At 43.9% G+C, this 72,089-nt stretch overlaps 2 protein-coding genes across 2 annotated transcripts; both read right to left on the bottom strand.

The window, feature by feature from the left end:
* Window positions 1-8,598: 8,598 nt before the first annotated feature.
* On the bottom strand, window positions 8,599-15,982 carry gtf3c4 (general transcription factor IIIC, polypeptide 4). Its single transcript, XM_061073293.1, has 5 exons — window positions 15,644-15,982; window positions 11,516-13,252; window positions 10,687-10,817; window positions 10,157-10,245; window positions 8,599-8,841 (listed from the first exon to the last, which is right to left on the bottom strand). The coding sequence occupies exons 1-5, from the start codon at window positions 15,980-15,982 to the stop codon at window positions 8,777-8,779; spliced, it is 2,361 nt and encodes a 786-aa protein (XP_060929276.1). The 3' UTR covers window positions 8,599-8,776.
* Window positions 15,983-47,056: 31,074 nt separating this feature from the next.
* On the bottom strand, window positions 47,057-51,647 carry barhl1b (BarH-like homeobox 1b). The gene is made up of 3 exons (XM_061080387.1): window positions 51,197-51,647; window positions 48,457-48,679; window positions 47,057-47,348 (listed from the first exon to the last, which is right to left on the bottom strand). The coding sequence occupies exons 1-3, from the start codon at window positions 51,645-51,647 to the stop codon at window positions 47,057-47,059; spliced, it is 966 nt and encodes a 321-aa protein (XP_060936370.1).
* Between the last annotated feature and the right edge of the window lie 20,442 nt (window positions 51,648-72,089).

Raw genomic sequence — 72,089 nt, 5'->3', positions numbered from 1 at the left:
AATCTGCATATTTAATAAACTGAAAACAACTCAAATCACCAATTAACTATTTATCACTTTTGTTCATCGAGATCCATGAATTATTCTTTGAGAAATGTCAAAAAAACTTAAAATCTCCCAATGTTAAAGAAAGTAAAAAAACAAAGCTTGGTCAACACCAGAATGTAATGAGTTCTTTCCTGACCCAAACTGAACTTTCACCAAGTTTTGTGGGAATCCACCAAGTAGTTATTGTGTAATCTTGCTCACAAACAAACAAACAAATGGACAAGGGGGTGAAAACATAACCTCCCACTGAAACTTTCCCCATAAATGAACCGATCAATAATCATTTCAGCTTGAATTTACCCTGTGAGACAGAAAACTGCGAACGCTGCTACTCGGGAGGTGGACTTGATCAATTAGAGTCGAGCTAATTGAAAACTCAGTTAATCCTGTTTTTCACCCGTCTGTGTAAAACCATTTGTTTTGTGTGTAACCACAGTTTTTCCAGCTGCTGGTGCAGCATCTGCAGGATCCTAGTCCCTCGCCGGCTCCTCGGATGTCACTACGTCTCCACGCTGTGATGCCACTGAGCCAACAGCAAATGAGCAAAACAGAATTATGAAGTCGTTCCTCCACAGTGTGCAGAGGAGGTCGCTGCGGCCGCGCTCGGCTTCAGGCGACAATAAGTGAAATTAATGACTGTTTGTGCCGCCGTCTAATTGCAGCCCGACGAGCGGCCCCTGTTTCTGCCCCTGTTACATTCCCCCACCTCGACAGCCCTTTGCTCCTTGTCAAAACTCTTCCTCCACCTGTCACAGTGTCGGAGTTTTGCCTTTTGCGCACGCCCCCCCCCCTCCAACAACCACCCACCCACTCTCTTCTTCCTCCTCTCTCCGTCGCCCCCTCCCTATGCCTCCCCTGCTGCCAGTTTTTAACTACACTCCACTCTGGCCTCTGCTCTACTTGTTACAGCCCCAACACGAGTGCAAACAATCAAAGTCTTTGGGAACGCTAAAATATGCATGGCTATCCGTGACAGACAGATAAAGCAGGGCAATTAGCCACGTAATCCTAGAGCATCGTGCGGAATCGTCCGCCTCAGCTGTCCTCCCTCCCCTCCTTCCCTTTACTCTCTTGCTCGCCATTAGTTAAATGTACTCTGTGTGTCGGCTCCCCATCAAATCAAGTAACACTTCCCCTAATTGGCTTATAAATAATACAGCAGGGCCCACATTATAATTTCATCAGTGGTAAACATTGCCGGGGCAGTTGGTAAAGAACCTATCCCTCATTAATTTCTTAATTTGGGTAGATGGAACGAAGGAGGAAGTGAGGGAATGAAAGGTGGAGACGGAGGGAGAGAGAGAGAGACGTGGAGATCGAATGAACACGGGGACTCGCATCACCTCGGGCGGAGAGAAAGAGAAAGAGCGGGAGATGGTAGAGAGGGAAAAATAATAAAAGGGGGAAGAAGATGCTACTGCTGCTTCTTTTGTTAAGAGATGTCAGATATTCAATCCCGGGGTTTTGTCAGAACTCCTGAGCAATAGGTGATGTGGGCCCCATCGCCCCCATCGCCCCCACTTTACACACAAACACACACACACACACAAGTAAACACACAGCCTCCCTCCCCAGTCTCACTCGCTGTTCTTTTTTTAACACCGACTTAATGAATATTTCATAACAAGAAACATAAATATTCATTCTAATGGTTTTGCACATAGTTATTACCGGTATTTCCTTTTCTAAAAAAAATAAAAAAAAGAAAGCGAAGAAATTACAAATTCTGCATTAACAAGGCCCTGAAATAATTTCTCCCACTCCCATGCAGACACTCGGAGGACCGCTCAAAATTATCTAGATCAACTGCGCTGACAGTATTTCGACAATAAGTCACGTAATGAAATGATAACACCCCTACCCCCCACACACACACAAAACTTGTGTTTGCTTCGTGTCACCTCGAAGGTTCTAATTATTTGCACGTGCGGAAAAACAGATTTGTCGGCGGGAAACGGGCGTAAAGTTCACGTCTAATTTGAATCATCAGTTGCAATCGCGAGACAAACCGCAGAAATTCACCCAGATTTCCCCGGGTGATGAAATCCTTTTTGTAAAAGGCAATAGGTCTGTAACCCGCCTTCCTCCCCTTGGCGGATAAATGTCACCCAAACCTGCTATTATATTGCATAATGCACTTTTAAGGGAATTTTACATGGCCTGTGATAGATGCTGTGAAATATGAGGTGTGAGAATTTGACACGCTCTGATCTTGGAAAGACAGATATTAAAGCAAAGTCTCAAATAAGCCACCACCACCACCACCACCACCACCACCACCACCCCCCCTTGTCTTCTCCTCCCGTGGAAAATCTGGAATATAAAAGGCGCAGCGAGCCCTTCAGCCTTCAAAAGGAAAGTTAAGCGCTCCGTATTCTTGGTGAGATTTTTTGAAAATGGAGCCACCTGACGGCAATCTGTCTCCGCTGGAACCCGACTTGTCACCGTTACAGAGAGCTGTCACTTCACAGTGCCAGCGCGGATGGAGACAGACATCCATCATCCGCCCGTATTTACGCACACGCGACATGATGTCTTGCAGGCCTGCCGAACAGTGTGTTTCACTTAAGAGCTGCCAATCCTCCGTCGCTCAAGCACAGCCACCGGTGATTCTCATTCACTTATCCCTGACGTTCTTGGAGAAAACACAGCGATTTAATCCTGAAGCCACAAAGAAATAAGTGCCTATCAATCACACTCAAAGACACATCACACAGAGCTCATTAAATCCAGGAAATCCTTAAATCCTGCACTTAAGCACACGCAGCAGCATAAGTCCCGATTTAGAATCTCTCTTAAGTAAAAGTGAACAACTGATCGCAGAGAGATTCATTTAGGTATCAGAAGTATTCATACCTGTCACGGCTGTAAATTATTGGCACATGATGAGGCGTCAAATGGGAACAAAGCCATTTTTAGCGTTATCGCTTACTTTGGTATTTAAATTTAACTCATTAAGATTAGCTGTTCCAATGCTTTTTAGGTAGATGAACAAAACTTAACTATCACTGGTTCGGAACAGGATGTTTTCTCCTAATTATATAAGATTTATTTATCTTAAAAGGTCATTAAAAGGTCAAGAAGACGCTCTTTTAGAGGGAAGAATAAGGAGAGCGACATTGGCCCAGCGTCTTCTATGTGTTTGTAGTTTCTCATTTGTTTCAGATTTGCATCTGTAGTATTATAGAAACGTTATCGACACTCGCTGGAGATGAATCCTCAGGATAATCTCCTGGAGTTTTGACCAGGGGGCTGACAGGGGAGTTTATCCAGAGTTCAGTCTGAAAGAAGCTATAACGTCAGGGATCGTATGGCATTCATGTGTTTGATGAGTTAATGTGTTGGTGTATTTTCATTAGATTTGCTCGATAGTGGGCTGGAGAAATCAGTAAAGTATGATGACATTTGTATCCTCACTTTTGTCTCAGGGAACTTGCGCCAGAGCCTCTCAGCCTTTTTTTTCTGACATTCTAAACAAAACAATAAACTAAACAATATTCAGTCATTAATGGGTAAAAAAAAAGAAACAGTAAAAGTACATTCACCTCAGATGTAGAGGCAGAAACATCTCCCACAGTGAAAACACTAAACAACGAGCTCAGTCTCCTCCCACGTGTGAAAGTGAGGATGTTGTGCTAAATGTCAGAAAAGGTTAAACCAACACACACACACACACACACACACACACACACACACACTGACACACACACACACACACACTCACACACACAATGCAGCCCCTCCACTTAATTACAGCAGAACAAGAGGAGACAGGGAGCATGTTGAGAATGAGCTTAATTAATGTAGCAGTAAAAAGTCTCCCTCCCTCTCCATGTCCATTCTGCTGCTCAGTATTAGTTCCACTTCAGTGCTCTCCAAGCCACGAACAAATAGTGACTCTAATGATGGACATGCAACCCCCCCGCCCTCCTGTCCTCCTCAGCTGGTCTCGGGTCACTGCCCTCCCTCAGCTCTCTCTCCCTCTCTCTCCTCACCCAGCTCCCCCAGGGGGTAGAACGGCAGAGAGCGGGGGAGTCAACCAGTTAGACAACCATGTTCACCCCATCAGTTCAGAGCGTGGGGAAGACAACCCTGCATACTGACTTCATTAGTGCTGACACGTTTGGGGGGGGATGTGGTTCTCTTTAGAAGACTTTGGAAACAGAGGAGGGGGGGGCGGAGGCAGGCGGCAGCGGCAGACAGGGATCGTTACCGTGCCGCAGCTTCCACACGGGCAGATATTCTGACCTGAACTTCACAGACGGTCGTGTTTACATCAGAGCCGGAGGACGAGATGGGTCCTGTCTGGATGCTGCTGCAATTTCTGAGTTCATTAAGCTTTGTAAGTTGCTTTAGAATCAGAATCAGAATCAGAAAGTAAGTTTACACCTATCTGGAATTTTCTTTGGTAAAAAGGTGCATACATTTAACATAAAGCATAAAAACACAATAAGTACTTCACATAAGAAAGAAATAACTGTATATAAAAACAAATATATATATACAAGACATAAAAGTTAAATAAAGAGTAAAATGCAAAACAGACATATACAAGATATAAAAAGTTAAATAAAAAGTAAAAGGCAAAGCAGGAGAGAAATTTTGATGTGCAATATGCAATATACTGTTACGTTATGTGTGTTAATGTAACACAGAATTGAGAGGTGGGTGCGGGATAAGAGTCCAAGTCAGATGGGGGTCACGGGCCTTGTTGATAAGGCTCCATCATTAAACTAAGAACGGCTGCAACAACTGAAAATATCCAAATAAACACAGAAGTGTAAACAATCTGTGGTGCTCAAACTGAGGGGTGAGGCCCCCTGGGGGGACATGGAGTCACTGCTGGGAGGGTCACGGATGACCAAGGCAAAAATAGTTGAATGAAAATTATTTATGAAGGAAGAAATAAATTCCAGAAATACTGTATATCAGTTTATATGTACCTTCTAGTGCTGAACCATAACAGTTAGGTTACCAATAAAAGGTTAGTGTACTACTTCTTTGCTTTCAGCCAGCTACTCAAACAGACAAGCAACCAACTAACAAACAAACAAAATACACAGGCAAGTGTCGGCCTACTTTGAAATAAATTAAACACAGAACTTTGTAGGGCTATTTGAGTCCTCCCAATATTTGTGGAAAATGTATGAAATAAGAAGTACCCTATGTACTAAGTGTACACAAAGTACACTTAGTACTTTGTGTGTGTTGATAAAACGCAAACCCATTTTAACGTGGGTTAACGCAAACCCACGTTAAAATGGGTTTGCGTTAACGCTGTTAATAACGCGTTTAACTGACAGCACTAGTACCTTCATAAACTTGTCTTTTCTCCGAGATGTGATCGAATCAACAGGAGACTCGTGAAATCCCAAACAATGTTTTCCAGGTGACGCAGCTGCCACCGCTCACTGTGTGATTTGAAATACGCTGAAGCAACAAAACGAATCGATACTCTTGAGAGAATACGGTGGGACAACTCGTGTTGTAAATTCAGTCTAAACAAAACAAAAGGAACATCACATGAAATTAAGGTGTGAAAAGGTGCCATGAATGTTTCATGCCATCCAGCCACTGACATAAAGGATATAAATATTGTATGCAAAGAGAAAAATCCCCCGTTTGAAGTGTTGAGAGCAAAGACAGTGGGAGAGAGAGAGAGGGAGAGAGAGGGAGGGGAAGCAGGTAATTACCAGTGGAGATGCTCTTTGACGGATTATTATATTAAAGCAGGAGGAGGATCAACCAAACACAGCTAACCTCTGTAACAGTGCTGGTCTCCACCTATCAGTGACAGGAACATTACAACCTGAGGAGCCACTTCCACTTGACAAACATACACACACTGTGCACCGAATCCCCAGGCTCCGACAGAGAGAGGGAGAGAGAGAGGGAGAGAGAGAGGGGAGGCTGCAGCCGAGAAGGCACCAAACTCTGTAAACCCTCCACAGAAACAGATCAGGAACACTGCTCAGTTTACATCCTCACAATTCTCTGTATCAACTTTTCAATTAATAAGCGGTTTTATTAAAGGATTTAACTTTGACAAAAGCAGGGTTACGTTACAGTTCTGCTCAATCAGGAGAATTCATAGTGTTGTAGCCAAAGTTAATATTTACCCTGGATTTGTAATTGTTAGTTTATTAGGCTGCAGGTATTAGTTTCCTGTGGGTGTGGTTTTTCTTTTCTTTTTAACCTGTTCAATTTGTTTGACGACAGGAGGAGAGCTCTGATATTTTTTGTTGACTCTGACGTTTTGCTTTAGATTGATGTTTTAATTAACACATCTCAGTCTCTTTTTTGAACACGTCACAGTGAGGAACCTGCTTCACGGCATCTGTTTCTTTAAACTCATCTCTGAAAAATCATTAATATGAAGATTTCATATCTCCTACAAACTAAAATTTGGGGGTTTCTTCAGAGGAATAAACGCAATTATCATTTAGGTGAATAATACACAAAGGAAAACAATATTCTTATAATTTGACAAAAGTTAGTAAAGGTCCATTTATTTATTGGTAATGATAATAATAATCTTTATTTGTATAACATGTTTCAAAATGTTACATATTGCTTCACAAAAGTAAATAAAAAAATAAAATGTAATTACTGTATTAGGTTATTAGCTTTTTTTTGATAAGGTCAGAAAATAAACATACTCCACCCACACAGATCTGCTGAGGAAGAACATTAGCATTTGATTATAAGCTGTGGAAAAAAAGCTATTAAGTTGACTTTTATTTAGGTTTATAGTGTCATTGATGCAGATTTTTATATTGGATTATTTATTGGTTATTATCATTGTTGTACTCCGGGCAAATGTCACTCGTGTGAGGGTGAAAGACAGTTACAGCGGTTGAATTGGAGTTCTTTAAAAATACAGTTTAAATAAATGTAATATTCTGATGCTGATGTCTTAATTCTTATGAAATATATGGATGTTTGTTTGCAGAAAAGGTTTCTGAACTAATTATTAGTCTGTATCACACACTGCTCACAGCTGATTTCAACCTCACTGTTATTGTACTAATGTTTGATTTGGAACTTCGCTAATGTGAAGGCCTCCGGAACATCAGGAGCAGTTAGAAGTTAATGAGGATCCAATAAAAATAAACAAAACGACATTAATTCCACTTAAAATGTTTGAGTCCCTGATTATTAGAAACTACACTTCCTGCAGCGATGCTCCTAAAAAACTAATTACTACAAAACTACCGCTAATTCCACACGTCTCAGGGCCTCTGGCAGCCGCGGCCACGATAATGTGATAAAGGATTCACTTTCTAGTAAAGTGGGAGATGCCCCCTTTCTTCCCCCGGCTGGAACAGAAGCTTCGCTGAGTCTCGGGCCAATAAATGCCACCACTGAGCTGAGAAATGTGGGGGTTTTAGAAAAATAAAATCAAAAAGGTCCCCTTTCATGAGCTCCTGAGGGTTCGGAAGCATGAGCTGCCTCCTCTCTCCTGGCCCCGGGGCAGGCTATCATCTCCCAGTGACACCAGAGGGAGGGGAGGGCAGACCCCACCCCACCCCACCTCTGGCGGATCCAGGGATGTGAAGGGATGAGACAGAGGAGGCTCTGCTGCCGGCCCCGGTCTCTCAGGTCCAGCTTCCTCTTTGATCACCGGCCGCCGACCTCCGTGTCTCCAGAACAAGGAGCCGAGGGCCGAGGGGATGGGGAGGGTCGGGGAAACGTGCCTGCCGAGCCTGTAACCCCCCCCTCCCCACGGCCCTTGTTCCCTCCAAATATGAAAAAAGGGTTAATTGTATTTAACAATATGCTCTCTAACACCCCCCCCCCCCAATTGGAATTAGAATCACATCTGGCGCCATGTTTCTGTCCCTCATTACTGCTGAATCTCATTAGGACGGCGCTCCCCGGGGAGGGGGGGGGGCGCCGGGGTTTTAAGCACACTTTCCGCTTTCTTCCTGCCTCTTGCTCATCTCATCTGCCTCGCCGCTCCTTCTCTTCTGCGTTTACATTAGCGGAAGTCCTCATCTGAGAGAATGACTGAGCACCACCACCCTCCTCCTCCTCCTCCCCCCCCCTCTTCCCAGAGCTTGGAAATTGTTTTACAGTGCCAATTAAAGTAGGTATGTTGAGTTTTCTTTTTTTTTTTTCTTTCAAAGTATGTATTATTCAGAGTGTATTATTTGTTGCACTCAAAAAGGGAAGAAAAAAAACTCACTAAAATAGGACTAGCAGAGTAAGTTCCACTTCCTTGCAATAAAAACTACACCAAAGGTTTGGAAATATAGTCAACAGAAGGAAATGAGCGAGCTTATTTATGGTGCCCTGAAGTCCTACTGAATAATAAAAACCTCCACATATAACCACATTTTAAACTTTGTTTCTTTGCACCCTTGTGCACACACTGCGTCTGACTGGGAATTAATTTTAGAGCGAGGAAAAATAAAGAAATCTGTAAAGTTTGACTCCAAACTGTTTTACCTCAGTGAAATATTAATTTAAAACTGCGGCATGGGGGGGAAACAGCTTCTCTGCGCACTTTGTATAGGCTGCACTCGAGAGGAAATGCGAGTCTGAACGTGTAATCAAAGCCTTTTATTTGCACTTTTAAGATACCAAAATAAAGTAAAACAAAGGTGAACAAAACACATGAAACAAAAAACTGTTGCAGTGATGAGTGACTAAATTGGACGCCGCATGAGGGCGGGAGCTGGGAGGGTCACGGGGAAGCCCTGAGGTTCTCGCGGTGGTTTCGGCTCTAGATCATCGGCGAGTCGCAGAGCGTGCAGGGCGCCTGCAGGATCTTCTTTATCCACTCCGGATCTGTGGGCAGAGAAAACAGGATTCACAATATGAAATGATTAAAGACTCTCCGGCTGCACTTTGTAATTTAAATGTGACGACGAGTTCACACGTTGGTCTCATTTGATTCGGTGTCGGAGTCGCTTCTCCATGAAAGTTAAAAGACTTGGGGACAATTTCATCAAACTTCCAACACGACACCAGTCAGGACGGACGGAAGGTTAAAAGGTTAAATGCATATATTAAGTGAATTAGTCTTGAAACAGGTACTTAAGATTAGTGTAATATATTCATCTAAAAGTTTGCAATATACCAAAATAGAGCCTAATTTAAATAACCAATGATATTTTGCACAAAGAAAATAATGTAAATAAACTGAAACATTCTGTGCTAAAGCTCTGTCAGACATTAGAAGTCGACGGCAGAGTTCACTGATAAATGATGAGAAAATGATGGTGATCATTAATTTACCTTGAATCTACCTCTGGGTATGAAAGGTGTATTTTCAACAGGAAACAGTTATTACTCTCAAACACATCCTGCGTCTCACCACAGAGAATTCTACTGATCTACTAACCGAGACAAGGCCTCAGTAAACATATTAAACACAGTAAAACCGTCTGACGTGTTTCAGAAACCAAACACAGAGGATCACAATCAGCTCGTGAGATGGTTTTAGACGGAGGCTGAGGTGATGGCAATTTTGACAGATGCCAAAACTGCACAGAGCCGTCAGCCTTCAGCCCGGATCGGTTGGAATGACCAGGAGAGTCGTGCCTCAGGCGTTAAGCCAACTCTGATAAAGACCTGGGATGCATGATGCAGCCGCATGAAGCCAAACCTCACACACTGGTTCCTCTCCCAACTGTGATCAGTTCAGGAGACAACGCTGGACGTACACCTGCTGTTTGAGGGGGGGTTTTAAGCACCATAGAAAACCATGATTCCCTGATAAATCATGAATAATCAGAACAATTAATGGATCTGAAATCTCACTTAGTTTAATTAATAATTTTGAAATAATATGCATTCTGCAAGAAATCAAAATATCAGACAAAAAGTCTCACAAATCATTCCTGCACCAGTGCTCATTATTTAAGGCAACGATGAGACAGAAGCTGCACGAGTTTCTCTCTTCAACCCAGAAAGTGAGATAAGACCTTTATTTTAAAATAATAAATACCAAAGAAACCCTCTCATTTGCATAATGCTTCATGTTGTGATCTGAGCGGCAGGCTGGGCTGAGGGCCGACGCTGAAGCTGACAGGAGGAGACGGCTGATGGAGAGTGCGACTGTGAGACGGAGGTGGAGGGAGACGGAAAAAGTGGTGCTTACCCTCAGGCTTTGGCAGTCTGGCGATGCTATCCAGCAGGAGGCAACGTCTGAACGTCAGCGCCTGGCAGGCCTGGTATGACAACACACACCTGGAGGAGACCGAGAGAACGGCATTAAGAGAGCGGGCTGGCAGGGACAGACACACACACACAGGCTCACACACACGCACAAACACAAAAGTAGAGCAGAGGCAGCGCCGAGGTGCAACTGAAGGGGCACAGATTTCCCTCCCAGTGCCCACCGGAGCCACCGCATCCCAGCCAGCGAGGAAGGAAGGAGAAATGTTTGACAGATAATATTTATGAGACGATGAGAGTGGTGCATGGGTAAATATCAAGAGGTGGGAGGCTTGATTACTGCTCTGTGAAGACAAATAAACCCTCAAAGAGTCAATTCACTTCCCGACTGTCTGGCGTCTGAACCGATGCGGCACCTGCACTTCCCGTGAGGCTCGAGAAGATTTAGTGGATGAGATTTAAATTTAGGAGTTGTTAAAAAATAAAAGAAAAATCAAGAATAGTCTTTTTTACCTGAGCCACATGTGACCGTTTTCACAGATGGCCTGTTTGTGGTCGGTGAAGGGAAGCACGGCCTGACACAGGCTGCAGTGCTCCGGGAACGTCTGCTTGTTAATCTTTTTCTTCATGTGGCCAATGAGGACCTGAGAGGAACAATTAACACACACAGACAGACAGTGGTAAGAATAATTATATAAAGAACGAAAAAAAGCTTTATTTTCAGCTGATTTAAAACGTTTGATGTCAGAGCTAATCTGCAGTATTTTATCCCAATTAGCTCTTAAGCTAATGGCCGTGATATTCACTGATGAAACAAGTACAAATTACATCAAAGTTCAAATTTGTTACCTACAGCAAGGAGTCTGATATGTGGAGGGTTGGAGCACAACCCAAGGAAATCCCAAATTTGGAGTTTCAATATAACGTTTTTCACTCTATTTACTGGTGACAGGGTTTTGGATGAAACAAGTCTTACTGGTCACGGCTTCAACTCAAAACTTAAACGTCTTAAAAGATCTGATGTTAGTCTAAAGCTGATCGTTTGATTAATCAATGTACTAAAATTCCTTTACTGTAGATTAACAGGAGAGATCATAGTTTACACAAGAGAGATTTAATCAGTCAGTCACAGATTTTGCAAAAAAATTAATTATAGGGGAAACACTGTAAATGCAAATGTTAACGCTGTATAACCATTTCTTAGCTGAACCAGATTGACACTGTGCAGCTTCCACTTTGAGCATGTACGTAACAACACTGTTATCAGGTCGAGTGAAAACAAAAAGGAATCTGACTCTGGACGTTCATGGTGAGTGAAGATCAGTGGGTCACTAGGTTTTACCTCTGAGTTTCTGTCGTTAGTGTCTTTGGCGAGGTACTCCACCAGGCCACAGGTGGGGATACTGGTGCTCTGAGCGACCCAGGTGTTGAGGTACACCACCCCCAGCACCTTCTTCATGTTCTCTCTCATCAGGTGACTCTCTACAGAGTTAACCCAAGCCTGCACCTCCGCCATCTGCTCCTCGCGATTCTCCTCCTTCTCCGGCTTCCCTCCGACAGACTCGCCTTCCTCTAACACACAATCTTCTTCGTCCTCTCCGTCCTCCTCGTCTCCGTCCCTTACAAACACCTTGCTTCCCACCTGGCTGGGTTTCCAGAGATGATCCGTCAGAGGTGACTGCAGAGACTTGTGAAGTATACGAACCAAGAAGAGCTTGAAACGCCACAAGTAGGGCGAGTCTACATCCTGGATCTTTTGGTCGAGCTCCTCCTGCAGAGCTGGAGGGATGCACTTGTCTTTCAGAATTTGCCACCTCACGATGTCAAGCAGGTCGGCCAGTTTGTACAAGTTCTGAACGGGAGACTTTAGCAGAAGTGCTGCTGCACTTTCTGGTGTTTTCAGGGTCAAAAAGTGCACCTGGTAGGTCCTGGTGATCGGATGGTGGCCGTCCACCATACCTTGTGTGCTGACCATCGCAATGTACGCTCCGTTGTGGCTTACCGCAATCCCATGTATCCGCCGCCCCGACAGGTTTTCAACTCGCATCATGTCGTCTTGTTTGAAAATCAAAGTGTTCTCAGTAAACGTAGGCGTCAGCTTCTTTATGCACCCGTCTATGGAGCATGAATACACCGCAACGCCATGTTGACTGACGGCCAGCGAGACCACGGGGAGCGAGTGAAGCCCCACCACGTGAGAGTTGTGCACGTTCAGTCCGGCCGGTGAAATCATGAGCAGGCACCAGAAGACGTAACATCCCCGCGAGGCCACGATGAGGCTGCAGCTGCACTTGTGGATCGGGTGGATCATCTGGACGCATTTGATGTTTTCCACAGCTATCTCGTCGCAGTCCTTCCAGAGGATGACCGGGTGGCGCAGGGTGAAGTAGCCCTTCACCCCCGTCAGGCTGACCGGCACGATCTTCACCGGTCCCACCTCGCTGCCGATGATCAGGCCGCTCATCCGGCGGTCTGCGTTCTCATACTCCCACCACGCCAAGTTACTGGGTCGGACCACACCGGATTCGATGATGTCATAAAACACGACATTGTCCCCGGTTGCAAACGGCAAATCAAACTTCCACAAAACAAGGTCGCCGTTTTCCATCAGGACAGCCAGGAGGACCATCTCCAGGTCCGTGCCCGTGTTGTCCGGCTGAACCTGTTTGGTCGTGTAAATGCTCGACCACTCCATCCTCAGCGGCGTTTGCATGCGGAAGCGCCGCTGCACTTCCTCAAAGTCCTGCAGGTTCTCCTGCGGCGGCTCGTTGTCTTTTCTGGCGTAGCCGCGCTCCTTTAACCTCTCACTGTACTTTTTGGTGAGATTGACGAGCGTGCTCCACTCCAGGCGCTTGTGGCTGTTGTGGATGGTGAGTCTGTGGTCCAGCGTCAGGCACGCCAGCAAACACCGTCCAGCGGAGTCACAACCTAACGGAGACCAACTGGAATACTTTACTCCCTTGTGCGCAACCACCGACGGGTTCATCACTCTGTCGGCCAGAAACACTTGCCTCACGGTGGGGTCCGGGTGCGTGCTGAACTTCTCCACCATTTTTGTATGCTCTTCCGCTGTTCCCACCTGAAACGTTAAACAACAAAATTAAAGAATTAAAGTTTTTAAAACAAAAAGAAAGTCATTTCACTAACAACCAAAGTACACAACTCGCAATATTTAAAGAGGAGTTGTTGAAAACCGGTGCTGCTGAAAAATCATTCAGCAATGACTCCTAAGATGTAATCAAACCCTTAAACATATCCCCTTAAATCAATCGGGTTCTACTTTGTACTTTCTACCAGACTTTATGTGAAGTCCTAGGTAATTTGAAAAACTATTATCAGGGTTCATACACATTTTGACCAATGGATTTCCATGACTTTTCAATAACTTTAAACCAAATTTCCATGACCGAACATTTTGTGAAATCTCGGTGTATACGCGAAAAAGTGACAAAATGTAGTATTCAAACTAACAATGAGAATCCCAAGGCATACAGTATACCTTAAATGACACAAACCCAAGTATGCCTGCTTATATTTTGAGCGTATCTAACTAGGGATGGGCATTCGATTGAATTGTCTTAATCGATTGTCGGGAGAATTAACGATCAATTTTCGATTAATCATTAATATTTTATATTAAAATTCACTATTTATAGGCTATATTAAAATGCAGTGAAAATAGAAAAAACACAGCAAGTTTCCTCATTGAGATCTTTATTACAAGATGAACAACTCTTGTGGCAGTTAAACGGGATCAGTTCAATGGTTACACTTGAAAATATGAAAAATGTAATTTACGAAATTCTTGATGATCAATTAATCGATCGTCTATTAATTATGCCCATCCCTAAAATTAACGACATGAAAATATGAATATAACAAATTTCCATGACTTCCAAAACTTTTGGGAGATTATTTTTTTCCATGACTTTTCCAGGCCTGGAAAAACACATTTTAAAATTCGATGACTTTTCCAGGTTTTCCATGACCGTGGGAACCCTGTATTATAAACTGACCCTAACAAGTGCAATGTATATCTAAATGTAATTTAAGATAATAACGATAATAAGGTAAAAGATGCTACAGTAAAGATCAGTTGATGATGAGCAGAAAAACAAAGCATTCTTTTTAAACGAGCAACTAAATAACCTGATTCAGAAAAAAAAAAACTTTATTGATCCTTGAAATGGCAGCGACCAACGCAACATAATGTCGTTTGTGACACTTACTTTGAACGCCATCGCCTGCCCCACCCCCCGCCTCATTAAGCCTCCTGCTTAACAAGCACTTAATCATATTTATAAACGACGGCAGAAAACCAACTTCACCCTTCTGTCACTGTGTCGAGTGGATTATTAAACTCAGCCTCCGTCCAATATCTGTATCTGCCAAGTGGATTTTTTGGAAGAGGAACCTATAAACAATCATTATCACCCAGTAGAGCAGCTGTGGAGGGAGAGATTTACCAGAACAAAATACTTTTTCAGTTTCTCTTCACATCGACGTTTGTATCCAATCGCTTTTTAATTATCTTTCTCTCAGTTTAGTAAATAATGAAAGTACGGAAACATCCACCGCTGCCAAACTAATAGCACACGAGTGAATACGAGCTTGGCCGGGCTCCTACGGCATGTTTACATAAGTTGTGTAACACAACTACACAAATAACAACCAGACAAAAACACTCACAGATGTCAGTTTGTGACCACCTGTGTGTTTTGGAAAGAGTTGTTATTGAAATGTATCATCACTGCTGAGGCAAACACATCCACCAATAACTTGATATATGACAGGGGTCAGTATATAATATACAAGTTTCATCTATGGGACAGTTTTACCTTTAATTTTCCAGTCTTATCATTTCTATTTTTTACAATTTACAAAAGGTATCGATATAAAAACCTTTATAATAATGATTATTATTATTTTATTATGCAGAACTCATAGATTTGAGATTTTGGTCAATGAAAACACTGAATTAAAGGAGTCATATTTTACTTTAACAGGTGTCGTAGTCTGTTTTTCTTAGTTTGTACTATTTAAAGCATGTTTTGACATTATAGTGAAGTTGATTTATCCTGTAATCAGTTATTATCGATGCCTTTCAGTTTATTTCTCATCTTCAGTAGATCACCTGTCACCTGGAGATGTTTATTTCAGGTTGTTGGAGAAATCTGAGTTTGTGTTCATTCATTGAGAGAGAATCCTGAATTAGATGATAACTGAGATTTGGGGATATTGATTGATTAATTGATTGATTGATTAATTGATTGATTGATACTTTGCACATTTATTGGGGACTAAATATGAACTAATGTCTCCTGGTATAAAACATTACATCACGTCTCTTCATCTGAGGTTCATACATATGGTTGAGCTCAGTGTTTACTAACAGAGCCACATGCTAACACCAGCTAGCTTGTCTTCTCCACCCCTGCTCCACTGAACCCCGTGTGTCGTGTCTCTTTACCCGCAGTCTGGTGGTCTCCCCGGGGACCGGGATGGAGGTCCGGTGCAGCATCAGCTCCTGCTTCCCGCTGGTGACGTCGCACAGCAGCTCCATCAGCGCCAGGGAGCTGGTGGTGCACACGGCCAGCCGGTGGTCCTGCGACCAGGCGAGGGGCTGCAGCCCGCTGACCGGGGCCAGGAGGGGCACCACGGGGTCCCGCTTCACCGGAGCCCCCTCCGGGTCGACCCCCAGCCCGGCCTCCGTCTCCGCCTCCACCTGCGCCTCCACCTGCGGCTCCGTCTTGATCACCACGGCCCTGGGAAGCGAAGTCCCCGGGTCTGACGGGCTGACGGCCGCCATGTTGTCAGCCAGGGGGAAGTGACGTAGGTGAATGTGGGAGGAGAGGAGGGCGGGACTTCCTCCGTGGAGATAAATAGCATATAAAGTATATTATATAAAAATATATTTAAAAAACATTGTGAATCACCTTGTAACCTTGTTTATATAAGTGCTATATTAATACATTTATTATTATTATTATTATTTGAATTATTAATGTAACCTTAATCGACACATATTTAATGGTGTAATGTTATTATAATATATTAATTTAGCATTTCATATATATAGTAACTAAATATTATATTAATATTAACTAATTATATTAATTTTATATAAAAAATATGTTACTTGTTATTTACTAATAATTAAATCCATATACATATATATATATATTATAACATTGTTTAATATTTTAATATACATTAGTTTTTAGATAGAATTAGTATACTACAAGTAAACACATTTTGATTTTGTGTTTTAATTACTGTCTGTCTCCTTTTATAATTAAATTGCATCACATTTTTTTGTCAGCCTCATATCAAAACTAAGAAAATAACTTAGAAAGCCAAACTGTATTTCTGTTTACTTGCATTGACAATTGAATTAGAGGCATTTTTTCATTCGTATTTCTGCTAATCATTTCATCAGAAACATCTTAACCACATATTTTAACAATGACAAACCGTGTCGAGATGTGTATTTCTATAAAAGTCTAATTATTGTTTTTAACTTTTTGTATTTAAACATTTTTGTGTCGCTGAAAAACAACACATTCATAATGGACAATGTGTCAGGACCTGCACATCCTTGTTTTAATTAGATTAGATTGGATTAAACTTTAATGATCTCCACAGGGAAATGTTGCTTTTGTGTGACACATTCATATAAAGAGAGATCTATGTTTAATCAACCCTGGCACTTTAACAATAACACATCTAATGTTCTAAAAGATAAAAAAAAAAGAGTCCAAGACAACCGGTGAGCTGACAGGCACGGCATCAGTCATTTCTTCTGTCCAGTCACTCATCACCAAGAGAGATTGTTAATTGTCATATTCCATCGTTTAATTGTTAAAATATGAAAACTGTCCCGTCCCCAGCTGATAGCTCAGATATAAATCAGGATGCTTTATGCGATGAGTCACCAGACGCTCCTGGACAGGTCAGAGGTCAAACTGCTGCAGTGGGATGCGGAGCGGCAGCGTCTCAGGCAGGCGGTGATTTGTTACAGCCCTCAGATTAAAGCTCCGCTCACAGTAGCTGCCTGACTCTCAGCAAGATGACAGCGGGATTTCAACAGGCAGAGTTATTTGTCACAACACAAATTGTTACAAATCTGTGAGACAAATATAGAATAGCGCGCCCACCGTGTTTTAATCTCCCATTTTTCTGTCTTTTGTTTCGATAATCGAAATGAATAAATGAAGGGGGACCATGGTATGTTTCATTCTTAATGAAGCGTGTAGTGAATGAATATTTCACACACCTGCTGTGTGTCTTTGCCGGGTTTTGACTGGGGACCCAATCCCATGTATGAATGTTGGATTAAACATTCATCAAATGCTGTCACAAAAACTTTATCCTCTCCTGTCAACCACACAGAAAGATGGAGGCAAGCACACACACACACACACACACACACACACACACACACACACACACACACACACACACACACACACACACACACACACACACACACAGGCCAGAGAAGCCCACAGCCATGATTTGAACCTCAGCCTTTGGTTTCCTTATTGTGTGGTAGTGGAATTATTTAGGCTGCACTGGATTCATGTCAGAAGGTGTAGAGGTTATGTAGTGTGGGTTTATGGATATGGATGGGGTCACCTGAGGTCAATCCCCTGCATCTCTAATATCCACCTGCTGTCATGTTATTGCCTGCAGGTTCCTCCTCGGCCTCTCAGCCCCTCGGTAGACCACATCCTCGGCTGTTTGCTCTCTCCGAGTGTCAGTGGAGCCGCTTACATGTATCTTGTGAGGAAGCCCGCAGGGACGTTTTGATGCATGGTTCATCATACATGTTTTAATCATTCAGTCTCTCAGACACCTCCCAGGAGGCGGCTGCTGCAGCACATTACCGAGTACACACAATTAGTGATATAATCATGATGATGATAATGAAATGTATTTAGAGCATATCAGCCTGGTTCATTCTGTTGGGGGAGACATTAGCAGGACTGCAGCCCTGGAAACGCCTCCGCTCTCGGGCTCCTGGCGCTTCCCCTCTGGAGACTGGCAGAGCCCGGCAGGTTGCCACGTCAGAGATTAGCAGTCATAGCAGTCGACCCGGAGCTCCTTCTGCGCTGTCAACTGCGAAAGCCTCACCTGACAGGTGCTCTCAATCAGTGCTCCTCTGCCCCCCTCCCGATGCCGTCCTTGGGGCGGGAAGGGACGAGGAGGCCTCCCTTTTTATCTTTATACATCCTGACAGCCTCTAACAGGCAATTCTGTGAGAAGCATTGGGGATTCGTGCACCTCCGGAGGAACACTCGGTGACAAACTATTGATATCACATCGGTGACATCAGTAGGAACCACAGCGCTGGCCTTTTATTTAGCTCCCCTCAGGGATGTTCAGTGATCTGTTAAAGGTCAAGGTGATAGGATGTCAGGATCAGAGGCAGCTCTTCAGCGCAGGAATAACGGGACATGCTGTGAACTGTTTTAACAGACTGAAGGCCAGAAGGAAACCAGGGATCAGTCATCAAAAATAACAGCAGAGGGCCAAGGGTGTCTTTGTGTGTGATTAAACATGGATTTATGTTTCTCTAAACCTTCTATTTGATACAGAATTGCTGGAAAAAAAACCCTGATATATATCTACAATAGTGAGAGAGAATAAACGCGTACAGCAGCCTATTTATTCATGAAATGTAAATGCATGACCTTTGTTATAGAGGTGAAAGGCCACTTACAGTGTCAACACAAAACATTTGACGACATGAATTGTTTTAGACAAAAGGGAGAAACACGTAAATTGTACATATATATTTTTCATCTTGGCTGTCATTTGTAAACATGTGAAACTTCCCACGTGAACAATAGGGGTCTGGTATCTTTCCCACTAACTTTCTGGAACATCATCTTTATTATTATTATCAACACCTGTGCTTCTCGTTTGCTTATCATGACAAGTTGTGTTGTGTTTGTTTGTTTGTTTGTTTTTTACACAAATAATGAATTATTCCGTGACGACAGCTGAACAGTAACGATGCTTTCATGCTGTTGACTTTTACAGCGCTGTAGTGTGAATATATGAGTGATGTTAGTGTTATTTGGATTGATTACCTGTATTATTGGCTGATTGGGGAACACAACGCAGACGCTCTGTTTTCCAAACTGTGTCCGGCGGATCGCTGGGTTTGGATTCATCCATCAGAGTCGACCTGCTGTGTGTTTGGAGTTGCCATGTTGGAGAAAGTCCTCATAATAGCTGTTGTGTGAAATCCTGACTCCTAGCGTTGTCTTTTTGTCAGGCAAAGAAAACTAACCTGCATTTTTTTTACCGTATTCATTGCGTCAATTCCTACTTTTTGTTTTGTTTGTTTTTGTGTGTCCACCTGCATTAATCTGCATTATTGTCGCTGCACTAACCAATAGAATCCAAGTTAGTCACACCATTGTGTATATAACATTCTAAAATGCTAGGGTTAGAGTTTATAAGTTTCAAACTAGTTTCTTCATTCCTCCAATGCAAAGCGACCACTCTCCAAAGAGTATATCAAATGTGATAATTTTACATGATAAAATTGCTCCCCTGGACTCTTATGTCTAGGAAGTAACTTTCCAGAACTGCTGAGTCAAGGGACTATTTGTATAATTTTCCAAAATCCTGCCACTGAGCTATAGACGCCCGTGTTTACCTGAGGCCAGGCCCTAAACCGTAGGGTTATTAAGGGAAACATGGAAACTGATTGGGTGGAACTTGGGAGGAAAACCAGCCTCTCTATTTATTCCCAGCGATAATGGCTGAATTATTCATCCCGTGTGATGATTAATTAAAAAAGGCCCCAGGTCCTGTGGCAGGTACAGGCTGCCGAGGCACACACTGACATTCCCATGTGATGTGCTGAATGTGTCTGCCTCCGTCTGCCCTTCTCGTGCTTTCCTCTGCACGTCTTTAGGGAAGTTGCCCTCGCACACATTACATGCCTGTGCACCCAACACCCGGCCTAATTCACAAATGGGCTACATGAGGTGAAAGACTAGATCCTGGTAATCGTACAAAAAAGCAGACACGGGGTCAGGTCCCATTTCCCGATAGTTTTCATCGTTTACTTCTGACTCTTTGGGAGATTTAACCGTTCAACTAGTTCTAACTTATATGAATTCGATGCATGAATATATGTTAGAACTCTAGAGTGTATGATATGCATATTGCAGTTTAGTTGGTAATCACAACCCACGTGTCACTGAATAGAAAATACAATGCTGTAGGGTTTGTATACGTGTAAGTTCCCACTCATGATTAATTTAGTTACAATTTAAACAATTAACTCAGTCTCTCTTGCCCAATCTCTTGTTATCTTAAAATTCTATTCGAGCACCAGCAAGTAATTAATTAATTGTATCTTGAATTGTCAGCTACTGACAGCTCATCAATCAGTTTAGATGAATAATTCATTTCTATTTAAGATGCCATCTGGGCCAGAGGTTAAAATACAATATTATTAAAGGCAGAGTTGGAGATTATCAATATTAGTAGTTTGATTCCCCTGCTCCTGGATGCTCTTTTGAAGATGAGGCTGGAGGTTGCAATTTTCTATTTCTATATTTCTATCACAAGAATCATTTTTATGAGAAACTCTGCAGCAAACGTGGCATCTTCAGCTGCCACTACTCTGTACATTTTCATTCTACATCTAGCCATTTAAACAATTTGTCTTTTCCTGATAATCCATTTGATTCCAATTTAAATTCTAAAAGAATATTTAGCGTGAAATAAGTCATGCAGGTTGATCCTTGTAGCAAAAAACTCCCGCATTGAAATTTTCTCTGTGCAAAAGAAGGATCCTCAACTACAGCTGTTAAAAGCCGACAGCGTCTGTGTGAGGCGGCTCCTCCAGATTGTGAGATGCATTGTGTGTCTGTAACCAGTGGCTGGTTGTTGCCAGACTCAGGCAGGTAGGCGGGCAGGCAGCGGCTGTTGCATCCTCTGACCTAGTGTGGGCAGCTGGCAGTGGGCAGGACATGCCCTGTGGCAGTGCCAGAGGAAGGCCAGGAGGGCTGGGGTCCGGACCTGCTCGGGCCCCGCTAATGGAATGGGGCTGGGCCGCCCATATGGCAGTGGTGTGGAGGACTGGGAGCTCTGGAGGTTGGCATGTGGAGTCACCAGGCAGTCTCCCGTTAGATATTGAACAGGACAGGGCCATATACCTACATGATCACCCCAACACCAGAGTGTTATGGATGTGTTCGCTGATGGGGATGAAGGCACACCTGTACCAGAGGCTTCCATCTGCCTTTTAAAGGACTATACTGTGTAATTTGTTTTATTGTGGAAACTGTTCCTCATTGTCAGGTGACAGATTATCTTCCTCCCAGGCCCCCATAGCTGCAGTTACAGCATCGATAACAACTTTGAAGTGGACACTGTTATGCACAGTAATGCATTTGAGAGGAAAAAAATTGTACTAGTTTAACTTAACTAAAGTTAACAGGAGCATTGGGAATGGGATATTGTGATTTTGGTGTGCTTTAAAGGTGATTCTAGTATTACAAACAAATAAATATTCTGCTTGTGAGTAGCACCAACTACGTACTTACTACATATATATATTCATATTTTTTAAATTTAATATTCCCCACTCCTTCACCCGGTAAACTGCTGCTTTTGTACTAAGTAGATGTTGCCTGCCAGGTCACAAGATCACAGGTCACACTTAATAGGTACATACCTCACATATATTCATATTATTTAATTTAATATACCCCACTCTTTCACCCTGTAAACTACTGCTTCTAAGTTATATGTTATATGTTATGTCAATTTTTTACATTTTTGTAAAGCCCGTCTACTGTGTAGATGCTGCCTGCCATGTCCCAAGTTTTTCACATGCACCAATGACGCTGTCATTGGTGCATGTGACAATAAACTTTGATTTGATTAGATTTGATTTGATTTTTTTAGACAGTATATCCATGAATTATTCGCTGCGAAAACAATGAAATGTACAAAAAAAGAACCCTTATCTCATAATATTAAAGAAAGGGGAACATTTCTATTACAAACAAACAGACGGGTGAAAACAGAAACTTGTTAGTTAGTTAGTTAATTAAGGCATCTTTGTTTTCAGTGATTGTTTCAGGCATGTCTGAATAGGTTATTTTTCTTTCCGTAACTCTATGTATTTCGAGAACTTGGTTGAATTGTCAATTTTGGGCAAAAAACATGCAAACCAAATGCTGTGGAGTGCAACATATATCTGGACAGACGTTCACCAGTCACTTTTTTTGTGTCTGTGAATCTGTTCAACTAAAAATCGTCCAGGTTAATGAACCGACAACTTGGAGAATGTCCTCTAGTTGGAGGTCAAGGAAAATGTGGTCTGCCAGGTTGTTTGCAGCGTTAGCTCAGTTTTCAGGAGAACTGGCCAGATAAGGTTGTGTGTAGGCAATGAGGTGGACAGGGGGGAGAGCGGTGTTGCCCACCAGACCTCTCTGGCATCAGACCGACCTGGCTCCTCTCTGAGCTGCGTGGGATCAGGCAGAGAGAGAGTCACATGGGACGGCCAGGGAGGGGTAACGTGTGTTGAAGCAGGTTGCGGTGTTAACAAATGTGTTCACATACTGTATAGATATAATGCTTACCCTCTGGAATAACTCCTTGCTGACTGTACCACACAGGCTGCTGCAAACTGAGCTAAAATTACCACTTCAGGGAGACACTGGCAATTTGTTCTGCAGACCTAAAAAAAGGGAGAAGGAGTGAAGGTAATTACGCTGGAAAAAAAATACAGTTTGACGTTGCCCTGCCCTGGTTTTCCTGCTAATACTCTATTAAAAAGTGAGGCCAGACTTTTAAAACAGGTCACTCTTCCTAACCCTCCCTCCCATCTCAATTTCTCCCACCTCTCCCATTCTCCTCCTCCTCCTCCTCCTTGTTCTCCTTACACCAACCAACCTCCCTGAATCTGGAACAAAAGCCACCTCTGCTGCCGCCACCTCCCCTTCCCGGCTCCCGCTTTTCCATTTTATTGGTGACAGCTGCCGCGAAACAAACTCGCGGCGCGAGAGAAATGATGTGTCAGTGGAAGGTCCTTTAGCCCGTGCTGCTAATCTGTCACACGCCGTTTGTTGTTTACTGTTTCCTCCTGCTTACCGACTGGCCGGCCGTGTGCGCTGCGCAGTAATGGCGACAGATGCTGACCCGCAGAAGTGTGAATCTCGCCGATTTCTCCCTGCTGTCAACCTGTAAATTACAGCTATCGGGAGTAATTAGACCCGATAGGACCCTTCCAAGCCTCACCCCCCCCATGACACACACACATGGACACAGACACACACCCTGCTCTGGCCTGACAATGACCTGCCATTATGAGAAGGAAACTGTTCTGTTTAAACTACTGTTATACTGGAATATCTTTGTACAGTCATAGAAAAAAAAATTGGGGGCATATACCTTCAACAGGATCTGGTAAAAATGTTTGTGTCTCTTATATGGGTCAAAGTCTGACATCTTTCTCCAGAACTCTTCGTGACTTTGAGGACTCTACAATCAATGCTGCCAGCAGCTCTGAAGTTGCAGAGGTGAACTGGCCTGGACTAATCTGCAGAAACTACCAATCGTCCTCTACTTATCCTCGCTGAGGTTCTGGGGGTCAGTGGGGTCCTGGGCAAGTGGAGAACCCGCCGTTGGGGTTACCTCTTCTTGGCCTGGCATCCGTGTTCCGCCCGCAGTCACCACGGCGACCACCACTGCCAAGCATGCTCTTAAAAGCAAGGCCTGTGCCCCTTTAAGTAACTCGCACGATACCAAAGGTCACGCAGCCAGGTCTTGTCATCCTCTCCCCTTCTCTCTGCCCTCCTCCTCCACCTCTTTCTCCAGCCCCTCGGTGCCCACTTCCTGACCATCCAAGCCAATCACTTTCCAACCCCTTCACCTCCTCCGCCGCCAATGCCGAGCGGCAATCTGTCACCCGGGCACGAGGAGATGCCACCCCGCCGGCCGCCTTCCGTACACTGCAGTAATGGCTTCTGGCAGCCCCGGAAAGATAAGTAACCGGCAAAAAGGCAGGAGAGAGGGATGAAGAGGAGGGGGAGGGCCTAGAGCTAGAGAGAGAAGAGGCCCCTCGCTCACATCCAAGCTGCCCCCAGCTCGCCACTGCTCGACCCGCCTCTCCCCCTTTCGCCTCACCCCGCTTTGGCCTGGTCGCTTTGCACGATACTTCAGTGAATAAATGAGTCGTTTTAATCCGACTGACAAGCTGGCATTGCCCGGCCCTGCCCTCCATCTGTACTGGCGGCCAGCGCAGCAGCAGGCCCCGGGCAGCCCGATGTGCCAATCCAACACACAGCTTATCCTGGCTGTAGCTTCAGGGACAGAAGGGTTAGAGCTCTATGCGGCTGCTCCCCTCTCCACCAAAAAGAGCTATTTATATAAGAAAGGGATTAGCTGGTGGAAGCTTTGATGAACTGGAAAAAATTATGATTTGCTGCTACGTCGCTCTAGTGCTTGTTTGAAGTCCGTTTAAATGGAACCTGCAGATTGTTTAGTGCTTTTGAGTGGGATTACAATAATGCCGTGGGCACTTGCATTTTATTTCAAAGCAAATCTTACATTTTTTGGAGCACTTATTTCGATTTTTCCACATTTGCACTTGTCTTTGCAAGAGATGAATGTTTTAAATCGATACAGGAAGTTAAACCCGCCTCCTTTTCCTCCGTCCCCACCACCGAGGGGTTAATTTTGCTCCGTCATCACTGGCACCGCGAGGCGCCAAACGCACCATCACTCACGCCGTCCACTGTCCCGCCTGAAAAAAAAAACAACCCAGAGGGAGATAAAAACACTTGGCCGCAGGAGGTGCTAAACCCTCTGCTCCATTTCCTCTCTCCACAAGCTCCTCTCCGCTCCCTCTCTTGGCCATGTGTCACCTCCGAGCCGATTGGGAAGGGACCTGGTAACATTTGAGTGCCCAATTAAGCGCAGGGGCTCAGAGCCGGCCCCCCCTCTAGGTTCCGTTCAGGCACGTCACGATGAGCCGGCTGCCGTCGTCCCTGTGAACCACACACACACACACACACACACACACACGTCCACTCGTTCTTTTTCATGCTCACCCCCTCCGTCTGTGCTGCCGCTTTTTTCACACAAACACACTCTCCTCCCTGGTTAAAGATCCCCCACAGGTCTGTGTGCAGCTTATCTTTGGAACAGGAGGTTATGACTGTTTGATCCATGGCCGACGAACCCGTTGCCAGTTATGCACCGGGGCCTGGATGCTGCTTATTAACGGAAGGGGTCCTCCCACTGCGGCGCTGGGGATCTGAGAGCCTGGTGTTTTTGCTTCTTTTGGTGGAAGATTAAGCGCTGTTTTCTTAAATTAGCCTGGAAAACATGAAGCATAAACATAAAAGAAAAAAAGCTTTATCCGCAAGGTCAACTAGGCGCTCATTATCACCCAGATTGAATAATTACTGAACTTAAGAAGTGCAGGAAAAAAAAATGAAACAACAACTCAGAGTCGGTGCAGTCGGGCCTTTTGAAGTGTTAAAGGACTGCTTATTCCCTTAACTGCAGTGAAAGAGCAGCGCTGGATAATTTAGGTTACAGGCTCGGCGGTGACAGCTGGGCAGTATTGAAAGCCAAACCAAATCGACATAAATCACAGGCTTTTTTTTTTCAATAAGTAGGTTAATATCTCAGAATGGTGTTTAATGTTTTATTCAGAGCTGGAGCAGGGACAGAGAGAAAGGGATGCAAGTGTGTTTTCTGACGGGAAGCTGAGGTCTGGGCCGGAGGATTGAGGATTTGCCGTCTCCCTTCGGTTTCCTTCCGAGCTCACCGGCCCGGGTGAAGGATCCCAGGAACTACCCTCGGCCCTGGTGAAGGATCCCAGGAACTACCCTCGGCCCTGGTGAAGGATCCCAGGAACTACCCTCGGCCCTGGTGAAGGATCCCAGGAACTACCCTCGGCCCTGGTGAAGGATCCCAGGAACTACCCTTTGGCCCTGGTGAAGGACCCCAGGAACTACCCTCGGCCCTGGTGAAGGATCCCAGGAACTACCCTCGGCCCTGGTGAAGGATCCCAGGAACTACCCTCGGCCCTGGTGAAGGATCCCAGGAACTACCCTCGGCCCTGGTGAAGGATCCCAGGAACTACCCTCGGCCCTGGTGAAGGATCCCAGGAACTACCCTCGGCCCTGGTGAGGGATCCCAGGAACTACCCTCGGCCCTGGTGAGGGATCCCAGGAACTACCCTCGGCCCTGGTGAGGGATCCCAGGAACTACCCTCGGCCCTGGTGAGGGATCCCAGGAACTACCCTCGGCCCTGGTGAGGGATCCCAGGAACTACCCTCGGCCCTGGTGAGGGATCCCAGGAACTACCCTCGGCCCTGGTGAAGGATCCCAGGAACTACCCTCGGCCCTGGTGAAGGATCCCAGGAACTACCCTCGGCCCTGGTGAAGGATCCCAGGAACTACCCTCGGCCCTGGTGAAGGATCCCAGGAACTACCCTCGGCCCTGGTGAAGGATCCCAGGAACTACCCTCGGCCCTGGTGAAGGATCCCAGGAACTACCCTCGGCCCTGGTGAAGGATCCCAGGAACTACCCTCCACCCTCTTGAGCTCTCTCCATATTAAACAAGTGCTTTGTAAGTGTACCGTCATTACTATTCATCACAAATAAATACTTAAGCACTGAGAGCTTAGCACCCTGCTGCTTTACAGTTATCCATTATTTCTGTCACCTGCTTGTCCTTTTTTCCGTCTCCTCCCTCCTCCTCTTCCCCCCCACCCACCCCTTTTTTTTTTGCCACTGAATGTTCCAGTGCCCTTCAACTCAGTAGTGTGCTGGGGGGGGGCTGGTGGCCGGTGCCCATGTGCCAAGCCTCGCTGCTTTGTGTCCCACATTCCCTGCCCTCACCTGAGGCCTTGCCCCTGCAGGAGACCAGGGCCAGAGGCTGTATTGTGCTCCATGTTTGTCCCAAGACGATGCCCTTCCACTGTGTTTTCCACTCTTTCACCTCTGCACTCCCACACAAACAGCCCTCAAGTTCAAACACCGAGTCCACTCCTGCCCCAGGAATCGGGGGCAAAAGTCCACCACCACGCCCCGTCCTCTGCGGCGAGCGAGCTTTTTTTGGAAGGTCGGTGATACGCTCCCTTTTCCTCCTCTTGCCACGTTGCTTAGCGGGCTGGCTGGCTCCGGTGCAACGCGGCGTGTGCTGGCGTCGACCGAGCCCGGGCCGGTGTGCTCAGGAGCTGATGAATTGCAGGCGAGATGCGAGGCGGCAGCCGGCGAGGAGCTCCAGCGAGCGGCCGTCACGCACCATCACCGTCTGCTGGTGTGATGAGGGGAATCGGAGAGACAGCGCTGACAACTTAATTTAACACCAGATCTGGAGGAAGCCAGAGTGCCACTGAGCTCTGGATAATTGATAACTCTGCCACCGGCGCCATACCTTGCCTCACCTCGTGGCCACCACACCTCTGCTCTCAGCGTCTACCCACATCAGTTGTGCACACATTTACTGTATATATACATATAGAGTTTAAAGCTTGTCAGACTGTTTTACACGATTAGAAGGCTTATTCACCCAAGATGCAAGTTTGGCAAACCTGAAAACGATGTATGGACGTCAATGGGGAGCCAAGTTTCGTTTTTTTATTTAGTATTTTTTCACCAACTCTTCATTTGTTTTTAATACCCGATGCCCCATTAACCTGTCCTCAAAAAGTTTCCCTCCCACTGTTTTATATATTATTTTGCTGCATTCTCCCTTTTAAAAGATGATAATTCCAGTTAGGACACTGTCTCTTTATTGTCCTGACTGCGATACTGAAATATCCTTGAGCTGTGGTGGTGTGTGGCGCTAAAGGGGGGGGGTTTGGGGGGACGCGTTGCCTGGATCTCCTTCACAGGCTGTTGGAGGCTGCTGAGCAGGAGCCCGGTTGACTGGTAATGCCTATTAATTACTAATACAAACCGCTAATTAGCAGACCAAACACTGGCATCTGTACAGTTTGTTTTCCCTGCAGCGATGATATTGAGTTCTGACACAAAGAGGCAATAAACCTGAGCTGCCTGACGCTTGTCAGAATTAAAGGGGACTTGCTGCTAAGCACACACAGGACACGGTGCCAGGATCGTGTCCCGGAGAGGTCGAATAAACCTGAGATCCGCATTTTAGGGATGAGGTGGTACGTGACCGGGTGGAGGATCGGCACAAGACAAAGTACTTTTAGTGAAGTGCACTGATGGGTAAATTGTTTTAGGCACACCTTGGCTGTTTCAAGAATTTTAGAGAGAAGGATTGTATTTCTCCTCAGCGTTTGTCTCCACAGTTTGCTGCTGATAAATGATTTTTATAATCCAGTATTTTTTTTTTTTTTTTAACAATATTTTTTATTGAAGTTTCAAGTGCATATCAAACTTTATGACGAATTTGCAAACGTTTTCATTTAGATCCCCTCGAACAGCCACTCATTCACACAGACAAAGAAAAAGAAATAAATAAAATGGACAATGACAACAGACATCAAACTACTGTAATGGAGTAAAAAAAAAAAAAAAAGGCAGGATCATTTCATAACCTGTTCTTCAGTCAGTGTTATCCGTTTCATTGGTCAAAAAAATCCAGTATTTTTACTTTTACTACCAGCACTTCATTACAGCTACTTAAGCTAAGTGTAAGGATTCAAGTGGTTGTCCTCCTTCTTGTGACGACTGACTGCATGTCTGACTAGATATCTTTTGCCATGTCCCTGAAGAGACGTTGATCATGACAACGTTCAAAACAATGGCAGCCATCTCTCCTCCTCCAGTTTGTGGTTATTGCTCGAGCTTCACCGAACCTTTGAGTGCCATCGAAAGGCCTCAACCCCGGTTCCTCCTGAGCCAAGACGAGATGCCATCCCACGATGCCACCCCTCAATCCTCTCACACACACACAAAAAAATGAATAATCGGCCACAAAGTGTCAGCCAGCCTTAATCCCCTTTTAATTTCCTTGTGGGGCCAGCGCCAGCCGAGGCTCTGGCTGCGGCGTGAAGGTGGCGGCTGACGACAGGAACGGCCGCGGTGACAGGCAGGCGTGGTGCGGGCGCAGGCCTGGGGGTCTTTACTGGGATCCAAGCAAAGAAAATACAATAACCGCGCACTGCCACCACTGTTTGCCTTATACTTGAGCAGGATTTAGGTTCCCTCAGCACTCTGTCACAAGCATGTGACACAACACACACACACACACACACAGGGTTGTCATGCTACCAGACTGAGCTGCGGACCCACTGTATGTTCTTCTTCTCTCCGCTTACCTCATGAGGCTGTGCACACACACACACACACACACACACACACACACACACACACACACACACACACACACACACACACCTACATGCATATATTAAGCATGTGCTCCGGCACTCAAGCACACCCCTGGTAATTCTACTCTCGATGAGGCTATTTATATCTTAATTTATACGGGTTGGTGTCGTTGTCGGGGTCATCACCACACATCTGCCCAATCCCAGGCAATCCCACAATGCCCAGAGTATTATCTCCTTTTGAACAGCAATTTATTTCCCCCCCACTCCTCACTGTTATTCCAAAGTAAAAGGTCCTTTCATTAAAATGTATGCTGTCACCATGCAGCCAGGCGCAGTGGGAAAGGGCAGCCGGCGGACGGCATTCACTCCCCGTTCACGTAATGAAAGCGTGAAGCAGGAACCGGCGCCGGCGGTGGAGAAACGCCGCACGTCTTTGTAACACATTTGCCCGAGAGGTGGGTTCAGCGGAACAAAATGGAGAGGGTTAACTTTATTCTGGCAGATGAAGGAATTTTTCATGACATTTACACGCAGCAGGGATTTCTCCCCGGGAGCAGCCTCATAACACTTGACTACACAGCGTATGAGCAGTGGCATATGTATAAAGTGTACAAAATATTAAAAGTGGCTCTTTGTTCCACTCGGAAGAAGCTAACCACACTTTTAACGATGCTATCGGCTAAATTTGTCACCGTGAAGAGATGTGTTTTGAGTACGTATTTGTTGGGAGGCCGTTGTGTCGGCTGGTCCCTCGATGTCGGATTTCCTTGTTGGGAACGATTAACAAGAACCTAATTTAATGAGTGTCGGCAATTGTCGTCCACTAGAGGGGAGTAAAGTACATTTTTTTTAGCTTTTCCATGTTTTGTAGGAAAACGCCCGATTTAAAAGTCACGATATAAGATTTTTACAGACATATTTGTATCAGTGTTTTTTTTTTACCTGTATGCAAGTTTTTTTAATTTACAGAATAATAAATTGCTTAAAAAGAAATGTCTGAATTATGTATCAAGCTTATGATTTATTCTAGAAATTGCTATTTTTCTCATAAATCTATTTTTCTTTAGATTTTAGTAAATTGTGGTAGAAAATGTGTCTCTTGTAGGAAATGAAAATAATCAATCAGGGTTGAAACAGTTGACGGATCAATTAGTAAACTGACAGATAATTAAATGGCAACAGTTTCTGTGATCGGTTAATTGCTTAAACCTTTAATAAGCAAAAATTCCCACATTCCTGTACCTGTTAGAATCTACTATTGTAAAATGACTTGGTTTTGGATCGACATTTTTAAAGATGTCACCTTTCGGCTTTAGAAAAGTGTTATAGGTATTATTCACCATCTTCTGGTATTTTCAAACCACAGGGTTGAATATGAATTGAAAATATAGTCGATTTAATAATAATCATTACTTGCTTGTCATTTATCAAGTAAAACAAGTATTATCATTGTCTGTGGCTCCACCTTCTCGAACATGAAGATTTGTCGCTTTTCTTTCATTGTAAATTAAACATATCTGAGTTTTAAATTCGGGTGGAAAAGATTTAAGAACATCACCTTGGGCTTTAGAGGAACCTGTGAAGTGTTTCTGTTCTTTCCTATATTCTGATGTTTTATAGATTAAATGATTATTCAATTAACTGACAGATGATTCCATAATGAAAACCATCACCAGTTGCAGCCAGCATGTGAGAATGTATCTCCTCTTAAATTTATATGAAAGCATCTGCTATGTTGTTGGATTATGAATAAAGCGCTCTAAGTGGAAAAGAGAATATTAAAAGTGTCTCCACTCTCCGTCTATAAGGGATTTTTCTTTCTAAGCGTCAATTCTCACAGCAAAGGTCTTTATTGCAACATAAGGGGTTAGCCTAGATTTTCTATCCAGTCTCATTTAAGGCTAATTCCTGTGTGGGTCCGGGTGTTTGATCCCATTGCCCATCTGAAGTAATTAAAGGGTTATTAGTAAACAGATATTCACGCTCGCTCGCTCCTGCCAACTGTTTCATGCCATCTGCTGCCGGCACACGTGCTTTGACATTGGAAATATGCTGCTGAACTGACACGGGTGTTTCAACGCATAGGGAATGAACCGAGCTTTCATCAAGTCTAAACACAGTCAAACAGTGTCATATTGTCTGTGTGTGTGTGTGTGTGTGTAAGTGTGTGTGTGTGTGTGTGTGTGTGTGTTAGAGAATAAAACCGGATGAGCAGGAAATTATAACCCCGCTCGTGCTATTTAAAACCTGCTTGTTAATTTCAATCCTTTTTTAACTGCCTCCAGTTTTTGATACCAGCCGGCCACTATTCTTATATTTCATCTCCACACCTCCTCTCTCTCTCTCTCTCTCTCTCTCCTTCTACTCTCTCTCTCCTCTCTGGCTCCTGCTCTGTCCTCCTGTCTGTTTATATCCCTTTTTTATTTTCAGTAATATAGAAGGGATTAACCCTGCCGGCCCCTGGGTGGTTACTGTTTCATTTTATTCTTATTAAAATCTTAAGAACCTGCTTTATTATTCCTGTTTGATACCACTTCAATAATCCTCTGCCTGGCTCTGTGTGTGTCTAAGTGTGTGTGTGTGTGTTTGCGCGTGTGTGTGTGTGTGTGTGTTTGTGTGTGTGGCACGCAGCCACAGACCCATAGGTGAGCTTTGTGATGGATTTGGGCTGTGATGGCTTGGGCTGGCAGGAAGACCAAGACACATTACACAAATTTTAATCACGGCTTGTGCAACACATAGACGCACAAACACAATATTCTGCTCGCGTGTGAAATCCTGCAGTTTATTTCTTTTACATGTTAAAACCTTTAAAAGCATCATGAAATGACACGTTGTACATTACAACTAATTGTCTCATGTGTTTTTCCGTAACATGTTCTGACAGACACTGGTTTCCTTTTCCTTTTCTCCCCCAGTCCGTGTTGAGATGGCTATTACCGCTGATGGGTCTCTAGTGTTTGCTGTGATCTTTCTTACAGCGTGCTGCATTGATTCTGTGAAACCTCTGATAAATCCCAGACAGGAACTAGACAGGAGTGTTGTCACAGCAAAGCTTCCCTGGATCACGCCGTGATTTCTCTCTGCAGCTGCACTGACCCGGGGAGGTTTATTTAGAGAAGCGGTGCAGAGTGCCACTGCTAGGTGCTGTCTGTTAGTGTTTCATTACATCTGCTGAGAAATGCATTCAACCTCCATTTAAACATCAGCATGGGAGAGAGGAGGCATTGTAGCTGTGAATTTTCCCGCGTTGAATCTTCTTTATTTTTTGATTTTATGTGCATATGCATGAGGGAAGAAACGGCCCCTGTGGTAGCTCTGGCTCGTGTGTAGTTTCAGTGCCATATATGAGCAAGAAGGAATGAATTCAGCTTTAATTTGATCCTGCAAGAGGAATAGCTGATGTGATGTTAACCTATCATTTAGTATGCTTTTGGAGAGCATCTGTCCAAGTCCAGCTGTATAAGCTTTTCAACCTGGACACCAATCATCTCTTCATTAAAGGAGTGATACTGTTCAAGTGGCTCCGCAGGCAGCCGGCAGCGCAGAGGATTACACTATCGACTCAGCGAAAGGTCAACATTATTTGATTTTCTCAAAAGGTTGCTATTTATACCTATTTATTGACTGCCATTTTTCTCATAACCGTACGTGTGAGTGAGTGAGCGGGAGAAACGGCGGCGCACATATTCATTTTCCCGTCTTTGTCCTTGCGTTAGAGAGTCGTCTCTGAGATTGTGTGCGTTCTAATTTTCTCATTTACGATGCATTAAATTCAGATGAGGGGATTGTTGGGGACAAAGCTGATCAAGCTGTGCGAGATGAATCAGAAATTGAACCAAAGTGTTTCATTAAGAGCTGTTGGCTGGCTGCTAAGACAACACAGGGGTTTAATCCCCCTCTTACTCCCTCTCTCCTTCCTTCACTCTCTCTTTTTTTTTACTCTCCATTCTTTTTCATCACTCACATTATCTACAAGTGGATTTTTTTGGTCTTTTCAACTCTTTCTTCGTCAATTTCTGCTTCTCTTTCCTCCTCTCTTTCTCCGAGGCCTGTGAGAACACCACCTCCTTGCAAACATAGACATAACCAACCCCCCCCTCCCCTCACTCCTCCTCTTCCTCTTCCTCCTTCTCCTCCTCCACCTCTTGCCTGTGCAACCGGGGTCACTCCGTCAAAATGACTCTTTTTATTACAGTTCATAAACAGCGGCTCCCCCGGCGGCCCGGGGAAATTTCACATAAACTTTGATCAAACAGACGTTAGCCCTCGTGGTCCTCCGCCGCCCGCCCCCCCCCCACGCGTGGAAATAGCTCCGCTCAATCACAGGCAGAGAAAACACGCCGAAAACAGTGCAAATAGCAAAGGCAGTCACTGATATATCAAGTCATTATTGACCGGAACACCTTGGGAATAGATCTCATATAAAAACAATAAGTTACTCTTTGCCTTTTTTCCCTTCCTTCCTCCTCATCCTCCCCCTCTGCCCTCCCCCCCCTCTCTCTTAGCGGAGGCAGGAATGTGAGGCGATGCCCTGGCAGTAAACTTTGTGGTTTAAAATTAATCGCTTGGAGGGAAGCTCAGGTGAGCGAATCCAAAAAATGATAAAGGTATCCGAAATATAAAAGAGCAACAGTTGATTTAACCGTGTGTGTTTGTGCACAGACGCTGGGATTCAGCGGCTCCTCCACAGCCTCATCATCCTCTCCATCTTGTTTAGTGGAGCTGTCAGGGCGGGTGTCTCTCGGCGTCGGGGGGGCTCGCAGGGGCTCCCTTGTTGGTAATCGTGGTGGAGACTCGCTCTAATGGAGATGAGCAGCAGGAAAGCAGCTCACTGTTTTGTTGTTTAGTCGGGCTCTCAGGGTTTAGTGCTCCTGCTGCTTTTTCATGACTGTAGCTTCAAAAATCCAAACAGGGAAAGGTTATAGATAATCTGATGCTCCATATGTAAAAACTCACTCTTGGTTTGTCAGCTGCTAAAATTAAAAGAACATATTATTCAGGGTTTAATCCTTCAAATAGTCATTGTTTATTATCTTAATTTCCCTAAGATATTCTACACATTGAAAATATCTGTAAAAATCTTACATTTCATTGTCATTTCCTGGGAAATCACTGATATGATTTGACACCAAAATCTGGAAGATGAAAATGATAGTGATATAATGATCAGTTGATATTGAAAGGGATTGAACCACTGCCCTTCTGGTAAGAGGACGACCGCTCTACCCCCTCAGCCACAACCCTCTCACTGTGCTTACGCAATACATAAGTAATATGCTTATAATAATAACAAATATATATAATAAATTACAAAAATATGTTTGACAATTTGGGAACTATAGTTTATGTCTATGAAGTCTTGTCATTTTACTGATTGGATCCTTGATCAATTTGATATTGTCTTGGGTGTTTTCTATTTATATATATGTGTGTAAACACAATTTAACCTTGTGACACATGAGAGTGTTTGGATTAGTTTTCACTTCAGAACTTTTTCCCACCTCAGTGTTAAAAGGGAAAGTGGCTCTTTGTGTGTCTATTTTTGTGTACGTTTAAAAGTCCCTTCTTTCTGACACACCTGAAATAGCTAATTCTGTAAAACAAGCTGCACATCCAGTGTGTGTGTGTGTGTGTGTGTGTGTGTGTGTGTGTGTGTGTGTGTGTGTGTGTGTGTGTGTGTGTGTGTGTGTGTGTGTGTGTGTGTGTGTGTGTGTGTGTGTCCTCACCTCACTGTAGCCGCTCCGCTTGGGTCCTCACATCAGCCCGGTTTATCTTCCCCCTCCCCACCCCCCCCACCCCCACTGACTCCTCACCTTTCTCTCCGCTGCATCTTAAGACGCAACCTCCCCTTTCTTTAATACTCTGTTAGCCGCACCAATTACTCCATCTCTCCGAGCCATCTCTCCTTTCCACTCCCCCCCCCCCCCACTGCCTCCCCCTCTTCTGCTAATCCGGTCCCGGGCCTAATTGAAGGGGACAGCAGCTCCGCGGGGTCACGCGCTGACGTGGCGATAAAACGGAGAGAGAGCCCCGGGAAGCAAGTGACACGTCCCTAACATCCTGATCAGCTCGCCATATCCACACATATATATTTATATCTACCCAGCTGCTGTTTATTCCTCAGCCTCTTCTCCCTCTTCTCCCTCTTCCTCCTCTTCCTCCTCCCCGGGGTCAGGATGCAACCTGGAGCCAGAAGCAGTCTGCGGAATTGTCAGAGAGAAGCCCAGAAGAAGAAATGGTGGCTCAGTGCCTCTAGTTCATTATGACTTAGGATGTGAGTTAGGCAGCAGCAGTGTGTGTGTTGACATTGTCATTGTTATCACGGGAACATCTGTGTACAGCCTGTCAGAGGTGTGTGTGTGTGTGTGTGTCTGTGTGTGCGGCAGTGTGTGCGACCGTGCTCAAAGCCAGGAGGACATGTTTGTGTGCCTGCATGCATATACATCCTGCAGACGCATGTGCATCTTTTTTTTTTCTTCCTTCCTCTGTTTTTCATGTGTCCATGTGGAGGCTGATGGTTCCAGGTTTGGATGGCGGTGTCTTGGCACCCGGCGGGTCTGCTGAGACCTGCCTCTGTGCAGGATCAAGGGGTGCAGGGGGGGTGCAGGGGGGGGTGCAGGAGGGTTGCTGCCGCGCCCAGCCAGCCTGACTGCACGCCAGCTGCAATCCCTAATGCCTCCGCCACCTCCCTGGCAGGCGGCGCTCCCTCCCTGCCCTTTTCCTCCCTCCATCGCTCGGCGCCTTGGCAAAACTGGAAGCTCTTTGCATTTTCACTAGAAGGGATTTTTTTTTTTTTTTTTACCGCTGCTTTCGTCCTCTTCACGCCTCAGGATATGTGACATACATTAATGCCATTAGATGATGGTGTTTGACTGCTGGGCACACGATTAGACAAGATTCCACGTTGGGCCTTTTAAATCTGCTAAAACTGTGGGTTGATGGGTAATTACACTGGAAGTAATTGCATAATATGTGAGAAACCAAACAGGATGCAGAGGCGGATTATGAATCCTGCCGCAGAGCTTTGCAGAAACATGTTTGATGTGCTGGATTTTTTTATAGGGAGTCTGTTTATCTTTGTACTTGTGTCAGTGTTTACAAATACGTTAGAAATATTTTGTATGGCTCATGGTGTTTGTCCTTTACTGTGTAACAGGATGTTGATATTCTTAGGGAAAAAGTGTTATGAGAGCAGTCAGGAAAAGTTGATTCCCATAAAACAGGCTAACTTGACACATCTGCTGTGTGAAGCACTTGAATCACTATTTACTGTTTTGCAAATTTTCCACTGCACACATCACAACCTGTGTTTTTTTCCTTTTTTTTTCCCCCTGTTGTGTATATTTTTATTATTCTCTGGCAAGTGGGAGAATTTGTTGTGTTTTCTCGGGGTGTTATTATGGTGGAGTTCGGGGACTGTCAAAGGGACGCCGGCGCTGCACAGTTAAACTGGGACTCTCAGTACCCATCAGGCTGCTGGGAGCCTTTTGTGAAGACGACACCACAGAAGGCGCCTTCCAGAGGAAGCGTCACATCCAGTTAGCAGACACCCGGCGCGCTAAAGAGGTTAAACTGCTGCGCCTGGCACAGCCAATTGTATTGATACTCGTTTGAAGCTGGTTTTCTCTCCTACCTGGCATCACGCTTCACACGCTTCATTCGGTTTGCCACTCCAGACAAACTTCAAACCTGGGAGAGTCTGTTTTCCTCCACTCAGGTGTCTATAGGTGACGGTGTGTGTTTGTTCTCCAGGTATTGCTTATGTTGTGAGGACCTAAATACGTTTGCACATTACGGGGACTCGTCCATCTTATGGGGCCCTCAACGTAAAGGTGGAGAAATGGGTTTAAGATAAGGTTAAGTTTAAGGTAGGCTGTTTAAAATAAAAGTAAGTGTATGTCAATGCAAGGTGCTCTGAAGTCATGGAGACACGGCGGTGTGTTTGTGTGTTTGTGTGTTTGTGTGTTTGTGTGTTTGTGTGTGTGTGGAGCAAGGGGCCTTCGCTGCTGTTTGTTTGTGCTGCCTCCGTTCTATAATCCAGCCTCTGATCTCCCAGACAACATGCCTCCCAATTCCTCTGCCGTTCCCGCTCCATGTAAATATATCGGTGTCAGTTTGTCTGATGATGAAATGAGCATTAGGATCCGGAGCAAGGCAGGGAAACCACACTGCTTCTTTTGCGATTAAAGCCGATCCTCTCGGCAGCGTGAGATCTCCGGCTTCTGTGCTTCTGTTGGAGAATAAAGTTTTTTACGCGAGCAGGAAAAGTGTCTCTCCACATCTCTGTTTCCTCTTGACTTCTCGGTCTATTCCTGCTTTTGCTTTACCGCTCTCTGCTGTCTTCCTCCCTCTCTCAAGCCTCCACCAGTCTTTCCTTATCGCCTTGTTAGCCCGAGGTCCTCGCCTTGGCCTGGAGTTATGGCTCTGTCGGGCAGCTGCTCGGCCAGCCCTGGGGGTCCTCAGAGGCAAATGGCATGTCAAGGAGTGGTCACTGAGGTAAATTGTCTTCCCCACAGTCGGCCTCACAGCCACCGGTCTCACCTGTCCAATTAGGGGCTTTTTGGCCCCCCTTTAAGTCCCCAACCCGTCCACTCTTGACTGATTCTTCAACGTCTGTGGCCCCGAGACGAACACACCTGACACCCTGAGAGCACAGGTACACAGAAATACTGAGTGTGGGCAGCAAGCTCAAACACTGAGGGATGAACTGTATAGTGTTCCTGCCTGTACATGTAAGACCAAGTAGTTTATGGACTGATATTTATCTGTGTACTTGAATAATTATATATTGTATTCTGCTAATTAATATATTTTGGTGAAATTATACTCTTATAACTAACATATGCCCTCTTTATACTCCTATTCATATCTTATACCATACCTGCCTATATACTTATAACAGGCGTGATATATATATATATATATATTTATGTTATGTTTAATTCTATATCAGTTCGCATCCCCATGCCACTGCACTTTCTCTAATATTTCCGTCTGTAGGGACAGGTGTATATTTTAATTCCTATTTTATTCTATTTCACGTGTGCTGAGGATCTGCTGCTGTAGGAAGTGAATTTCCCTGACACGGGATCGATAAAGTTGATATTTTAGTACCAAAAGAACCGATTTAATTTATTTAATTGGTTTGAACAATTCTTTTAGATTCTTTGTTGGTTATCAAACAAAAATATCAAATCTTCACCAGTTTCAGCTCCTCAACTGTGAAGATTTGCTGCGGCTCTGCTTCTAATTTGACTGTTTTGGGCTTTTTGACGGTTGTTCGGACAAAACCTCTCGGTGTCACCTCGGAATACACAATTTTCAGATCCTCAATTCCACCTGATGTGTTGAATTGAAGCGAACATGCATACAAACTGACGTAGTGTTCTTTTGTTTACAGAGATTTCTTTATGAATAGTGCAGAGCCTCACACAAACAAACGACACTGTTCGTATTAGTCGTTGAACGCCTGCCTCTGCTTTGATAATAACAGTAATTCTGCGAAATCTCTCGCATGTAAATCAAACCCGGGCTGTGCTGTTGTTCCTGCCTGCCACAGCTGATTGAATCGATTGTCGTGTGCCTGCTTGCTCCCCTGTAGGCTACAAGCAACATCAATCATTTCCTTCCTGCCAGAAACCTCAGCATTGCTCCCTTGAGACTTCTGCAACTTTCCCATAATTTATCTGCTGCTGAGGCTCCAGCAGCTCCATGTAGTTTGGATGAATTTGGCAGATTTAAAAAAAAAATATGACACATGTTGACATGTTCAATTTTATCCTGTTTACCTTCTCTTAATATTAAGATGTCAATATCTTAATCATTGAATACTCCGCTTCCTGAATGAGTAATAACATGCATGGTTCAATGTATTACGAGGATAAATAATCGACCTGTTAATCCATAATGAAAATGATTAGTATGTATATCCCGTGGTGTTAGCATATGTACTAGCATGCACTAGTGTCTTGGTTACATTATAGGGATGTTCTGAATCGATACTGACTCATAAAGCTGGATCGGGGATTGGTTTGTGAAAATCCACAAAGAGCAGAATATTAATATGTTAACTTCTCTGGTCTCTGCTTTTCTACATAGGTAGTTTGCTTTTTAATCTCCTAAGAAGTTAACAAGGAATTTGACGCATGCTACAGCGACTTTACTGTAACGCAATAATAAATGATATTTTAAGAATTTTATAATTTGATATATGTGTTGTTACATTTTGTTCTAAATCAAGGATTAGGCCGATGTCTGATGTTGTCTTACACATAAAAGAATGATCCTAAAATTAACTTCTGAACTAAAAACTGGTTTGTACTCTTGATCAGCCGATGCCAAAACCCATCAGACATCAGTATTGTTACATATTCATAACAAAACCTGAGTTTTCCTGATGCCCCTGTGTAAGTGAACCCCTGTAGGTGGAGCACTTGCCCACAATGACTTCATTTACTGGCAAATTAGTGAACTTAATGACTTAACTCACCCTCAACTCACCCTTAAATCACTCCTTCTCTTTATCTACTCACACTCACACACACAGTGACCGTGCAGGCAGTGGTAGGAACCTTTAAGCCACCGACACCCACCTCCTCTTCCTCACCCCCAACCACTACACATAGAGGGAGGGAGGAAGGCCTCATTGAAACATGCGTGGTCCTGCTCTGCTCTCTGCCCTCCACCAGGAGACAGAGTGTGAGCGAGCTGCCAGACATCACACAGAGACACCGTTAAAAATACATGTATACCACTCCTCATCATTTATTGATGGACTCTCCTCCCTTTATGTTTATGAGGTGAGCGGCTCCCCAGTGGCCACGGTCAGTGACCCCCCCACCCCCACCCCACAAGTCCACCGGGGTGTCCAAGAAACTGCCTGTTCCCTCTTAATTTAGCCCACTTTCAAAAGCGAGACGATATCACGGACACTCGTCCACTTGTATAAGCTGTATGCAGGGATCGCTTATAAATAGTAAATGGCTGCCGTGTTGAAAGCTACATTCAGTATGTATAGTTTCATGTAAAAATCTGCTGCTGCTGCTGCTGTAGAGTTTGGGGAGTCAGATTTATTATGAGGTTGTTGACCTTGGATGTATATTGGGAATTAGATGTATTTTTAAATAGTCTGACCACTGGTGTTATTGAATTCTATCCACATATTCAGGGCCGTGTAGCCTTTCTGTTTATAGAAATATGAAAATAACAAACGTCAATTAAGATGCAGCAGTGAAATGCCTCAAATTATTATGCAGATGCATTTATCGTCAATTTAAAACACTAAGACAGCAGCAACCTTTAACATGTCTGTACGTCAGTCTGTCTCAATGCAGGAGGACTGTTCTCCAGAATTTACTTTGTCATGAATAACTTTGTATTCTCACTGAATCGGAATAAACCTACTGCTTAATATTGGGAGTGTATCGCCATCTTTGCCATTTCCTTGAACGTCTTTGTGTGGAAGTCATGGATCAGTGGGAGATTTACTCATCGCTTCATGTTGTCGTCTGGTCCCAGAGGCCGGTTTGCTGGTGGGGGTCAGGGGCCTCAGGGTGTGTGTGTTTTTTTTTAATGTTGTCTGGTCGAAGCGACTGCTGAGAGAGAGCAGTGTGGCGTGCGGCGGAGCCTGCCGTTACACAACAAGATATTGATTGAATAATCTCTTTGTGCCAGTAATGTGGCTTACACCGGCCTCCTGCTGCGAGCTACACGGCTTCCACCGCTCCCTGGGAAAAGTGGATTCACATCATATCAGGAAGAAATCAGGAATTACTTTGGTAATAAATTAGTTCTAAAAACATTCTTTATTTAATTTTGGATTTTCAACACACTTTAAAAATACATATTTACTAGAACATTTGAATCTGCCGATACTGATATTAATATGAAAAAATATTCCTTGGGTGTTGTTATCGATCCCTCATGACAAATAAATAACTGAAGTGAGGTTTGATATTTTAGTTTAACCATAAACTTGATTATAAATCACTATAAAGAAATAGAAAAATCTGAAACAACCACATATTTTGTATTGAATTAATAAAAATATACACATTTTTAAATAAATGCAGAAGCCAAGTCAGGTTTTCTGTATATCGATGTATATTCAGGCTTAGGATTTGAACTTCAGGACGTTTTGGACACTGATTGGAAACTGTCCTCTGCACTAAACAGGCCAATTAAAGTAAAAAAAGATCATTGAAGTCTTGTTGATGTTGTATTTTCTAATAGAAATATGAGTTCATGTAGGCAAAGCTAACACTAAATTAAACACTGAGGCATTTGTGATACTTACATTGCTTTACTCAGTATGAGACGTGCAACACATTCATTTCAGTATTGAAATTGCATTTGATGAAGAAAATGTTCAAACTGATATAAATGTGTTAATAGAAACACGTTCAACTCTACATTCCCTCATTAGTCTCAGTGTATAGGTAAAGATGGTTAAAATTGCCTTAAGGCTTATTTAACTACTTTTCAGCTTTTTCAATGATAGCAAATGATGTAACTGCATTGGAGTAATGTGTCCACTTTCTTCCATCCTGCCATTATGGCTCAATGCAGTGTTAGCTAGAACCTATACCTGCTGTCTCATGCAGTATATGCTAATGGCAGTCAGTCAACTTCACCATCCTCTGCAGTCCAGGACAGAATAAAGAGGGTTCCTATGTGTGTGTGTGGTTGTGCATGAGGCAGCAGCTCCACCTCTTTTCCTCCCTGTGTCTCCCTCCTCTCATCCCACTCTCCTCTCCTCTTTCCTTCCTAACCCTCCATCTGATCCAACAGGAAAGCTTTCATTATTTGCTGAGATTGGGCTGTCAATTCCCGCGCCCCTGACCCGAGTTTGTAGTTCTCCGCCGTCGTATCAGGGAAATGATTAGTGGGGTTATCTTTCCCCCTCTTGCTCCTCCACTCCACTCCACTCTGCCAGGCTTTCATTCCTCCTCGCGGCCCCCCCTGTACCTCCAGGCAAGGAGGGGATCTCTTAACCACCATCAGGCTGCTGCTGCTGCTCCTTTCTACTCCTCACACTGTCTCCCCCCATTCTCCACTCACTGATACTTCATCATGTAGCCTTACTTCATCCCTCTAAATGTCCCTGCTCATTGCTGAGTCAGATTCATTTTAATGTTAGCCTCCTCTCTTCACCTCCTCTCTATTGGAGCATAAAAACGTGGCCCTGTGAATAAAGTTAGGTGGCATTTTCATTTTAGATTTGGGAAATAGATATTTGGGGAAGTGATGACTTTGTTGGGGTCGTTTCCAAATGTGTCCTACTTAAAAACTGAAAATCCAATAGCCTCTATATTTACATTAAGACTGAAGCATCATGCATGAGAGAGAGACATGGGCCTAGTTTTGTGTTTTTCTCATTATTTTTAAAAGCACTTAAATCCCTTTCTGTGTTCTATTTTTTCCAACTTCTATCGTCCTCTTAAATAGATAACAAGCCTTTGTGTGTGTGTGTGTGTGTGTGTGGATGTTGCAAGAAAAAAAAACTTCCCCTTTTAAGAGAGCCACAGTCAAACACTTTGTTTGGAGTATTACACATGAGGGTCTGTGTGTAATAAAGTGCCTTTGCTCTGCTTTGTAACGCGTCTGTGCGCTATTAAGGCTTCAAAAGGTTATTCCAAGATGCCCCACATACATGCGGTGTGTCGAGGCTACAGGCCGGTGGGAATAAGAGGGATGTAATTCCTTCTCTCGACTAACAGCAGATAATAATTGCCACCCCCTGTATTAAGCTGCGTTTCGCTTGTTGCCCACGAAACTGGAAAATTAGTTCCTTTTTTTCGTTTATGGCCATTGTTATTGGGGGAGAGGATGAAACCGCAAAAAAATAGGCCAGGCGCGTTTCTTGAACATTTTTAATTGATCTATTTTTTATCCTCCCCCGCGGATTTATTTTCTTTAAAACAAAACGCTTCCATGTGTGTTGCAAGCATCTTTAACGCGAGCTGCAGATTTGCCTCATTTGGTCCAAATGAAAGCGCAAATAAAAAGCTCTCCAGCCACCAGCACAATGCAAATGACGCTTTGATTCACTCTTAATTTCATCACAAGCTTGTTTATTTTGTTTATTTCTCTTTCTCTCTTTTGAATTATTATGATTATTATGATTATGAGGAGTCCACGGGATTAAGCAGAGTCACTGATCCTCCTGAGTCTAAGCCTTTTTTTTGTCTGTCGGGAGCTCAACGAGACTCCATCCGCACTTCATTAACCCTGAGCCGGGGACAATCCACGGTGAGAGCCGGGGGATTTACCAGCAGCCTTTCACATGCAAAAAGAAAAAAGGAGGCAAAAAAAAAAAAAAAAAGAACTCCATCCAACAAGACACACGGGGGCTTTTCCTCAAATAATCAGCTGTGCACTTTGCAAGAATCACCCCCTTCTCATGAGGAGGGTCGTCGTTATGTGAATCGGTCACGGATCCTCCTGATGGGACCATAATGATCGTTTGACGAGTTGTTGAATGTGTTCAGATTTATTTATTTCCCCCATCTCCCCCACTTTTCTTCTCTTTTCACTTTTGCTCACTGTATTTTTAATGCAATTTTCCGCATCATAAATGCTGTGGGTGACCAGGCCGTCAGTCTGATGCGTCACGGCGTGGTCAGCCGCTAAGTGGAGGCCCCCGGATAACAGGTGCCATGCGTGGGCTGACAGCAGGGGGAGCTGGCTATCAAACCCATTATCGACTTTCAATTAAAACCTATTAAAGTCTTTTGTCTAATCGTTAACATCCTACACGCCAAGTCGTGTCCGTCAGCCTGAACTCCTCCAACCAAACCCCCCAACCCAACGCGCCACGGCCGGATAAACTTCTGAGTCCAGGGTGGAGGTGCGGGACGAAGCCTGCAGTGGATGGGTGGGTGGGTGGAGGAGGGATGGAGGGATAGGGGGGGGGGCTGCTGGTGGAGGAGCCGCTGACCAGCTGTCCCCACGCTGATCCCCGGTCTGCAGTCATCTCCAGCCCGGTCACCAGCTGCTGTGGAGCCGCTTGGCACCGGAGCCTTCATCCAGCACCTCCAGCAAGAGAAGGGTGGAAACAATCAATTTCCAAAATGGGATCATTTAGGGCACTTAAACAATTGCGCACATAACATTAATATTTCATCCCCTGCATTGTTTATGGAAAACGAGTCGGAGTTGGTGGTGCTGTTAATTTAGGAAAGTGGGGAACGGTGAGGTCAGGACAGTAAGGGGGGAGGGAGGGGGGAGTGGAGAGGGAGAGAGGCTCCATTTTGGACTTCAGCTTTGTTGGCTCTTCTTTAAAGACTTTAGCTGCTGGAATTGATCTGTGATTGCACTTTTGAACGTGTGTCTGTTTCTGTGTGGGAGAGAGAAGGAGGGGGGGGGGGGGGGGTCTGTGCGCTTTTTGCAATCAACTCCAGGGCAAACTTGTACCTTTCAATATCAAAGCTGTTCCTGCTCCAATAAAACCTAATAAACGTCCCGTAGTCTGAGTAATTAACACAGAAGTGACATTAACGTGTTAAGACGCCCCGAGTATGGCGGTGGAGATCTTATTTTGAAAAGGTTAAGAAGACGGATGTGTTAAAGCACCTGATGACTTATTAACTCTCCTCATCTCAACACGAGGCAAATTCAATCAGCGACTCGAAAGCAAACAGAAGTAGAAGTCGTGAGACTGATGTTCAGACTCACTCAGGAAGGAAGATCCATTATTTTAAAGAATCCTGCCTCCAGAAAAATGCTATATATATCCTATGACTTTATAATAACAATAAATATAGTTTATACAGTGGGCAGGCATCAGGAATCTGTTTATATTCGTGTATTTGATAGAAATAACGATTTATTTAAGTCTAAATCAGACATAAAACTGAATTCTTCATTTTTAAATAAATAATTTAGCTTTTTGCCTCAAGATCAAGCTATATATTTGTTGTAATACATATATTTAAGACTTAATCTAACTGTGCATTGATTTGTGTGTATTATGCATGTTGTTATGTGTTATGTATAACAGTATAACCTGACACAACCTCAAACTGCAGCTTCTGAAAAGATGCATCAATCAATCTCGACAAATTAATAACTGCAGCCGTTTGTGCATTTGTTGGTTTCCCTTGATTATTATTGTTGTGTACTTCTTCCACCTCCACGTGTTGATTCCTCCTGACACTATAATATATCTTTATATATACTCATCGGCCACGTGCTTAAATGAAAGACTTTTATTTCCACATTTATAAAAGTAATTCTCTTTTACATCAAATCCCCCCCCCCCTTTTTCTGTCCAACCTTTGCTGTGAAATTCACCAAATAAAAAGATAATTTCACGAAATCCGGGGAGAGGTTTTTTTTTTGGGAGGGAAGCTATAGAGGAAATATAAATCAAATTATATCAAAATAAAAAAAAAAAAACGATCCAGGAAATATACGAGAACCACTCCACAAGTTTGATATCTGCAATATACATGTTTTTTCACCAAAGGAGATATTAACAGTTGGGGGGGGGGGGGGGGGGGTTATCACGGCGTCATATGAAATAACATAATGCACAACGTCTGTTCAAATACATCAAATCAACAGGCAGCTCCACCTGGACGAGTCCAATCGGTTTGTGTATCGAAAAAATAAAAGCATCACTGAGGTGGTCGCTTCCTCTCTCACCCCCCTCCCCCATTTACCCCACTGAGGGAATAAAACTACTTCTCTTTTTTTTATTTTTTAAAATGACTTGACATTTGTACTCCTTTTGACTAAAACTTCAACTAAGGACAAGAAGAAGACTTTATATATTTCTTTCTTTGTGTGGCTCAAGGCAGGAAAGTCCATCCTCTCTCAGACAATGCGTATTTATTTATTTATTATCATCATTATTTTTTATTCTGGCTCCTTCGCTTGTATAGTTTCTGGTGGCTAATCTAGCCCATTATGTTAAACTGGATCACCGTGGTCTGAAAAAAGACGCACTAAAAAAAAATTTAAAAAAAAGAAAGTCTCCTTTTAAAACCAGTCTCTTTCGAATAAAATGCAAAATATTCTTATTTACAGTTTTATGACAGTTAAAGAAAAACAAATGAGGAATTTACAAAGAAAGACGAAATCATTGTTGCTTTGGATCACCTGACTACAGCTTATTCAAAATGTCATGGAAGATTTCAGCGTTCGCCATGAACGTCCACATAAAAATAATAATAATAATACCAATAGTACTAATAAAAGTCAGCTTTGAACTTTAGGTCAAAGTGCCACCAACATTTCATCTGTTGGGAAAAACACCATAGACAATACTGAAAGTGGAAATAAATACATAACTTAGATACTTTGATTCATAATGAAAAATAAATAAGTTATAAATAAAAATGCAAAAAAACAAAGGAACGCGAGAAAAGAATCCTCCCTGGTGGACAGTTTGAGTTTCAGTCCCGATGCTCCGTCCACAGGGTTCAGCCGTTTCTCTTCTCCTTCATAAAAGGCGGATCAGTTCTTCTAGTTCTCGTCTTGTGTAAATCTTTTTCGTGTCTTTGTTTTTTTTATTTCTTCGTATGAGTCCCGAGCTGCTGAGAACCAGAGCTCCAGCTCAGGGGGGGCCGGCTCACCGCTGCTGAGGTGGCCGGGACAGCACGCCGGACATGGGGGGCAGCGGCGGCGGCTCGCTGCCTCCCTGCAGGCCGTGCAGCAGGATCCGCGGCACCAGGGGTCTCTGCAGGGCCGGCGGCGGCGCCGTGGGGCCCCTGTACAGGTAGAGGGCCGCCCCGGGGTCCAGGTTGGACATCAGGCTCTGCGGGTAGAAGTACGGGGACGGGAACATCCTCTGCAGGGCGGAGTAGTTCCCAGCCTCCGCCAACAGCTCCAGTCCCACCGCTGTCTGCCTCTTCCACTTCGTCCTGCAAGAGAGGAAAGAACATGTTTATCTATAAATCTGAATTAAATACACTACAAAAACATCTCCCATCTGTTTACCTGGGGTCCAATTACAAGTCAGGGCTACATCTGTTTTTTCTTAAATCACCAAAATCTCCAACCTGCCACTTGTATTCACACCCAAGCATATCTGCTAGATTGCCAGTATGCACTCCATGCAGGTGAATAATTCATAATAAAGATAATTGAGTAGATATAGTGGTTTGTTTGAATTATTGATATGCACACATGCAACGATGCATTATTCATACTCCAAAGTGTTGTTTTTATATTTATTTATGTCATTTAGCTGCTTGAGAGTCGAGGCTGCAGACGAATAAATGCTGAAGCTAATTCAAGTGAAAACTGCAGAAAACATGTTTTTACACAGAGAAGGACGGTTTCTCTTACTGCTGCATGGAGGTTTATTTATTTACAAAAAAAAAACAGTTGACACCTCGGCTTGCAGGGCAATTGTAGAAACATATGACTTTAATCTGATAAATCCTGAGAATAAAAGTAATGATTTCGCAGGAAAACGGAAGAAATAAACTCAGGAGACACAAACGAATTGGAAGGAAAATCCCTGTAGGACATGATTCGTCTTTATAAATACAAATATATATAAATAAAGTTATCTTAAGGAAATAAAAACACTCATCCCTTGGGAGCTTTTGCAATATTTAGATATCAGATCGAGTAACCAGCTGTCAATTAACAGTTCCTCCTGTAAATGTACTTGATGCGATTATTTCAATGTGAAATCAAACCAGCAATTGACTGACGATTAATCAGAACCTATATTATTTATACATTGAATTAATAAAGCTGACAACAATAGGTGTTGCTCTAAATTTCCTCCGGGCTCTTGGAAACTGGTGTGACCTCTCATGGACCGACTGATTGATCGATTTAACCGAGAACAAACGGACGATTAATTACTAATGAATGTTGGTTTGTGGCGGTGACTCATCTGCAGCCTCAGTGAACTTAATCCACCTTTTAGAGAGAGACGGTGACATGGAAACACGGCGTCCCCAGTTTACCCTCCCCTCCTCCCCCCCCCTGGAGGACCTGCAGCAGGGTCTTTACCTCCGGTTCTGGTACCAGGTCTTGACTTGTGTGTCCGTGAGGTTGAGGGAGGCCGCCAGCTCCATGCGGTCCTGGACGCTCAGGTACTTCTGCCTCTCGAAGCTGCGCTCCAGCTGCGCCAGCTGGTGGTCGGTGAAGGCCGTGCGGGCCTTCCTGGGCTTCTTCATCCGGACGTGAGGGCTGTCTCTGCTGCTGGAGATCTCCCTGTCCCCCTCCTCTTTCACTGGAGGAGAAAATGACACAAAAAAATATAAAGGAACAGGAGTTAGACAGATTAAGGCTCCGGATAGTGTTGAGAATAACCTCTTGTGTGGACGTGTCACCTCCACACACGACCGCAGATATGAATCAGTGCAGCTGCAGCATCATAACCTTTTGAATACTGCAGACAACTATTAATATAACCTGCATTGAAAATGGATTAAAACCAGACGTGCATGGCCCTGTAGCTTCTCATCTGAAGGAAGCTGCTCACTTTAATAAAGAGGGTTTGTAGTCAGGAGGAAATGGTGAAATATGAAATGAACTGTAGTTGGATCAAGGCCAAGCTGAAAATTAATAACTAAACATCTATTTGAGAAATACTTTGAGCAGCATGTCCTGTGTAAGATCAGCTAGAACAGGGTCAATTTCAAGAGTGTTACCTCTCCCTAAATATAAAATAAAACTCCACCTATGCTGCATAATTCTTTTTACAAGAAAGTGGAGGAAACCACCTCAAATGTACTTTATTTTTTAGTCTATTTTATTTTGATTTCAAAGATTGGGTTATTTTACCAGTGCGCATTTTGTTTGATGATGAAGAAGATGGCAAAAACAATTCAACGTTGGAATAGAAAATATATTATATATTCATAAGCATGTTGCTTTGGATTAGACGAGGAGGTGAATATGTGCAGAGAGGGAACACTGCGGTGGAGTCGGTGCCTATAGGCGATGTGCAGCTATTTGATTTGCTCCTAAATTGTTATGAAAAGCTCCTCCAATATTCACACTTCCAATCTGACATTTCCTCCCGTCACTCTTTGTTCTTCCTCCCCGCGTGTTGTCATGTCAGGGGCGAGCATTGATATATACACTCCTTCAATTCTCTCAGAATAAAAAAAAGAAAGAGAACGGGGGGGAGAGAGAGAGAGAGAGAGAGAGGGGAGGACGAGAGGAACGAGCGAGGCGAGGGATCCTGGTAGTTGAATAGTTGAGTCGTCCCGAGCAGCACAATAATCCGCCTAATTGAGCCACAAGGGAAGGACGAGCCTTTCAACCGCGACCGCAGGAACTTCACAGGACCGTGGAAATGAGTGGGAACCGCGGCCGTGTGCGTGCGTGCGTGTGTGTGCGTGTGTGCGCGCTTACAAATCTGATTAGCGCCGGGGACAAATTGCATCAAATCCCCGAAATATGATCGGAGGCGGATTCGTGGAAATCAAAGCCACCGCACCGAGGCTCCTTCCATCAATCAGCGAGTCGATGAGCATCTCCATCCTCAAGCAGTCCCGACGCACACGCACACGCACGGAACTGGTTGAGGAAATTGATGACGAGGGGGTCATATCGATAACTGACGAGAAAAGTGGGAATCACAATAAAATACACCAAATAATGATATTGTAATTTAGAAATTCTATACGTCATTTTTTTGTACATATTGCTGTTAAATGTAAGTTAGCTTTTATTCAGTACTTTTCCATTGTAGCCCACAGCGTTCCTCTTGTTTCTCGCAGCGCTTCATTAAACTGTCAATGGAGGTGACATGTGTGTTATGGCTGACATGATTGGAAACAGAGAGGCCCTTGATGGTATTTATCTGGAGGCGACCCTGTCATCTCCCCCTCTCCTCCCACACATCAACAGATGCTCTCTGGCTGCTCCGCTGCTGCCACAAGCCTGAAAACTGCGTCACTTTTAAATACAATAACTTAATTAATAACAAGAATTATAATAATAAAGTCATTAGTTATCGTGCAGAGGGGAGAGGTCGCTTGTTTTCGACACCGTGGTGCAGCAGGGGAGCGGGGTGATCTTTGCTTATTGATGGTTTCCGGGTGCCTGATACTTTATATTGTCAAATTGTTGGGGAAATATCTGGTGTTATTGTGTTTCATGTTTTTTCATAATTTATTTTAAAAAGTTGAGTTGCTAATTTTAATTTGTAGATTGTTTTGTCCTATTGAAAATAAAATCATAAGGCCTAACACACCATTAAAAATTAAGCTACACATTTTTAATCAATTTATTTATACTTATATATTTTTTACATTTCCATTATTACCTGGCAAACTGAAATTATATTTGCACACATGTGTATTTATATAATAGATTCTGAATTATTTTGTATTTTGCAGTTCATGTTTCATTGAGATGTAATGTATTGTTCAGACTTAATGCCAAACTCCTTGTTTTCTGATTGCACATCACATTTTAAATAAGTCCCTTTTTTATTTAATTTTATTCTATCTTGTATATATTTTTAGTTGGTAATTTTACGAAATTTTAAAATATATTTAAAGGTTGTCAAGGATGCACAAAGAGCAAACAAACAGAAGATGTGCAGCAGATCAAAATGTAGTGATACAAATATAAAATATAAAAAAAGAGAGAAGTTACACAACTTGTACATGATTTTAAATAATTTGTCTTTTTCTACATGGGTCCAGTTTAAAAACCTAAAAGACCAATTCAGCTTCACCTCTACTCTCATCTCCAGAGCAACTCACTGTGTCTGTGCCTTTTCTGTCCTCACCTTTATATTCACTGTCTGACGACGAGTTGCTGTGGATTTTCTCCATAAAGTCTTCGGCTATCTTCGAGGCCAGCCGCCCCCCCTCCTGGGTCGGCTGCCCATTGCTGGAGTAGGGCGCGCAGGCGGCCAGAGGCTTACAGTCCGCTAGAATGTCTCTGATGAGGAAGGACGAGGTCACGGTCCTCTGCTGCGACCCCGCAGAGATCTGTGCGTGCTGCAGGTGCGGCGGCAGGCCCACGCCGTGACCTTGCCTCGGGTTCCCCTCGTCCACCAGCTCCCTCCTCGGCGACGGAGGCGACGAGCAGCCGCTCTCCACGTCCGACCTCGGGCTGAACTCCAGGGGCGAGCGGCACTCTCCGACCAGGCTGTCCCCTTTGGACACCGGACTTCCCGGCCTGTGGGACAGCAGCGAGTCGATCCCAAAGCTGGATCCGTTGGCGGACGACTCCATTGTCTCGATCGCGGCCTCCTCAAACTACCATTTGGTATTCAGGACAAGTTTTTATTTCAGAGAGGAGGTGTGTAGTGGTGGTTTTAGTCTCAGTTGATCCAGCAGAGGAGAAACACTCCCCCTCCCAGCACCGAGGGAAATATTATTTTTTACAACACACTACAAATTAAAATGAATTCATCCGCTGTGTCCAGTTCCTTCACAGAGAAAATATCTCCAGTCTAAGTTGCGTTGGATAAAAAAAATCGACCATGCATCCGATTCACTTCTTTTTCTGTCAAGTCTTCAACAACAACAAAAAAGAGAAGACGAGTCCTCCTAGAATCGATGCTGGAGTCACAATCGATTCTTCGCCTCCTTCAGGATCAACTCCGTCGGATGTGGATTCACAAACCTCAGCCGGCAGCTGCTGGAACGAAGTGTCCGTGAAGAGGAGGAGAAGGAGCCGGAGGAGGAGAAGGAGCCGGAGGAGGAGGAAGAGCCGGAGGAGGAAGGAGAGTTCGTGTGGATGTTGGAGCTCAGCACCATGGACAGCGATCAGCTCGTCATGTGTCCAACACTGGAAAACTGTTCGGGTTCTCTAAAGAACATCAACAGAAATACCCTTTTCTAAAAGGGAAGAACCAAACCAGGAGGCAGAGAGAGAGAGACGAGAGGAGAGAGGAGAGAGAAGAGTCCGGGAGCTGCAGCAGCGGAGGAGGAGGAAGAAGACGAAGAAGAGGAGGAGGAGGATGCAGTTGCTCGCCGCAGAAAGAGGAGGTAAAGTGGGTTAAACAGTCACAACTGGCAAGTAAAAGGGACGAGGTGTGATGGGGTGGGAGGGAATCCCAAAAAATTGAACTTGAGGAAAAAGTCAGGAGCTAGGTTTTAAGAGCGCCTCGTCCACGTGAGTCCCCAGTGACAAGCCTTCATTGGCTGAGGGGGAGCTGGAAGTGGACCTCCCTACACGCCCCCTCACTCACCCACCCTCCCTCCCTTCTCGCCTCACTCCCCCCTCCTCTCTCTCCTTGCCTGGCTCATCCTCCACTTTGATAAAAGAGACACTGAATTCATCAGGAGACTCAGATCCAACTGTTTACAGGCAATTTTCACACTGTTTGCTTTCATTACATCATTGATGAGGCTTATAATGGGGTTATTATGTGCAGCGGCTGCAGCGTTTTTCTTCTCGACTCCCTTTCCTTCGACTCGGTTCCTTCTCTCCACCTCCACAGCTTCTCTATACACACTCTTCCTCAGCGTTTTAGATTTTATTGTTATAATTCTTAGCACACGTTTTAACCTGATTTTTCTTTTATTGTGTATAACTTCATCAGATTGTGTGTTTTATTATTGTTTGTTTTGACACAAGAAATGCATCGAGATTCAATTATTTTTGTTACTACTTTTATTGTTTTTGTGTTTTTTTTTATTTTATTAGTTGGTGTTTTAATGGTAGAGTAAATTTTATTTTTCAGGCTTTTTAAAAATTATTTCAGACGTTTGTCGATATTTCACTTTAACATTTTTATTTCTTTCTATTAAATACATTTTCTATTATTTACATTTTTCTGTTGGCTCAACTTGAGGCAAAAATCTTAACTTTAAAAAATCCACAAACTCACACTATACACGTCCACTTGTAAATATTAGTTTTAACTCTGCTTTTCGAACAAAGCAAAACAAATATATGTGAGGAAAAATACAATTAAATATTTAAAAAAATCCAAAAGTGGACCATTCATCATTTTAAAGCACAATAACGCCCCTAATGGTGCCCGGTAATTATTTACAACTGTCTGAGAAGCGTGACGCAAAAACTTCAAGGTGCGTGATTTGCCATTGTGTGCACTTCTTTCTCCACCTTAACACGCGTGAAATGCCACTGCGTGCACTTTCAGCTCCACAGTTTGCCCCTCACGACGGCCTCGACAGCCCCTAATAATCTAACTAACCCCCCTCTCATCATCAGCGACACCCCCCCTTACTCCCTCCATCCTTTTCCTCCCTCCACCCCATGTGACCACCAGATTGGAGGCGCGCGTCGGTCTCTCAGACACCGGCAGGTTAGTGAATCCGCTCCCCGCTCCCATGGGGTCCCATCACGGCTGCAAGCTGTCACATGTGAGGCGGGGACAACACAGATATAAGGCAACACACACACACACACACACACACACACACACACACACACACACACACACACACACACACACACACCCTGACTTGGCTGTTTCTTTCTCCTCTGCTGGTGCATGAAAAGCAGCAGTGGTTTGATGCTTTCTCTCACAGTTTTTCTTTTGTCTCCCTCTCGATCCTGCGCGTCCACAGGCCCCAGTCATGTTAGTAAATAAATCATGAGCTGATTAAACTGACTTCTTCCTCTTTGTCGTCATCACGTGGCCTCGAACTTAGACATGCGTTCACTCATCTGAGTTGTTTCGTTCAAAATACACTCTTTTTAAAGTTTTAACTCACATATGTCTTAAAACAAAGTTGGTTGTGTGAGATTAAATCTGTTTAAATCTCTGGTCTCAGATAAACTCACTTGTTTAGTTCGAAAAAAATACAAACATTAATTTAAAAGTGTTTCTTCTACAAAAAAACACTTTAATTTAGGAAACAACGATTATTTTACTTTATATATCTACTTTTTAAGCTAAAGGTTATTTTCATTATAGCTTAACTTGCTTTATTTTATTTTTTTTATTATCACGTGATCTTTAAAACATTAGTAAATAAACCAAATCACTTTTAACTTGAACAATAGCCCCAAATATTTGATTAAGAAAAATGAGATAAAACACATTCGAGAAGCTGAAACTGTTGAGTTCAAATGTTAAGTTGTTTATGAACATTGATGATGACACAATAATAATAGCTTCTCTACATGTGTGTTAAAATTACTAAAAAAAATTCAGAACCTAGGCCTTTGGTTGGTTTATAAATACTTTAAAGAAGAAATCTCTTTTTGGCAGACAACAGTACTGTGTGTGTGTGTGTGTGTTCCTGTGTCTGTGTGTGTGTGTGGGTTTGCCTCTATGTGTGTGTGTGTGTGGGTGCGTTTGTGTGTGTGTGTGTGTGTGTGTGTATGTGTGCGTGTGTGTGTGTGTTTTGTCTAATGATTTGGCTGGTGCTGATTTTGGAAAGTGTCCCTATGGTCAAGCCATTTTTTTTTCCCTTCCTCTCCTCTCCAGGAAGTGGTCTGAATTTGAGGGCCAGTGCAACTGTTACCGTAGTAACACACTCTCTCTCCCTTCTTTTCTCTTACACACACACACACACACACACACACACACACACACACACACACACACACACACACACACACACACACACACACACACACACACACACACACACACTGATGGAGAGGGGGGATGTTATTGATCCGTGTTAAAGGGAGGAAACAGGAATGTTTCCAGGAAATGATCGCTGCCTGCTTGGCTTGTTTCGTTCTCTTCACTTCTCTATTCATCAGAAGTTGAGATAATCTGTCATCATTGATCCACATTAAACTCATTTCACTTTCATTTAAAACAAAGTTTGCTCCTTTGGGCCACTTCACTAACAGTGAGTTGACTGTTTCTTTCCTCCGGGTGTTTTAATATTTTAATCCCAACATTTGTATTAACACTTTATTCTGATCAGTATTTAAATATTTGCAGACGCATCAATAATATAAAACATAAGAGAGGATAAACTGGAACCGGGTGCAGCTTCATGGTCCACACTCACCTGTCAGTGTTTAATAATCCATCTGTGGACGTGCATTATTGGAATTCTGTCCATAAGCCTCACTGCTAATAATGCCTGCTGGGCCTTCCTCCTTTAGTGGGTTGGGGGGAAAAACAGAGAAAACATTGTGCTACACTTTATTTACTCTCCCATTTGAAGCGTCGTGTTAAATATACGTCTGGATTTGTTTTGTAAAAAATGTGTGTCGCCTTTGAATAAACTTTGGCACCTCTATCGTTTTGGAACATCGAGTAAAGCGTGTCTTTCGAGGGGGGGGATGTATGTAAAAAAGACGACTCCTCTCAACAAACAAACAGCATTTGTAAAAAAAAAACAAAAAGAGAGAGAGAGAGAGGCTCTTGCTCTGGAGCTGGTGCTGCAGCCCGGACCAGTCAGGGATGCAAATGATGCACCTTAACGCCATCAGGTACTGGAGTTGACAGAAAATAATGAGAACCCGCTGAATCTTTTATAAGGTTAACACTCACATTTCCCAGTCAGCTGTTACACAAGAAAGAATTTAGCACATGCATGCGGGCGAAATGAACCTTCATCGTCTCATTAATGCTGACAGGGCCCTGGACCGCCAGCTCCCAGCGCCGGCGCCGCCACCACCTTCGTTTTGTGTCGGTAATTTGCAGCAGAGACAGACCCCCTTCTCCTGGAGAGAGAGGGGACGGGAGGAGGGAGGGAGGGAGGGAGGGAGGGAGGGAGGGAGATATTACGGAGGAGAGAGTGAGAGGGAAAGAGGGGAATATGGTAGAGAGGAGGATCGTGGAGTGAGTGCAGAAGAAAAGAGGGAGGGAAGGTGGGCTGGGGTGGGGAGGGAGTGGGAGTGGGGGGGGGCTGGAAAGATGGCTAGCGCGGCAGGAGTCTGATTCTCCTCTAATTGGAAGCATTGGGCATTGTCAACGGAGGGTTTTCAGCTGCTCACTGACAGGTAGAGCCGTCAGAGTGATAGCCCACTTGTCAGCGCAAAAGACCAATAAAAACAAACCACTTTTGATTTAATTGGAGGCCTAACCATGGTGTGTGTGTGTGAGGTAGAAGGTGTGTGTGTGTGTGTTGCCTGCAGGCCCAGGGCCGTGGGGAGGTGGGAGGAGGAGTGAGGATGAGTGGGGGCATTTGTGTCTGTGTGAGAGTGTGTGTGTGACGGAAATCATCACTGTAGCCATCAGTGTTCTCGGCCTGCCTCCATCTTTTCCATCACTCCTCGTCCACGCCGGCTTTGTGGTGCTGGAGGTGGTGGTGGTGGTGGTGGTGGTGGTGGGGGGGTGAGTGGTCACCGGCTCCCTGTGGTGAGAGGGTTTCAGAAGAGGCAGGTTTTGATTCCGTCCCAGGAGGCCTTCATCACAGCTCCAAACAGTTTCTCCATCCTCTTCATCCCTCTCCCTTCCTCTTCTTCCTCTGTCTACACACTCTTACCACGGACACTGGCCTTTTGAAAAAAAAGCAAATGAGAAATGTTTGACATTTCTCCTGCTCCTCCGTCGACTGAGACTTGTACGACCAGAGGAAACGGTGAGAGCAAATGTCACGGTGACTTTTATGTGGTTCTGGTTTGTGTCCAGGGCTTCTGCTTGTTAAAGACGTGTCTGGAGGATATCGCTGCAAATTGAAGATATACAGCAAAGAAAGAAGTTCATGAGATATGAATCTTTTTTCTTATGTCAGTTTTGCAGTTTCTTTTGTATTGTGCTGAATTGAGATTTGAAGAAGACGGAAGATGACACAATCCTCAGTTTCTTGAGGAGAGATTACGATGATGCAGCCGTTAGTCCCATGTTTTAACGAGAGCGCCGGGACATATTTACACAAAATGGCCAAAAATATGTGGGCATGGACTCAAGATCCTGCAAGTGTCAACTCTCAGTGTGACTTCACCCACTGGCACTTGCACATTGGCTTCACTTTCCAGACTCTGAGTCAACTTCCTTGTTTATTTACAGACTAGGGCTTTAGGACACGTATTTCTAATTATGTGAACACAGAAAACCACGATATTAAGACGATAGTGTTTCTCCAACTCTATGGCAAAAGTTTGAAGGAAATATACACATGTTTTACCAGTTTGGTGTGGAAGACTTTTATGTGGTTCTGGTTTGTGTCCAAGGCTTCTGCTTGTTAAAGACGTGTCTGGAGGATATCGCTGCAAATTGAAGATATACAGCAAAGAAAGAAGTTCATGAGATATGAATCTTTTTTCTTAGGCCAGTTTTGCAGTTTCTTTTGTATTGTGCTGAGTTGAGATTTGAACTGAAATTTTGAAGATCTGTTCGTCAAGATGACACAATCTTCAGTTTCTTGAGGAGAGATTACGATGATGCAGCCGTTGTCCCATGTTTTAACGAGAGCGCCGGGACATATCTACACAAAATGGCCAAAAATATGTGGGTGTCAACTCTCAGTGGGACTTCACCCACTGGCACTTGCACATTGGCTTCACTTTCCAGACTCTGAGTCAACTTCCTTGTTTATTTACAGTCTAGGCCCTAGTTCATGATTTGTTCAAAAATGTTGCAATGGTAGTGGTTAGTTAGTACAAACGAGACATGATTTGAAGATATGACAGTTAATGATTTAACTAAATGTTTAGAAGTGATAATTTGTAAAAAAAAAATGTATATATAACAGATGTGATTTTGAAAAAATGCTACAAATGTGCTTTCTTCATACAAAACTGTCAAGAAAGATATGTACACAAATATTAGAGATGTGATGCTTATGACTTTCAAATGTTGAAACAGATTAACAGAAATAAATGTTCCATGTTTTAATAAATCTGTTGCCTACCATACTTGTTGTTGAAATCATTGTTAATAATTATTGTGAGGAATAATTAACATTGACGTGATCAGAGAGTCTCTTCACATATATTATCATTGTTATTGAAAGATGATCTGTACAACTTTGTTATTCAGGAAGTTTGTATCAAACAAGTAGCCCTTCGTACTACTCAATACCTTTGAAGTAGCTCTCAGTCTCAAAAACGTTGGTGACCCCTGGTCTAGGGCTTTAGGACACGTACTTCCAATTATGTGAACACAGAAAACAACGATATTAAGACGATAGTGTTTCTCCAACTCTGTGGCAACAGTTTGAAGGACATATACACACGTTTCTCCCAGTTTGGTTTAGAATAACTTTATCACCCTGACCTCAACCCCACTCAGGACTTTTGGGACAAACTGGAACGCAGACAGTGACCCAGACAGAAGTCCTCTCATATCAGTCCTGGACCTGATTATTGTGGCAGAAGGGAGGAAATCCTTGCAGCCAAGTCCCCACATCTCAAGGAAAGTTTGCTCTGAATAATGGTTTTGGAATGAGAGATGTCCAACATCCTTACATGGCTTCAGTGCTTGGATGTCCACATACTTTTGGCCTGGTACTGTATGCGCTATGGTATTTATTATTTAGTAAAATTTCTACTCATGTTTTGTTCTCCTCCAGAATAGAGTCTGTGCTTTGCAACTGGATCCAGAATAGAAGTGATTCACCTGAGCCCGTCTCACCCGACAGTGAAGATCTCCTGTAGCTCATTAACTCCCCACATCCGGATTCTCACATGGACACTTACACCTCAGTAAGTATTTGCATTCATTAGTGCCATAATGTTTGGATCGAAGTGTCAACCAAACGTCATGAGACTATGAAATATATATATCTCTATACGGCACACACCTCCGCAAAAGCCCTTGAATACAAGCAAGCTCCAAATCGCACAGACTCATAGGTATCAGTCCTCTAAATATGTCAGATTTTTGTTTATCAAGGCCCATTAAATAGAATAATGGAAAAATACTTAGATCCGCCCATTTGTCTGGATCATCCCAAAATTGTTTGGGTCTTTTCTTGGCTCATGTCCCGTCCTTCCTTAGTTTCGTTGAAATCCCCATCCACATCCGGACATCAGACAGTTTACACATCTTACACCGCAAACTAAAAACACACCTCTTCAGACTATACCTTGAATAAAAAAAATAAAATAAAAAAAATAAAAAAATTACTAACAATTTTTGAAACTAACAATTTAGTAGCACTTAAATGGAACTTACTTATAGCATTTTGTAGTTTTGCTTTATTTTTGAAGAATTTGTTCTTTTTGATTTTTGTTGTTCTTGGTTTGTACCCTCGGGGTTGATGCACTTATTGTAAGTCGCTTTGGATAAAAGCGTCAGCTAAATGAAATGTTATGTAATGTAATGTTATGTAAAAATCGGTAAAATTGTTTTTGTGTAATCCTGATAAAAAAATATACCAACTAGAAGAGAAGACCCACCTCCATTTCTATTTGTTTGAAAGATCCAGGTTTTTTCCACAGCGCCACCTTCAGGAGCAAAGTCACCACAAACTATGGTGGTTCACTTTCAGTATTTTGTCATCAAACAGTCGCAAAAACATAATTAATATAAAGCGACAATGATCAAAACTCCAGAATTGACAGTAAACTAAATGGAGTCTGTATTATAGTTGTGGGTCCATGCATCGTGGACCCAGCCCCCCCGCCCGTCCCACGCTGTCGACCCGGCCTGCTCGCTCCTCGCCGCCCAGTGGTTTATTATTCTTGACAGAGTTCAGCAAACACATCTGGTCAGAGGATAAGAGGGGATGGAGGGACGGTGCCAAGAGGCAAAGAGGTGAGCCGGGAGCCAATGGAGAGGGGTGTGGGGGGGGCGGAGGACGAGGACCTACTGCCATCCATCATAACTGCCCCTCGTGAGTTATGCCAACTCCCTCAAACTCAGGGCCAACCCCACTTTACCTGACCTTTGACCCCCTGTGGGGCTAAGCCACGAAGTCCATTAGAGCTCTGAGATGAAGGGGATCCGGCTTTAAATGGTTTTAATTTCTTTAATTAGTGATGTTTGCTGATATTTTAGTTAACTTTAATTATAGTTCCCAACATGAGACACAGTTCTGTCCTGAAACGACACAAAGTTTGGTGATGACGACCTCGCTGCCGTGTGAATTATGATTCTGTTCCATCAGGAGCAAAGGTGGAAGTTCCATGATGACGTTCCACAGCCACAGAAGTTCCTCGGGTGGAGGTGGATGGATGGACAGTCAGCGTGTGGGACGACCTGGGATTTGCTGATGGGGTGACCGCTGTTTGTTTTGTCCGTTTGCCTCCAACAGTCAACACTGCTGCTCTGCTTTAACCTAGAAATTGTTCTTTTAAGTTTCCTATAATGAATGTTTGACAAAATAAATATTTTAACAGAAACTAGAGCCCGGCTGATATTGATTTTTTGGGATTCACTGAGGTGAAGCAGCTTCTCTTTCTGTTCAACATTTTGTTTATCATCTCAGCAGCCGAACCAGTGGTTTTCCCCCGCAGGGTGTCATAGTTCAATGTTAACCTGTCAAGTGGATCCCCCCCCCCCCCGAGTGATGGTGTGTAGGTGGGCTCACATTGGACAGGGGAGGGGGGGGGGGGTCCCCTACAGCTGCCACGGGGAGATGAGCACAAGCTGCTGGACAGGGTGGAGACTTTCCCTTGGGTTCCTGTACCTCCATGTGAGGAGGGCACAGGGTCCAGGTTCAACCCCCCCCCCCACACATGGACCCTCACAGTGTAGAGGGGGGGGCGTAGAGAAGGCCGTGTTCACATTCACGTGTCCCATCGTGGGACTCGCACAGACCCTCAAACACAAACGTGCACTTAATGAAAGAGGTAATTGATGCTGATGAGACACTGAGTAAATGTATCCTTCTTCTTTAGGGAGGCAGCTTTCTTATTTTCATCATTCATACTTTAAATAATTTAAAATGCAGAAGAAAACATTTGAAAACGAAAAGAAAATAGCTGCTGATCAGTTAATAGACTGATTTGTTCAGGTTAACTCATCCTCACAATGCCGATGACATCACTCTGTAAAACGATTTTCAAATTATTGATGTGAGGCAAAAAAAAAAAGTAAAAGTCTTTCATGCACAAGTTTCCATTTGCTTTGAACATCAGTTTGATCATTTTGAGATTTTTCCATATCTCTGCTTTCATCCAGTTTATCATCATAGGGCAGAATTTCTTCTCATCTGCTGTAAACATCACAACCTATAGAATTTACTGTGGATCTTATTTCCACTGCAACGTCAAACTGTTTATATTGTCTGTTCTAATATTCACATGATATGTAACCCTAACAGAGCTATATATTGTTTGGTTGATAATATTGGCATCTATGTTTACCAATATGAGAAGTATAAACAATGCAGTTTATTTATAATTACAATATGCGTGAAATAAAATATGTTTATTTTCTTAATTCTAGTTCTATTTAATTTGTTGTATTTGTGTTGTGTTTATAATGTGGTTAACCTGTAACATATCAAGACTTTTACATTTCTTTGTCATATAATTTGATAAAGATATTTAAGGAGTCATTGCCAATTTAAATAAAATGTAAATGTCTGTATCAGAAATGTTTTGCTCCCTAATATCTGTATTCGCCCCCAAAAATCCAAATCGGTCTGGTTCCAGTAAACGTATCAGACCCTGTGTTACTTAAGACACACACACACACACACACACACACACACACACACACACACACACACACACACACACAAAAACACTTGCTGGCCTTAAACTCCCTGCTTCCTAATTTGGCCAATATGCAGGTAATATGTGGGGTCGCAACATCTCAATTATCGCACCTCCTGTCAGCCGATCCCGATGCTCTGCTCCCCCCACCCCCCCTCCAGCGTGCCATCACCCCCCAAACCCTCACCCCCCTCCCGCAGTGACTTTTTATTGCTTCATTAGTATGCTCCACATGCTGCGGCGCACACCGATGCTCCGCGAGCCTTCAAACCCTAACAACTTTTGGCAGATCAGTGCCTGATGAGGGGGTCTCTACACACTAACAGCCCACCTACCAGGCGCTGTGGCCCTTTTGTGTCCGACCTGGTGATGCTGAGAATGGGGGAAACAGCTGGATGAGCTGGTGTTTTTCTGGGTGTCACATGTGAAGAAACTCACCCGATGAGACGACTTGGTTGTGTGTGATTTAAGTTTTTGAACAACATGGAGCTTCACCAACAAAACCTTATAGTTTGAGGAATATGGCTCTTTACAAAACTCCCATGTTGACTGAGTTGCCCGCTTGTTTTCTATGTCACAGTGAAGATGACTAACTTTCCCGGATGTATTGCACTTGTCAGTTAGCCGGTGAAAAACGAGATGACTTATTGAACCTTGAAACTACTCAAAGGGTTTCAGGTAAAAGCTCCTTCTCCACTGGTCAGAAAACACCGCTAACATCTGGCTTTTGTCTGTAATGAGAATGGAAACAATCGACCTTCACCTCCCGGGGTCAAACGACTCTTCAGCAGACACAGATTTCTATCGGCTCCGGCTCCGAGAGGCAGTGAAGCAAACATGACACCCGGGTGAAAGCGATAATTCCGTCTTCAGTTCTGCAGTCTAGACGCTGATGCTGCAGCTTTTTTTTTCCGGCGTGCAATGAACTTCCAGGTGTTGGCACCGAAAAAGAGCCGTGAACGTTTGTGGGCTTATCGTATTTTTGCATGCAACAGTGCGTTTCTGTTTTTTCTCCATATTGTGCAAAATGCAACCCTGGCAAGACATTGAGGTGAGAGAGCCGCTCAGTTTCCGGTGCATTCGTGATGTGTTAAGCGTGTTCGTTTATCCTTTAAGAGAAGATGAGCCGAACTCAGTTTGCTCAATAAAGTATTAATTCAGGAGACAATGAACAGGTTATAACAAAGCAATGGGCTTCCAACACGTTAGTCGTATCAGAGCGCCACGAACATCCGGCAATTGTCCATTTTATAACAGTAGATCTTCGTTCCTCCCTCCTCGGAAGTGCGCAGGCGTAATCCATCCTCCTGGCTTTTGGAATACGGAATACGGGCCAAAACTGTTGTCCAGCGAAGCAAAGAATATTATGTTTCAGCTCTATCAAAACAAACCTGACTGTGTAAACATTCGCAACAAACTGAACCCAAACAATGTCACAAAATTAAGTCAACAAAGTCGCTCTGTCCGACCTCCAGAACTTATCAGACAGCTGTTCGAAATCTACGCTTTAATACAGAATGAGAAATGAGAACAAGTGAAACATTCATTCTTAATTTGTAGATTAAACCCTAGGAAGGAAAAGGTTATTATTAAATCATTTGTACCAAGGCCTTATATCGAGCTAAAACTACTCATATCTTTTATGTTAAGAGTACAAATATAATTTGAAATGATTCTGTCAGCACAGACTATAGTTAAAAATTTGAAATCCTAACAGATGCTGAATGGAAATGACTCCCCGGGGGAAACCAACTCCTCAACTGGCAAAGGGAAAAGAGGCAACTGCCCTTTTTTTCAGTAGGTTTACCTGCATTTACAAAAACCTGTATATATACCTGCTAACGAAGAGGTGGGCGAGCTTCTCCATTTTCCTTTGTGACGTCAAACCCGGTGAAAACGAGGTGAGGAGTTTGTTTTACCAACTACAAGTTCTACACTCGCAAAAGTTTGGTTTGAATAAAAATAAAATGAGCAAAGATCAGGTGAGTGTGATGAAATGAAGTGACACACAGTGAACACATCTCAATCTAATAATCTGGGGCCGTCTCCTGATATTTGACGTGTTTTTTCTGACACTCGATGCTGCGGAGCGGACACGTTTTGATTTGTGCTCAGATTCATAAAGTACACACGTTCGATGCCGGTCCCTGCACCTGCCGCCACGGTTAGAACCCGACCTGCATCACTCACCTCGGCCGCTCGTCTCCTGCAGCTGCTCTCTGTCTGATTCCAGAGTAAAACACCTAATGGGATTCATGCAAGCACGTTATGTATCCTGTCACAGCCATCCGTCCTACAGCTGAGCAGGTATATGTCCAAGGTGTGTTTAGAGAGTGCGTGTGCACGTGTGTGTGTGTGTGTGTGATGGGGGGGGGGAGTGGGGGGGTGTTCAACGTGGAGAATAAGACCCCAGAAACTGCTCATTAGAGTTGACCTTGGCACTCGGAGCCGGCGTTTGATGGATCGGGTACAGGGCCAAACAAGCCCCTGGGGAGCCATGATCTTATCTCTTATTGTACACATACATACACAGTCAAACCCCCCCCCCCCACTCCCACTGACCCTGCCCCCCCCCCCCCCCGCTCACACTCCTATGCTCTACACGCATCAGAGGCAGAATAAATCTGTGTCTGACACCATGGGAAGAAGAAGAAGAAGAAGAAGAAGAAGAAAAAAGAGAGAGAGGAGAGGAGAGGACGGGGGGGGGGGGAGGCCTGAGGGAGTAAAAGGAGGGTAGCGCTTGAAGAGGGATCGGGGGGAGTAGGGGGAGGGGGGGGGGGTGACAGGAGGAGGAGAGAGGAAAAACACACAGAGGGCCGAGGATAACCAATAGCTCACTGAGGTGTCGTTACCTACATACGTCAGATGAGTGTGTGTGTGTGTGTGTGTGTGTGTGTGTGTGTTTTTAAAAGAGGGGGAAAGAAAGGATAGTGTTAGAGGGAAACGGAGGAAAGTGTGGGTGAGTGTGGGGGGGGGGGAGGGAGGTGAGGATCAGTGGATGATGAGTCTGAGATGAAAGATGAGACTCTCAGGTGCCTCTGTAGCACGTTCACGGGTTTGTTCTGTTCCTCTTTACCTGTCCTTCTTCTCCCTGACACACACACACACACACACACACACACACACACACACACACACACACACACAGCGACACAAACACACAGTATTGCCACCGACACCCTCACGTCTCCCCTCTCTGCTCCCTGGCGCAGCAAACACACAAAGAGACATGAGGCAACATCCACCTCCAGGATAGCAAAGTTTCTCCCCCACCACCACCCGGCCTCCAGCGTCTCCACAGAGGAAGCATCATCACACGCTCCTGGGCTCTTTGTGTTTTCCTCTTCTTCTGCCGCGGTGCCACCGGGAGAAAGTGACACTGTGAAGTCTTAATTGAGGTTTACCTGGTTGTGTTTTTTCCCCTCAGTGTTGTTGTGCGTTAAAGTGTGCTTAAACTTTATAATCAGGCCTACAGGGTTTCCGAGTGTGAAGCGAGATGTGGGGAAAGCGCGGCGTCGGCTCGTGTGATGACAACACAAACACACGGTTGTTTACCCGGGCTGCTAGCTGCTGCAGCAACAGCTAGCTCTCACAACCTTGCACACCACACACACAACAACAACAACACAACTCTGCCACTTTCTCGCTGTCAGTCAACAAGCCCTCCTCTAAACAAACCCCTGAGTGTTCCCAGAAAAAGGAATTTGAGTTTGAATGCAACTATTTACTGAATCTTAGGGCATGTTTGAATGGCTCCCTCTATTTTCTCCCTTTGCACTCCATCCCCCCCCCCCCCCCCACCTTGCTCCTGTCTGTCAGTCTGTCTTTTACCGAGAGATCTGGGAGGGACTGAGAGACTGATGTCTCAGCTCCTCTGCAGGATCCCACCAGGAACACCTTTTGACAGTTGCAGGAGCAGCAGGATACAGCGCAAAGATGTTGCTGTAATTGCACCTGGTTGCGTCATGAAAAAGTAATAATTTGCTGTCAAGGACGTCGAGGTGTCAGCGTTCGGCAGGAGTTGATAAGGTATCGACTGCCTCCAGAGTGCTCACTCACTCACTCTCGCTCAGACTCCTTTGGCAAAGTTGAGTCCCAGAGAAAGAGGGAGACGGCGGAGGAACAGGGGAACAGGGGGAAAGAAAGAAGGGAAAGAGAGAGAGAGAGAGAGAGAAGGGAAGAGGGGGTTAAAGAGGACAAAAGGAGAGAATGGCGCGACGGAGAAATAGGCTAAAGACAAGTCAACGTGGGCGTCACAGACGAAGAGAACAACAGAAAACAGAAGAGATTGACTAAGTGCTCTTCTTCAGCAGTTTAACTTTAACTTGAAATAAGATGCCATTTTGTGTCCACTCCTTAAAGCTCTTTCTTTGTCAGTTTATCATGTATTTTTTTAAAAACTTTTTAAGCATTTAAAGCTTATTGCATGTTTGAAATAATTCATTATACTGACGATGCCTTGAGTTGTTTTTCTCCTCCAATTCCTTTACAGAACATCTCAGTTGTTGCCAAAGCTGCTTATAGTCTCATTTTGGTGCTGTCTGTTTGCATGGTTGTTTTTTTATATCGCTTTTTACTGTATGTCACCTTTATGTGAAATATTTTATGTCGAGGTGTCAGCGTTCGGCAGCAGTTGATAAGGTATTGACTGCCTCCAGAGTGTTGGGGTTAGGGTTAGAGTCCCAGAGAAAGAGGGAGATGGCAAAGGCTGGGGAACAGGGGGAAAGAAAGAGGGGAAAGTGAAAGAGAGAGAGAGAGAAGGAAGGAGGGGGTTAAAGAGGACAAAAGGAGAGAGTGGCGCGACGGAAAAATAGGCTAAAGACAAGTCAACGTGTGCGATCTGAGCGCCGAGGCATTAATTGCTCTCTGTTTGCCACTTCACATCCCCTGTTCATTTATAATACATGCACAGATTGCGTTAAATTAAACATAAGCGATCAACAGGCTGAAGCAGCGTGGCGTCGGCCCTGTAAGTTGAATAATACACAATTACCACCTGGCTCTCACTCTTTTATTCACTTTGATTACTGTCACTCAGGTCAGGACCGGCCACTGCCTGACACAAGAGACAAGAAGAAGGAGAAGAAAGCCGTGACTTCTGGCTGCTCCACCTGAGAGTGAGCACAAGGCCTCATGGGAAGGAGTGACCTCCTCCTCCGCTGAAGGAGAAGTGTCTGTACTCGTGGAGTCGGGGTCGAAGCCTCAGAATCAAAGGAAGGCGAGTGTAACATGTGACAAAGGCCTTGGATGCACACGCTGATGTTGGAGTGTCACAGGCCTGACGTTACCTGGTGTCGTCTCCTGGTGGAGATCTGACCGCTGACATGCAGAGAAGGTCTCATCGCATATGAAGGGAAATCTATTAATCTGCACTTAGGCTTCAAAGAAGATGGGAAAACAAACGCAGAAGATTTCACGTGTAAATTTGACTGAATGAGAACTGAAACTCACTTAGCAGATTTATAAAAGTTGCATTTCAGCCTGTAAAGTTTTGTCGAGCTGAGGATGAATCGAAATTTCGTAGTTTTTGGTTTGAAATACATCGCTCAGAACTTTGCTCGTGCCATTTGAGTTTCCGGGGCCAAGTCCTTTTTAGCCGTTGGTGTTTCTGTGTCACTAAAGCTGCTTTATGACATCCTGCACTGAACCCCAGGGATTTACTATTATTATTTTATATACTGTTGCTGCCATTATTACTATATACTGCTATTATATTGGTATAATTACTATCATATATAAATATATATGATGTTATATTATATACTATATATACTGTACTATTTTTATATACTGTCTAACAATAACATTACCATCATATCATCAGTACTATTACCATCATCTTGCCACTGCACCTTATCTACCTATTTATCTTGTGTGTCTGTTTTTTTATTCTTTCTACCTCAATATTTTTTATCTATCTATCTATCTATCTATCTATCTATCTATCTATCTATCTATCTATCTATCTATCTATCTATCTATCTATCTATCTATCTATCTATCTATCTATCTATCTATCTATCTATCTATCTATCTATCTATCTATCTATCTATCTATCTATCTATCTATCTATCTATCTATCTATCTATCTATCTATCTATCTATCTATCTATCTATCTATCTATCTATCTATCTATCTATCTATCTATCTATCTATCTATCTATCTATCTATCTATCTATCTATCTATCTATCTATCTATCTATCTATCTATCTATCTATCTATCTATCTATCTATCTATCTATCTATCTATCTATCTATCTATCTATCTATCTATCTATCTATCTATCTATCTATCTATCTATCTAACTATCTAACTATCTACCTATCTATCTATCTATCTATCTATCTATCTATCTATCTATCTATCTATCTATCTATCTATCTATCTATCTATCTATCTATCTATCTATCTATCTATCTATCTATCTATCTATCTATCTATCTATCTATCTATCTATCTATCTATCTATCTATCTATCTATCTATCTATCTATCTATCTATCTATCTATCTATCTATCTATCTATCTATCTATCTATCTATCTATCTATCTATCTATCTATCTATCTATCTATCTATCTATCTATCTATTCTCTGCACTTTCTTCTCCCACACTACAGGGATCAAACCTGCAGCCTTTTATTTACCGGACCATCTCTCTGTAACTGTTCTCCTCCAGCTGATCTCGGGCCTGCTGCTTTCCTCTGTGATCAGGTGAAGTCGCTCTGAAGTGGGATGAAGCTCGTGCTTTAATATCCAACGTCCCTCCACTTCTCTCCTCTCGATGTCATTTCATCATCGTGGGGAGCCGGCAACGATTATATGTTACGGCATGTTTGACATCCTGCGTGTGTGAACAGAAGAAAACACCTGCCTCATGCCTGCTGAATGCACCCCCCCTGCTTCGATAAGGGGAATGCCTGGTGACGTAAGCTAAAAGCCCTTTCTGAGTGTAATGCGAAAGCCACCAATACAGCAATTCAGTGGTTATCTGTCCTCATTGTGGCTTAATGAACCGTCAATGGAGCAGCTTGGAGCAGCTTATAGACTTCTCATTGTTGCACAGCGGCTCCCAGGGTTGATAGATTCAGCGTTAAGGGTCAGGGTTTACAGAGCTGGAGGCCCAATCCTTCAGGATCTTTCCCAGAGATCTGAAAGCTGGTTAATCAGCTCTCCCTTCATGATCTCCCTGCCTGTTCATCTTCCCATGGACGACTTCTATCAGTTCTTTTTCACCAGCAGCCTCCTCGGCGCTTTCTGGGGCCTTTTCTTCTGCCATGTTTGTGTTTGGGATTTGCCCAAGTGGCCCCCAGATCAGCTGACCTGACCCCGGCTCGGCGGAGAATGCTTCGGGGGTCTTAGCTGCAGCCTCTCTTACATTTTAATCACAAGCTCTCTCCGGTTTTCTCTTGTCGCTGCCACACACACGGAAACACTCACTGAACTTTTTCTTTTTCCGACGAAAACTAAAATGATCAGCGGAGAAGATGTTGCTTAAGGTTTCCTTTGACCTGGACTTTTAAACTGCAATGGAACTTATAAACAAATTCACTCGCAGTGTCTCGTGCAGTGGTGGGAAGTAACGAAGTAGAAATACTTTCGTTACGAAGTAGAAATACTTTCGTTACGAAGTAGAAATACTTTCGTTACTGTACTTAAGTAGATTTTTCACATATCTGTACTTTACTTGAGTATTTATTTTCCTGACGACTTTCTACTTTTACTCGTTACATTTGAACAAAAATATGTGTACTTTCTACTTCTTACATTCTCAAAACTGGCTCGTTACTTGAGCAGCGGAGGTTGACGCAGCACTCTCTCTCTCTCTCTCTCTCTCTCTCTCTCTCTCTCTCTCTCTCTCTCTCTCTCTCGCTCTCTCTCTCTCATCTAGGGTTCAAAATTTGTAAAATATACATTACATACATTATATTCATATTGTTGTTATAATTTTTCAGTCAGTTGAGATAAATCTTGAGGAGAAACATTTTGGATTGTTTTGTGTCTGTATAGGACTACTATAAAAAGCACTTTGCATTTTAGATTTTTTGTACTTGTACTTTTACTTTTGATACTTAAGTACTTTTAATATGAGCTATATTTAATATAGCAGCGGAACTGATAAACTAATTCACTCAGTGTCTCATGCAGTGGTGGGAAGTAACGAAGTAGAAATACTTTGTTACTGTACTTAAGTCGATTTTTCACATATCTGTACTTTACTTGAGTATTTATTTTCCTGACCACTTTTTACTTTTACTCGTTACATTTGAACAAAAATATGTGTACTTTCTACTTCTTACATTCTCAAACTGGCTCGTTACTTGAGCAGCGAAGGTTGACGCAGCTCTCTCTCTCTCTCTCTCTCTCTCTCTCTCTCTCTCTCTCTCTCTCTCTCTTTCTCTCTCTCTCTCTCTCATCTAGGGTTCAAAATTTGTAAAATCATACATTACATACATTATATTCATATTGTTGTTATAATTTTTCAGTCAGTTGAGACAAATCTTGAGGAGAAACATTTTGGATTGTTTTGTGTCTGTATAGCCCTACTATAAAAAGCACTTTGCATTTTAAATTTTTGGTACTTGTACTGTTACTTGTGATACTTAAGTACATTTCAACACCAGATACTTTTGATACTTAAATACTTTTAATATGAGCTACTTTAAGACTTTTACTCAAGTCATTTTCTGACGGGTGACTTTTACTTTTACCGAAGTTCAGGTCAGATATCTGTACTTTTACTCAAGTATGGCTCTCAAGTACTTTATACACAACTGGTCTCGTGTAATTAAGCCTTCTGTCTTTCTTTCTGCGGGATCACCTTGCATTCAAAATGTCCCCCCGGATATCAGGCAACCCCCCTCTCCTCCTCCGCCTCCCCCATCGTGCCCACCTCCCTCCCTCCCTCCCGACTGCATCCCCCTTCCCGCGCAGGTTGTCAGCTGAAGTGATTGCCTCCCTCTCTCGCCTCCCTCTCTCGCCCCCTCAGTGGCATTTAGCTCTTCTCATTTGCATGTACATGCCCTCGCTGTGCGGCCCGTGGGCCACTGAGATTGATCAACAACGCCACGCCGTGTTTTATTACACGTCTTTGGGAAGGCTGGTAACCAAACGCCATGGGCATGTGCAAGTGTGTGTGTGTGTGTGTGTGTATACCGGTGGGTAAACAGTGTTGGCGATACAAGTGTGTTGGGTGACGGGTGCACGCTCTCACACAAAACACACACACACGGCGCTCGTGCGTCACCTCCGGGTTCTGACACCGAACAAACACGTGTGCAGACGTGCAGACGCTGGAGACCTGGTTCAAAGGTAAAGAGAAGACACACATCATCTCGGACCCGGCGCCCGCGGGACTCGATACGCCTGAGCGTGTGTGTGCTGCACATTTAAGGTGGAATTTTATATTGTAGCCTGAGTCTTCATCTCCTCATATTCCGCTCTGAGCTGCTGACAGATATTAATATGCAAAATAGCAGGATGCTGAACAAAATGCTGATAATTAAGCGAAGATGTTCTGGGTAGAATCGCGCTTAAGTGTGTGCACGTGGGACCCGGCACATGGTAAGCCATATGCCTCTGTGCAGTTAGCTCTATCCTTTGGGGTTGTTGGGGGGTGGGGGGGGTTGGGGCCTGTTTCCACACTGGCACTGTACAAACGCAGCCTGGGAGACTTGAACTGTTTCCTTATCGTACTTTTATTGAGTCATCAGACGAGGAAGAGGCTGCTCTCGCTCGGCTCTGAGGCGCAAGAAGACTTCGGAACCCGCAAACACCGACACAGAGGTCAAGGATCGGTGACCTCTTCGCGGTCTGACATCATCTGCGTCGCAATATGAAAATTTAACGTTACGCTATGTTCACAAAGGCGTCTCCCTCTCTCCGTCAGGTTGGTTTGTCTTACCCACCAGCTCCTCCTCTCCCTCCCTGCTCTTCCTTCCCCCGGCTGATCTCTCGCTCCGGTCCCAGAGGGGGCGAGGGAAGCGGGAGGATTTTCGTGCTGCCGGGGGCGACAGGCTCTCTGTGCCATCCACTTACACAAACGGCAGGATCAGCGCTCCACACAAGAATAATTAGAAGATAATGGGTAGTAATGCGGCCCGATCTGTCCCGATTATCTCCTGGCACCGACCAGCACAGCGCCATCTGGTGCCAGATCTCGGGGCAGCGGCTGC

Source organism: Limanda limanda, chromosome 1 (genome assembly GCF_963576545.1).
Source record: "Limanda limanda chromosome 1, fLimLim1.1, whole genome shotgun sequence".
In the NCBI taxonomy this organism is placed as follows: domain Eukaryota; kingdom Metazoa; phylum Chordata; class Actinopteri; order Pleuronectiformes; family Pleuronectidae; genus Limanda; species Limanda limanda.
This window is presented reverse-complemented; position numbering and strand designations above follow the sequence as displayed.

Coding starts and splice junctions, on each gene's coding strand:
- gtf3c4 (XM_061073293.1), bottom strand. CDS start 15,982: ATGGCGGCCGTCAGCCCGTCAGACCCGGGGACTTCGCTTCCCAGGGCC. Junction 10,818..11,515: donor CTAACGACAGAAACTCAGAG/GTAAAACCTAGT, acceptor TGTTCCTCTCAG/GTCCTCATTGGCCACATGAA. Junction 10,246..10,686: donor AACGGTCACATGTGGCTCAG/GTAAAAAAGACT, acceptor GGTCTCCTCCAG/GTGTGTGTTGTCATACCAGG.
- barhl1b (XM_061080387.1), bottom strand. CDS start 51,647: ATGGAGTCGTCCGCCAACGGATCCAGCTTTGGGATCGACTCGCTGCTG. Junction 48,680..51,196: donor GTCAGACAGTGAATATAAAG/GTGAGGACAGAA, acceptor TTTCTCCTCCAG/TGAAAGAGGAGGGGGACAGG. Junction 47,349..48,456: donor ACCTGGTACCAGAACCGGAG/GTAAAGACCCTG, acceptor CCTCTCTTGCAG/GACGAAGTGGAAGAGGCAGA.